At 38.3% G+C, this 72,089-nt stretch overlaps 2 protein-coding genes across 3 annotated transcripts; one reads left to right on the plus strand and one right to left on the minus strand.

The window, feature by feature from the left end:
* Nucleotides 1-12,629: 12,629 nt before the first annotated feature.
* Chmp2b (charged multivesicular body protein 2B) lies at nucleotides 12,630-33,806 on the plus strand. Its single transcript, XM_027412427.2, has 6 exons — nucleotides 12,630-12,921; nucleotides 25,063-25,154; nucleotides 26,674-26,868; nucleotides 28,409-28,511; nucleotides 32,423-32,529; nucleotides 32,682-33,806. The coding sequence occupies exons 1-6, from the start codon at nucleotides 12,888-12,890 to the stop codon at nucleotides 32,790-32,792; spliced, it is 642 nt and encodes a 213-aa protein (XP_027268228.1). The 5' UTR covers nucleotides 12,630-12,887; the 3' UTR covers nucleotides 32,793-33,806.
* A 4,714-nt stretch (nucleotides 33,807-38,520) lies between these two features.
* Nucleotides 38,521-53,137, minus strand: Pou1f1 (POU class 1 homeobox 1). Of its 2 annotated transcripts, none has more exons than XM_027413323.1 (6): nucleotides 52,960-53,137; nucleotides 50,192-50,341; nucleotides 42,315-42,539; nucleotides 40,324-40,488; nucleotides 39,549-39,609; nucleotides 38,521-38,731 (listed from the first exon to the last, which is right to left on the minus strand). In XM_027413323.1, exons 1-6 carry the CDS (start codon nucleotides 53,099-53,101, stop codon nucleotides 38,521-38,523), a joined length of 954 nt encoding a protein of 317 aa, XP_027269124.1. In that variant the 5' UTR covers nucleotides 53,102-53,137. The 2 variants fall into 2 exon arrangements, with proteins under 2 accessions (XP_027269124.1, XP_027269123.1); XM_027413322.1 differs by having other exon boundaries at nucleotides 50,192-50,263; nucleotides 52,960-53,101.
* Between the last annotated feature and the right edge of the window lie 18,952 nt (nucleotides 53,138-72,089).

The raw sequence follows: 72,089 nt of genomic DNA on the forward strand, positions 1-72,089 counted from the left end.
ATAATTGACCACAACGACATACCACAAATGACTTTCCACAATGTAGAAATCACAAAAAGTTACTGCTATATGTTATCTATACAACATGCAAATTTAGATTCCCTAGAGAGTTGTCAAAGTTTAGTTTAACATCCATGCCACTCCAGCATTGTTTTTCCCCTGTTGGTTAATGAAGCACAGGGGCTAACGGAATTCATATGATTCCCATCTGTCATCGCCACAGCAGTGATGAAGCCCAAAATGAAATTCTATCCTTCATTCAATTCCTGTAGTTTCATATTAGTTAGGTGATCAAGCACAACCGGGGAGACTCATCTGTTTTCAGACAAGGAAACGAGGGTCAAGTGACTTGCCCTGAGTCACACAGTGAAACATCACAAGAACAGGCAGTAGAAAAAGAAGCTGTTACCAGGACCTCTGGGCCATTCACCTTCCAGGCAATTGCCTTCTCTCCTATATTTTGTGTCACTTTATTTTTTTAAATCACTTTTTGTTTTCTTTTCAGGCAGAACCCCTTGCACCTTCCTTTCTTTTTCTTCTATTAGATACTCACCCAGAGATGCTATTCTCTACTTCATGTTTCTCATAATTATCTTCAAGGAAACCAGAATACAGATTTAAAGCTCTCATTAACATGCTGATTAGAAATTTCTCTCAAAGATTCAGAAGGCTGGCAGGGACCCCCCAGAGATCATATGAAGCTGCTCCTGACTTCAGGCATCTCACCTAAGCAGTTTTACACAGATGGAACACTGTATTTATGACCCCCGATGAGAGAGTTCCCAGAATCCCTTGGTAACACAACCCTAGGCTTAGTCTGCATTTCTCCATAATTGATCATACGCAAGACTCAGAAAAAGAATGCACTGTCCTTTTTCAAGTCAGATATTGCTACATAACTAAAGTTAGCCACATTATGTATTTATAGCTCATTTTAGGCCAATGTTTTAGATGTTGTGTTTTTATAGGATGTGTGTGCATGAATGTGAGTATCCCTGCATCTTTGTTGTTAAGCATTCTTTTGCAATAATACTTGATTTTTTTTTTAATTTGAAGCCATATATTAGGCCATAGAGATTCTTTTCAAAATTTTCTTTAATAAACTTAGTTTACTTTATATTTTTGTTTCTTCTTCAATTAGGAGTATGTTCAATAGATATATAAATACTTTCTCCCAATCCCTACCATACTACTGAATAAGATTATCTCACAAGGAGTTTTAGGGTGTGAAGGAGCACAGATCATGTCCTGACAGGAGTGGGAGTGGCCCAGGCTGAGCCATTACAAGGTGGCCCTGGGAGGAAGCTGCTGAGGAGAGGCTTCAAGTGTTTACTAAGAACAACAATTGGCTGCCCAAACTCACACCGGATGAGGTCATCACACTCACAGACCATGCCCAAGAGGGGATAGGACACTAAATACATCACAGGAATACCTTTAAAATTATTGGATAATACTTTTCCAGCCCTGCGGTTTTTTTACTTTAAGAGGGTTCTACTGTTAAACAATAAACAAGATCTTGCTTGACTTGACTCCCTGTTGCATCTGATTGTCTCCAGGTTCTGGGAGGTTCTGGGATGGGCAAACAGTGCTCTCTGCCCTCTCTGACATTGGGGGGATGGGGGACCAGAGACCCCCCACATTAGGGAACTATGAGAATTAAGAACTCTGAGAATATACATTATATAGAGAGTAAGATTAAGGTTGCAGATAGAATTAAGTTAGTTTATCAGTATACTTTAAAATGAGGAGGTTAACCCTAAAGGATATATGCCACGCCTAGCAGTAGATGGACAACACAAAATGAACTAACTCAGTGGCATTTCAGTGGGTTCCTTCTTTCATCATGCTTTCTCTGGACATTATCCTTCCCTCCTTCCTTTCCTCTCTCTCTCTCTCCCTTCCTCTCTCCTCCCTCCTTCTCTCTTCCTCTTTCTTTTCCTTAAAGGTCTTTTGAAAATATATTTTCTGATGTTGTGTTCTATAGATGTGTGTGAATGTGTTTATCTCCACATCTATGCGTTTCTTGTGGTTTTCCTGTGTCTCTTTTCTCCTGGCAGTTGGTTTGCTTCATCCTATTCTGGTTTGTTTGTTCTTATTTTATACTATTTTATGTTATTTAATTATTATTTTTAGATGCCTGTTTTTAATCGAGAGAGAGAGAGAGAGAGAGAGAGAGAGAGAGAGAGAGAGAGGGGATGTAGGGGTGTGGATTTGGGTGAGTAGGCAGTAGGGGAGGACCTGGGAACAGTTGGGTGAGGGGAAACCATGGTCAGAATATATTCTATGAATAAAACCTATTTTCAATTAAAACAAAATATCCCGGGCATCTGAGTCTTCCTAACAAAATCTGCAGCTCTTGCATATAGACATCTGGAAGTGTCAAAGAGAGAAACACTGAAAGATGTTTCCATAAAGATACAAAAAGCTAAAGAATGCAGGTGGCTTTGTAACTGGCCTGCTAGAAATTAAGGTATTTAGAGAGACACTCATGTCTCTGAATCTGTTAGGCATCAGAAACTATGGACCACAAAAAAGGATCACATGGAGGGAGGAAAACACTCCAGCCAGAGAGAGAACTTGTCTCTAGAGAGAGACATTTCACACCCGACTCCCTTATAAAATGACAATGAAGCCCAGATAATGATGAGTCAGTGGTGAAAGGGACCACAGCTTGATGGACACTTCCTAGATTTTCATATCTTTAAACTTGAGGGCACCAAAGACCAACTTGGGTTCACTGGGTCTCTTTGTCCCTCTTCCCAATTAATTTCCCTTTTCTGCTTTCCATTTTTAGCTTCTCTCTTTTAACTGTCTGACTGAGGAGGGGAGGTCAAACTTGATTGATGGTGAAGGTTGCGGGCTGCAGGTTTGGCAACTGCTTCTCAATGATAGAAAAATCAAGTAAAGATTTACACCAGAACGTCTGTAAGGGGCAAGCCCTAATGAAACTTTAACTTTTAGCCCAATGTGCCCCAAATTGTACTTCTGACCTCTATATCTATACGTCAATATGACTTGGATTCATTAAGCCACAGATTTTGTGGAAACTTTTGACAGTTGCAATACAGAACTATTTCATCCTTGATAGAAAATCTGAAATGTCTCTGCTTTATTCACTTTTATATCATCATGACAACTGGAAACTGCTTTAAATGAAGGAAGAACTACATAAATTCCTAGCTTCAGAGGTCATCATGCACAGCTTCTTGGCCACACAGCCAATGACACAGTGAACATCAGGGCAGGCTAGTATGGTGGAGTACACTTGTCTCTCGGGGCTAGGAAGCATAGTGCTGAGAAAAAAAGGGTCCAGGACACCATATAAACTCCTAGAACATATATATCCCTGGTCACCTATAACTAGGTCCTATGCAAAATTTACATTACTTCTCAATCATGCCATCAAATTAGTAATCCATATGAATTAAATAGTGGGTTATGAGAGAACCTTCTTGATACAATCTCAGTGACTGGCCATCTGTAGCTGTAGTACAAGCCTTCAATACAGGATCACTCTGGAGAGATACTTCAAATCCAAATCATGATACTGTTTCTTATATATCAGTTTCTCATTTCAGATTAACTCAGAGATATTCTTAAAACTCTCCACACCTACCAAATGCACTAACTTGACTATGGTACTTTTGGGAGGACCTTTTTAAAAGGTAGCCTCAGATAGAAAGAAATCCACAACATATTATCAATAAGTTTCCAACAAACACTATCAGGTGTTAATTTAAAAATGATTAATTTAAAGCTTGAATATAGAAACAATGCCCAGGTTTTCCTTTTTGTGATGTGAAGATGACAATTCTACTTTCCAAAGTTGCTTGAAATTTTTGTGTTAAGCACTTTTGAGCTTTTTAAACATTTTCCTTCTATATAGCAAACCCAAGAGAAGATAGTTTAGATACTGGGATACATTTAAATATCCAATAAATTGATTATATTCCAAATTTGGAAAGATATCCAAACAAAATTCATATTTACAAATTCTATAATTACCTAATTTTGTTAGTGAGCCTGAGGATTACATGTCATATTGATTAAAATCTGGATGATCCTCCCAATGACTTTACCAGCCTTTACACTAACACCTTTTAAACAGAATCCATGTCTAATTCATCCTCAGGTCCCTCTGAATACATAACCATTACAGCACAGTTCATAAGTAGGTCTTTCAAAAACATTTGTTACAGAACTCTATAAAACAATGAAGAGAGGAATCAATTTCGGGAAAATTATAAAAAAATCATGTTATTTGTGCACAAAATGTAGTGCCTTTCATTTAGTCAATCATTCATACTTGGTAATTTAGCAAGCTCCAACATGAAGAGTGTCTCTTAATGTCTACTCATTGAAAGTACAAAGTGAGCTAGCAATTACACCTTTATTTTATTGAAGAGCTAGCCCCATTACCCCCATGTTTAAGTGCATTTCTATTTCATGTGGCTGTAATTCTGTATTCTGGAGCCCTTCCTGAACTGAAGAGCCAATAGATACATATGCCATTGTGCCAGGGGGCACAAATTCTGTTTTGATTTACTCATGTGCAACTCCTATTAACACCAGGGAATTCAGGGCAAAGTTTAGTGTTTTTTCAGGAAGGATCATGTTGTTACATATACCAAGAAACACATGAATTCTTTTAGACTATAAAACCAATGATGTGCAGCCACACACATTTAGGGCACTCATTTAGCTTTTCATTGACTAAGCGTCTCAATAGCCTGACTCATTTTTTATGGTGTATACTTTTCTTTAGAGCAAGGATGCAACAAAGAAAGAAGTGAGGTAAATTTCTGGAACTATTGAAACGATGGATACAGAGCTAATAGGACAAAAATTTAAATTTTAAAATACTAAGAGGTAGAAAAACACAGCACACATAATTTTATTTGAAACGTATGAAAATTATAGGTGTGTTTAAGATGATCTTATTTATGTGTTGTGCTTTAGACAGAATAAGCTCTGCCTTCTAGCTCTGTATTTGGAGAAGTAGAGAGGAAGCCAGCTCAGTGTGGGTGCTCAGGTACTAAGAAAAGTGGGGCAAAGAAAGAAAAGCAAGTCTTCCTTCCTGCCTTCTTTCCCTCCCTCCCTCCATCCCTCCCTCCCCCTCCCCTTCCCTCCCTCCTCCCTCCTCCCTTCCTTCCCTCCCTCCCTCTTTGTTTCTTTCTTCCTTTCCTAACCATTCCTGAAACCAAACATTGTATCCTCTATGACTGAATGTTGCAAGTGACACAAGACAGAGCCATCTTAAAAATGACTAAGGCCTGCAAGCTATCTTTCTAGGTAAAGGTGCTTGCTGCCAAGTCTGAGGACCTGAGTTCAATTCCCAGGACCCACTTTTTGGAAGGAAAGACATGACTCCCAAAGTTGTCCTCTGACTTTCACTTGTTATCCATGGCAGACACACACACACACACACACACACACACACACACACACACACACACACACACGTAAACAAATAGTAAAATAATAATAAATGTAAAAAATGACTCTTTAATCCAAGGCTTTTATTTATAAAAACAATTTTATACGCGGTATAAGTTGATATGTAATTATTAGTTTTGTTTATGAACAAGCTATTCTGTAATACAGAATTATTAAATATAAAACACTATGTAATGTAGGTAGTCAGTAAACTAGAAAAAAAGACAGTTTTCAACATGTCTAAATTTAAATCTAAATGGAACTGAAAACAAAAAGTGGGATGTCCACACCAGTTTCTTACCTAATGTTAAACAATAATTATTTATTAACTGAACCAAAATTTCTAACCTTGAGCTGCCTATGCAGATAGATAGTATCAATTGCATTTTAGAGATAAGGAAACCTAAATATGTAATGTACAAATGTGGTAACTTTAATTTGGAATTAAGATATTGAAGCATTAGGCAATATGTAAATGCCATTGCATTGTGAAATGTCACACAAACCTCTCTCGCTTTCTCTCTCTCTCTCTCTATCTATCTAATTTTCTCTGTGTGTGTGTGAGTGTGTGTGTGATGTGTGTTCCAATTGGAAATTACTGGGTCCGACAAGACTTTTCCTTTGACCCCAAGGAGAATAAAATCTAGGTCTGAAAAGAAAAGACTTATAATTGTTATAAAAAAATAAGAGATTCAAGACATACAGAAATGGGAGAAAATTTGACAGGGAAATAGCTGACAGAAAGAAAGTCTGGTGGTTTGAATGAGAATGTCATCCCAAATAGGCTCATGCATTTGAGCACTTGTTCCCCAGTTGGTGGCAGTTTTTAGGGACCTTTGGCCTTAGTGGTAAAATGCCCTGGAGGTAGGTTTTGAGAGTTTGAAGACTCTCACCATTCCCAGGTTGCACTCTTAGCTTCATTCTTGTGGTTTGAAAATGTGATCTCTCAGTTTCCTGCTCTGCCATCATAGACCCCTATCCCTCTGGAATCCCAAGTCCAATTAAACTACTACTTCTATAATTTGCCTTGGTCATGGTATTTTATCACAGCAATAGGAAAGGATGTCACAAGCTTTCAGTTTGTGCTTCTTGTTACAGACCAGTGAAATTCAGATTACCCTTGAGGAGACATGAAAAGTTAGAGGGCTAGACTCAACTCACTCTTTATGGCTGCTAGAACTGATGAAACCTGAGTATTTCATAAACATAGTGTACCTGATTGCTATGAAAGTGTATGTCTCCTTAAAGATTCTAACTGCAAAATACATTCAAAAGTGAAAACTAAATTTAAATCACACTTAGGATGAGTGAATACATAAATAACAAAATGACTCACAAATGCTTATAAATTAATAAAATGAATGAGCGTCTCTAGATGGTGCCCAAAGAAATAAAAAACAAAATAAAACAATGCTAAAAGTTTTACTGAATGAAAATTTGATATGATTGAGGAAAACTAATGTTGCTACCTATCAGTTAATGTGATTCCAGGGTGTGTAATAAGAAATAGAGTTAGAATGCTTAGAAAGAAAAAAGAAGAAAGAAACAAAGAAACAAAGAAAGGCACAAAGAAACAAAGAAAGAAAGGAGTAAGAAAAAGAAATGCAATTCATGGAACAAGAAAATTGGCAGATTTCATCACAATGAAATAACCCCCAAACAGTTACTTTACACTTCAGTGATGCATCATAAAGGGTAATAATCAGGAGGGTAACTTGGATTGTGAAAATTTAGTCTTTTAGTGACCAATAACAGAATTTCAACATTAGGAGTACAGTACCTGTGTGTGTATGTTTTACATATGAGTATATCATTATGCTGTGTTAGTCAGGGTTCTCTAGATGAGCAGAAATAGAAGAATTAATTATATTCTTATGTATATTAAAAAGTGTTTATTAAATGGGCTTATATTATGTGGGATAGGTCAACTGAACAATGGCTCTCTGCAGCTGGAGATACTAGGAATCTAATAGCTACTCAGTGTGTGAGACTGGAAGCCTTAGCACTTCCAGTTTGACCTTGAGGGCCTGGAGGATTTGGGGGAAGCTGAGGTTTTTTCAGTCCACATAGGAAGGCTAGAAAATCTGGATTCTGATGTCAGTAAGTGATGGTAACAGTAATACCCACAACAGAGTGGATTCCAGCACCAGCAAGCAGCAAAGGCACTCAGGCAAATGCAGCCTTACTATTCTGTTACACATCGTTTAACCTAGGTTGCCAAAAGAGAGCACTACCCAGATATACCTAGAGGTACATGTCTTAGTTGGTCCCAAATCCAATCAACGTAACCACCAAAATAAACGATCACAAGGGCACTCCTTTCTCCAGCTCCTATGTTCTTTCCGCTCCCTCTTCTGCACTCCTTGGGGAGTGACACAGATGTACCAATAGTGGTTTGGCATTCAGCGATCCCTTATTCTCGGAACTATGACCAGTTATGAACCTCTGCAGTTAATTCAAAACTAATGAAATTTTTCTGGTCAAAGCTTACAGCAGCAATAATCCACACATATAAGCATAAATATTTAGATGCCAATATTTAAAAGGCAGTTCATTCATTTAGCAGAGACCCTCTGGGGTCTATGGCCTCCTTGGCCACAGGATTTACACTAGGTCCACAGAATCAGACATGAAAGTCATCCTGTATAGCAGGTCCCCAATCCAACCAGAAAGCAGTTGGTTATCCTGATAACTTCGATGACACTATTGCCCACAGTAGGCTCACTTTGCCTGGAAGACAATCTGTGGAAGCCCATGTCAGTACGAAATGCTGAAGAGACAGAAGGAGAATTGTGACTCTCTGGCTGGCCACAGCTTTAAGTTTGCTTACATTCTCTTCCATGTCAAACTGCACTTTTTGAATGTTTTCTAGAGAATGTTTTGCTCTTTTGTACCTTAGACTTAAGTGCAATAAGTAACATTGTACCCAGTCCAAATGCTCCCCTGTTTTGAAATTTGTTTCCACCAAACAAATTCCTCTATCATTACCTTTAAATTCAACCCTATTCAAGTTTCTTGGACATGCATTTACAGTTAGATTCTTTGCTAGAAAATCATGAATGGCCCTAGCAGATTCTGATATTCTTTGTTCTTCTGTGAAACCTCATGAGCTAGGGCTCCATTGCCTCTATTTTTCTCAGCAATCTTGTTATCCAGGCTCCAATGAGAATGGCTCATTAAGTTCTCTTCACAGTATTCAAGAGATTTTCTAGCCATTGTTCCAAGTTCTTCCACAATCTCCTCTCAGACTAGTTACAAAAGCCTACGTGTCTTGTGATCTGGTTTATCAGAACAAGGACCCATCTTTTGATACCAATTTTCTGAGTTTGCTACCCTCCTCACCGATGTAACAAAATACCTGATCAAAACAACTTTAAGAAAGGAAGGTTTCTTTTGCTTTATATTGCTAGGGGAGGTCCATGATGTTTGGGAAGGCCTAGTGGAAGGAAGGGAGGCTACTGGCCACATGGCATTGCAATCAGGCCTGAGAGAGTGATGGATGTTGTATTCAGTTTCCCTTTCATTTTTATCAGTTCCAGGATCCCAATCCATGGAATGGTCCGACCCACAATTAAGGTGTTTCTTCCTACTTCAATTAACATAATCTATATAATCTCTCACAAGAATATGGAGCACCTAATCTCATCTAGGCCTCCACAGGGATGTCCAAAGTCTAGAGAAATGTAAATAATCCTTTACAGGGATGCACAAGGTTTTAGCCTAAGCAATCCTAGCTTTAGTTAAAAAAAAAAAAAAAAAAAAAACATTACATGTTTATTATTAAAAAAAATGATCTGATTTACATTGAAATCATCACCATTCTACTCTACAGAAACCAACAGAGGCAGTGAGGCTGGAAGAAGGAAAAGGACAGAGGTAACTGAAAGATCCCCGGAGACTCAGGCCCCCGGGATCTCAGCCCAGGACCTCGGCCACCCCAATCACCAGGAAGAGGCAAAAGCTTAATGCAAACAGCAAGAGGCTTTGTTGCAGTTGTTTAACGAGCTAACCCCATGTTAGCTTGGGCCTTTCATCCATCCACCATGGCGGATGGCTAGGAAAGACGTGGCAAAGCCACAGTATAGAGATCTTATAGGGCAGCGTAAGGGGTTACTCACAGGCTCAGGATTGGTGTGCCTCCAGCAGGGCTTGCCCTGTGTTGATTGGCCAACTGGTTGTTATGGCCCAGAGGGCCTCCCAGTGGTTGCTATGCTCTGTGCGTCATTGCTGTGTGCTTGTCCAAAAAGCACACCCACAGCCATAAAGCATAGCGCCACCAGCTAACTTCTGATTGGTTCCTTGCCACAAGGCAGGCATCTGACCTCCTAGTGACCAAGGCAAGGTCAGACAAGCACATGTTCCACTGTTATGGCTGCCAAAATGGAGAGCTGGTCCCTTCAGTAACCAAAAGAAGATTGGAGATAGCTCCATTGGGAGAGTGCTTATATAGTCTGAATGAAGCCCTGGGTCACATGTAAAACCTGAATATGCCTAAAATCCTTCCACTCAAAAAGTGAGGCATAGGGATCAGAAGTTGGAGATCAGATAGCCAGTTTAAGGCCAGCCTGGACTTACCTAAGATCCTGTCTTAACATGAACAAAGTAAAACGAAGCAAGCAGAACAAAAATGAAGGCTACGTGAAGAAAATCATTCAAAATGTGGAATGTTGTCTTACTGGCTTCATTATATTATAAAGTAAGGCAAACAAGATGTTGTAGTATTGGTAAGGTGTGAAAGAAAGATATTTACCTAAGCTAAATTTCACTACTTCATATCTGAAAAGCACTTTTCTAATATTTTATCAAAGATTTATTTAAAGGGAACCAGTTTACAATCACCTATTTCTAAACACAACAGTGGTGAGGAGCTCAGAGTAGAACATAGCAGTCAGGCCACTTCACAATAGGTGTGGTTTTATGACCTCTTTTCTTATGCTGAGTCAAAGCTGAGTCCTTCCCCAGAGAGAGAGAGAGAGAGAGAGAGAGAGAGAGAGAGAGAGAGAGAGAGGAGATAGAAACTAGCAGGAAACAAGTCAAAGGGTATAGGGCATGTTTTTGTTGTTTTTCCCAACACACAGCAAGCTATGATGTATACGGTTTCTGCTGTGTGAGCAACTTGAAAGAGCAATGTTGGGTCATAAAGATATTATCATAGAGTAAGAATTTACTTTTTCTTAAAGAGATTTAAAGACCATGACTAAAGTCTACAATATACTATGCTTATATATGTGTCTGTTGATTTAACAGATTCATGTATGACAGAGGTGACTTAAAATAAACAAATCTTATTTCAATTTAAAGCTTGTTAAGTGTCCCAAACTGCAACTGCATTTAAATATACCTTGGTCTTTACATATGCACGATATGTATGAATTGAGTTTGTCCATTACTAAATAGAATGGATGCCAGCCAGACTGAGACATATCAACTGGATATCAGCCTGTTTGAAACTATGGGAGCAGCAAGCTATTAGAGTGCTGAGCTTCAGTGGTACATATTTCTATTTTATCTTTATTGTAATGAGCAAGCCCTGTCTTTAGCTCCCGCTGTGCACTTTTGGAGGGTCTTCCATATGGTTGCTGCTAAGTACTTGGCATTTTCCCAACTGTTACAATTGGGTCAGTGGGGGGGATCGCTTAGGAGTAATAAAACAAGGGTGACTGCAGCAGGGAGGAGTGAGATTCCAACCCACATGGCAGCTTATTGCCTCTCATGCACTCAAGCACAGCTCTGTAGCATTCATTACTATGGACAGCCAGGGTAAGGCCCCCACCCCCACCCCACCCCATGGCATTTCCATGAGAAAAGGCCAAGCTCTGGGTACAGTATCTCTCCTCTATTATATTTCCAGTATGGTTTACCTTCTAAAAATGATTACCTCGAAAAAGGAAGACAATTGTACCTCACTTTCTTCTGTTCTTCCCAGAAAGAACAGAAAGTTTCCTAAGAAACTCTTGGCTAAATTTGACTAAGAGTAGTAGCAACATCGGATTATCAGTGTTGTGAGGGGTTTGATGTCTTGTGAAGTTAAAAACAAAATGCACAAGGCAAGTCTGATGATCCTCAAAACTTAAACATTCCTGAGATACAATTTGTAGATTCTGAACTGAATAATAGGGTGTTTATCATATCTATGAAAAAAAACCTCGATTACCACTACTATTACTAGATACTAATAATTGAACCAGGGCTGACACACAATCATGAGTTCTATTGAACACCACCTCCAGATTCAGCTATTTTTTTTTTTAATCCCATGGAAGGCAGTGTTGCTACATAGGAGATTCGGAGGTAAGTATGTTCAAAGGCAAATTATGATTGTAAATAGGGAAATAAGCAGATTATAATGTACATATAATTATCCACGTACGAGATTATATTTTCTATATTTACTTTATACATTCAAGAATTTAAGTAATTGTGCTCTTCTTTTAACATGGCATGGAGACTTTCGGTATCAACCTAGAGCTGTGTAGCAATTTATTAGGTATGCTGTACAGACAGTGTCTGTGTGTGTGTGAGTGTGTATGGGGGGGGGGGTGACTGCGTGGTTTTTCCTGAGTCATTTATAGAGCATCTAGAAAGAGTTGGTGACGTTTAAGCAAGAACACAAACATAAGTAGACTTTCACTCTTGTTTCCGGCCAAGAGCATTAAACAATAGTGCAGTATAAAGAAACTTGTTCGTCACGCATGCTTTTCCTGGCCAAGCAATCTCCAGACCCTAGAGACAGATGCAGGCTGGTGGAGGCATCCGGAACCGGGCAGCAGGTGAAGCTGAGTCCCGCAGGAGGCAGGGCGGGAGGCTGGAGGCCATCTGGGCGGTCGCGAAGAGCTCCCGGGGCAAGCCCCGCGGAGGGGGCCCTGAGCATCCTCCAAGGTCCGCACTGATGGCGTGGGAAGTCCTAGGGCCATCAGTCAGGCAGTCACAGGTCCTCAGTCCCCCGCACGTCCCCGGGATCCCTGATGCCTGCAGCCTGGGACAAGGAGGAAAGCGCCTGGCAGGCGTCTCATGTGCTTGAGGTCAGCGCAGACACCAGCCTGGCACTCTGCAGACTCGGAGAGCCCTGCCGGGGCCAGCCTGGCTGCAGGCTGGAGACCGCAACCTGGACTCGGGAGGAAGAGCTGGCAGCCTGGCAAGTGAGGGCAGCGCCGCGGCTTCAGACGCGCAGTGCGCAGGCGTAGGCGCAGAATGCGCAGGCGCCGCCTAGAAGTGACTTCTCCAAAAAGTGTCTTAGTTCCCGGTCACCTGAGCGCCCACGACGCGTTCGCGGGAGCCTCGCCGGGCCACGCCTGTCGCAGCTCGTGTCCCGAGACCCTGCCCCGCCCGCCTCCGCCGCTGCGAGCCGCTCGCCCCCACCCAGGCGCCGTCCTTCTCGCCGTCCTTTCCCGAGAGCCCGGCCGGACCGAACCGGGCCGAGCTGGGCCGCCCGGGCGCGCCCGCTCACCATGGCGTCCCTCTTTAAGAAGAAGACCGTGGACGGTGAGTTCAAGGCCGGGCTCCTCCGTCCCGGGGGCTCGGGGGCTCCCGCCGCGGCTCGGCACTCTCCCCGGGGGTGGGGGTGGGCCCAGCTCGGCGGTCCCACAGGTGATCGTGGCTGAGTCACTCGTCACTCCGGCTCCGCAGCCTCACCTGGGCGGTTCGTCCGTCCTCCCGGTTGCTCTCACCCCACCCTCGTTCCCTTCTCTCTCTCTTTCTTCCCCCCCTCGGAGGGATCCTGAGCATTTCTGAGGAGGCAGAGCGGCGCTGGCCCCCGGGTGTCGTTAGACTTGGCGACTTGATGGATTTCTTGGTGGTTTCTCCCGCTTGTTTGTTGCTGCTTCCGTAGAGACACCCCCACTCCCCGACTTCAGAAAGGGAAGGAAGGCTGTGTGTTTAGTGGTGGACAAGGCAGCGGGTTACAGCGGGGTCCACGTAGGAAAAGAACTTGGGGCCGGGCTGCCTGTACCTTTCTTTACAGATCCCTCTGCATTATAGATAGGGAAGACTCCAGCAGAAAAATAAGACCAAGGGAAGGGTCCGGGCTCAGTGTCCATAGAGCAGATTTGTCCTTTCTGAGTGTCTTTTGCCACCTAAAGTGAGGGATGTGGCATTTGCATAGGAGTTCGCATTTTTAGAAGCCCTTGGGTTGTTTCAGGTGACAGTGCCATCTTGTGAAGAGGGGGAAAGTGAATGCACCAGAATGCACAAGTTTAGTGGCGTTCCTGGGCAGTGGTGGCTCGTATGTGTTATACGTGACTGCCCCGGGTATTAAATCCATACCACGTTATTTAAAAAAGCTGCTGTTCATTGCATGCCGAGTCCAGGTTGTTGTTGGTTCAAGCAAATAATCACGCCTTTGTAACTACAAAAGGAGCAGTGGTAGCTGGACCGTGATTGGTACAAACCCAGAGCTCAGCCCTGACTTGGGGGTAACTCCTTCAATTCTTTGTGTTCACTGTTCCAGTGCCAGATTTGGGGGGGAGGATAACAAAGACACCATCTCTACCCTACTACATCCTTTCATCTTAACACAGGGTGTCATTTTATCTCAATCAACAGCATAATGGAGTTTTGCTTCCTCTGTGTGACTGATTTTTTTTTTCTCACTATTTTGACTTTTTACCAATTGAGAAGCAACATTTTCAGCCTCTGGAATAGCTACTAGCTTGCTAGGTGACATAAAATAATTACATGAGATGGGTTTTGTGTGTGATTTCCCGAAAATATTGTTTAATCTTTGACATGACATTTTTGTTTTGTTTCTAGTGCTTCAGTACCTGTATTATGTGATACTCAGTGTGTTCTACTCCCTCCTGGATTATTGCAGTACATGTTTTATATAGTAGTAATCTTTAATATGTACTCACTATATATTCACTTTAATATTCACTATATAGTGATAATGAGAGTTTACTGAGCACAGAAAAAGTGGATTCCTTTCTCACCTTGATGCCACAGATTAAATGATTTTTAACAGTAAAATCCAAATAGTCTGGTCTTCATTGCTTAATGTCTGTTAAATATTTTCAAAGACAAGCCTCAGTGTTGTGCTTTCTGGTATTCACTGACTACCTAGTGACTCACACTTGAAGTTTAGAATGGGGAGAAAGGGACCATGCAGATGAGCCGGGAAGATATACGACTGTACATTCAGTTGCAGTTCAGTTAGCCTTAATATCAAGAGTTAATATATCTCTCTCCCCCAAGACTTGTTTAGGAAATAGTCTTAAGGACTTTTGCTAGGGCTCTACCACTAAATTAAAAACCTGTGTGTGACATTTCTGAATGTAAACTGGAACCCCATGTACATTTACTCCATCTACCAATTTGCAGACTTGACATTTTCTTAAATTATCATATTAATTCAGTTCATTCGCTCCTGCCTTAATTGTGCATCTCCATGTACACCATTTTACTTTAGAGCTGTATTGATGTTTGTTTCCCTGGTACATTAAAGGAGAGGGCTCTTGTTTTCTATAAAACCTGGCAGCACCCCTCTCAGTAATGAGACACTGTGTAATGAAATTTAATGGGTTTCTATGCACTCTTCTATGTTCCTTTGGCACATTATCGACCAGAAGATCTTTTACTGGGTGCTGACTTTGTATTTGTCCTAACTAATGAAATTCTGATATATAAGGGAAATAGGTGGTTGGTTATGGATCTGTGGAATAATTGAATCTTTTTGTCTCTGGATTGGCTGGAAGAATTATATACTATATCATTAAAGACTACTGCACATGTAAATTAAAAAGGGAGACAACATTACAACACATTACTATTCAGAGTTATGTTTAATTCATTTTGACACAAAGATGAACAAGGCTCTGCAGTGTACACTTTGTTACGGAAATTAATGAGAGGTGTATCTCAGTGCCACTGAGAGAAGGATCCCTTCCCATTTGAAATTACAATTGAGAATTTGATTTCCCCTTCTGAGTAGTATTATATGTACATATACTTTTTATAATCTGTTCATCGATTGTCAATGTTCTTTCTTCTGTGTGGATAAATAGTAGCCTACTTACTGAAGAGAATTATGAACTGGTTATGCCAGCATTCCATTAAGACTTATCATAACTGGGTAACTATTCCTGCCTTTGAACAAGTGATGTGCTGGAGATAGGGTTTGAGCTAGGAATAGAGTGAATGGGTGAACAGGGCAGTGGGTTTGACCCCTGAACTGGAAAAGCCTGTGGCATTCTGTTTTGTTTGCTTGAGATAAGGTCTCACACTGTGGCCCAGCTTGTCCTGTTGGGGAAGTATCAGACATGCATCACCCACCGTGCCTGGCTGAAATAGGTAACTGCTAGAGTTATTTAAACACTGTAATTTTTACATGAGATCTTCATTAAAGACAGATTTCAGGTCTTTCTATGACCCAGTGCTGTGTCAGGAATTGTGGATGCTATGCTTGTTCAGTTCTCATGAAGCCTGTGCTAGAAGGAAGCTCTGTGATCATCACCTTTGTGCTGATGGGGAAACTGAGTGCAGAGGGCCTGAGTGAGTTGCTGAGGATCAAATTTGTACTAAGTGGCAGAAGTGGGAGCTCACCCTTGTAAGTGTAGTCATTGCTACATTTTTCTACATCACATGGCACACACAGCTTCATTTGATAGTCTTGCTCATGTCATGCGATTGTCCATTTGTGTTTCACTTTTGCCTACAAACTGAGTGGTCCTCCCTGAATTAGTAATGGAAGTTTAATTTCCATATTGGAAATAAGTTCACGTTTTTGATGGTCCCTGTGCCTTACTTAGCATTTTGTAAGAATCTTCTGGCCTTCATGTCCACTTCTTGAAGAAGTGACGCATCATCTCACTTACTCTCAGGCATGCCTCCCTCCTCTGTTCTCAGCTGCTTGTGCTGTATGTCATGACATGACACAACTCTTGCTTAATCATAGATAACCACATTGAAGAGCCATTTTTCATGATTATCTCCAAGGCCTATGTTTGATCTTTGTAACCTCTTCCTTAGAACGTTTTCTTTTGGCTTTTAGGACACAGTAATTAAAAAAAAAAAAAAGAAAAGAAAAGGATTTATTTGTGTGTGTTTGTGTGTGTGTGTGTGTGTGTGTGTGTGTGTGTGTGTGTGTAAATGCCACATGATTGCAGGTGCCTGCAGAGACCAGAAGGGGGCATTGGAGCCTCAGGACCTGGAATCACAGGCACTGTGCAACATGGGTGCTGGGAACTGAGCTCAGATCCTCTACTGCAGGGCCAACTTTCCAGCTCCCAACACTCTTAACTTTGCTTTGCACTGGCTTTTTGTGTTTGGTTGAGTTTTGTTTCCTTTTTAAAACTATCTCTCAAATGTTAAGATTTTTCCTGGGGTCTGTCTTGGGCTACCATCGTGTAATCTCTCACTACATCATCTACTTTTCACGTAACATAATTTACATGCTATTATACCTAAAGTTTGTTTTTCTATTTTTGTTTAAAATCAGTATATCCAATAATTTGCTGTCTGCATAGAGTTTTCTAAAGTGGCAGAAATCAGAGATCCTGAAGGAACTTAACTCTCTCTTAAAATTCTCTCCTTCCAGGACCTCCTCTTCCAGTGTGGTCAGTGCTCATTCCACCTCCTTCCTTTGCCTGATTACTGAGACACTATTTATCAGGTCTTCCCCCTTTGTCCTGTTCTAATTCTGATCTTGCTTGTCTTGCACAGTTCAGCCCTTTACATCCTTTATCTGCAAAGTTGATTGTGTGATTGTTTTATGGCAACTCAAATCTGACTGCTGCTCCTCAGAGTCCACTGTTTGAATGAGTCTCTGGTACCCAACAGTAAGCTATTTCAATAATGCCCACCTTCCCTTGCTCTGATATGCTTTCATTTTTGCCATGCCCCAGCCTTATTATCTTTTAATAATGTTCTGTTATTCATGAGTATACTGAGTCTTTCTCACCCTGGTATATTTTTACTTAGGATTTCCATGAACCGAGAATTTTCTCTTCCCTTTCCTCCAGTTTTGTCCCTCAGGAAGTCCTCCTTGATGCAAACTGCAGAAGTACATCACTTCTGTTCCTGTTGCGTGGTATCTGCATCCCTACCTTCCTTCACTGGAACTAAACTTCTCATCTACTACCAAAGAAGGCTTATTCTAAGTCTTTCCTGCCTGCCTTACTGGTTTCAGTCTTAAGCCATCTTAAAATATTTCTCTAGTAGTTTATAGTTTAGAGAGCACAACCCTAAAATGACAGCATTTTATCAACCAAATATTCTGCACCCACAGTCCTGAGCCTGCTGATGTATGTATCAGTGTGAATCCTGCAGTGAGTTTGAGGGCTGCTCTACAGAGAAGGAGCAGAGCTTCCTGGCTTCTGCCTTCTTGGATCACCCATACATGCTGGTTAGCCACAAAGGGTGGGTTTTGACTAAATTGGAATAAATCCATCAAGAAGTCTGTTGTGGTCCCACCTTTATGAACCATAAGAAGGAAATTGCCATCTCTAACAACTGAATCCCTTTCAGAAAGCTGTCTTTCTTTTCAGGATAAAAGACAACAGTACTGTGGTATTTATGGTATTCAGATGTTGCACCAATTTTCACTACATTATTTGTGTAATTCTACCACATTTAGCTGAACTCACATTGAGGGCTTCTCTTCTATTCACAGACATTACTGGGGTTTGGACAGTTACCATTACCACTGCCCTGGTGTCCACCCTTGCTACTGATGCTACCGCATTTTACAGGACGAGTCTAAAATAGTGTCTTCCCAAAAAGTAGAATGGAGGGATACTTCATGTTTCTTTAATGACTTATTTTAAGATTTATCGTTTTTAAGTGTATTAGTGTTTTACCTGCATGTCTGTCTGTCTGTCTGTCTGTATATATGTGTACCATGTGCATACTTGTACCCACAGAGATCAGAAAAAGGGCATTGGAACACCTGGGACTAGAGTTACAGACAGTTGTGCCACTGGAAATGAAACCCACATCCCCTATAAGAGCAACAAGTGCTCTTCTACACTGAGCCATCAAAACTGAGAGTTAAAGTTTTGCTCTCATCTTGTATAATAGTTAAATAGAATAACTGATAAGCAGTGAAATCAATAAAATAAAATGACTTTTTCCAAAGAAATGCATTTAAAGTATGAAATTTGCTTTTAGACTGAAGTCCCTATGGCCTTTGAGTACTTCTCAGGGTGCCTTGTGATACTGCAGGCAGCATGTCTAGGGACCTGTAGCCTCTGGGAATTATGTGATAGGCCTGATAGGCCTTCCTCTTCTGACAGTGACCCTGTACTGCTCTAAGCCTGAAACAGACATTTCCCTCCCAAATTCTCTTAGTCACAAATTCATGTGGTTCTATTTATAGTTTGTTGTCACTTTTTGGTTTTATATTCAAAAGTGCAAATGTTATGCAAATGATCAGAGTACTGGAAGTCAAGTTAGGACTTGGCTTCAAATCTCAGTAGAAAGTATAGTGAAAGACCTTTTCATTTTAATTTTACTTTTTATTTTAATTAACTAATAATTTTTTTCTTTTCATTTTTCAAGACTGGTTTTCTCTGTGTAGTCTTGGCTGTCCTGGAACTCGCTCCTTAGACCAGACTGGCCTCGAACTCAAAGAGATCCCCCTGCCTCTGTCTCCCCTGTGCTGGGATTAAAGTTGTGCGCCACCACCTCCTGACTGACAACCCTTTCATTTTAAATTTATATTTTTGGGACTTTTCTAGACATAAAAACTCAACTGATTTGGATCCTAAGAAGGTAAAAAGACCTTTTCTGGTTGCATCTTTCAAGACTGTGATGTCACCACTCAGGTCCAGGTACTTGTAATTCATTGAGGATATATCCTAACAAGCTTGAGATAGGCACTTAATATGTAACATAGAGCTGAACACAGGCTGGAAGAGAGTGTTAGGTGGCATTCAGCCCTGTCTACCTCTGAATGAATGAATAGTAACGGGGCATACAGTATCACTTACACACTTTGGTCATTCTCGAAGTTTGCAAGTGCCACCCACTGTGAAGAACACCACAGCAGCCTTCCAAGGTGGCTGAAGGGATGATTCTTAAAAACTCCAGGGCACATCCTGTTGCTGTACACAGAAAGGAAAGGAAGGGAGGGAGGGAGGAAGAGAGGGAGGGAGGGAGGGAGGGAGGGAGGGAGGGAAGGAAGGAAGGAAGGAAGGAAGGAAGGAAGGAAGGAAGGAAGGAAGGAAGGAAGGAAGCATTGTGTGTTTTCCATGTGAGCAGGGCCTGCACCAGCACTTGCTTCTGCCTCTGTCATGGTGCAGGATGAAAATAGAAAGATTGTACTGGACTACATCTGGATGCTCTCCACTCAAGCGACAGTACTCAGAAGGAGGGAGTCAGCCAGGGATCAGGCTATTTCAGTTGGCCCTGAGAAGGTAGAAGGAGAGGCTAATAGTTACCACAATCTAGTCTTGGGGAAGTGTTAAAAGGGGGCCTTACAGGGGAAAGGCAATCAGCAGCATGCTGAGTGGGCTTTGGCCTCCAGTATTTTGTTGTGGCTAACATTTATCTGATACACAGCATTAGAACATAAGGAGGGTTTCCAGTCCCTTTTTATCCAAAGACTATTACATATGCTGACTTCTACCGAACTCTGAAGACTGATCATTTCATGTCTTATAAACATGTAGGTGGTTTTCTTTAGAAATGAGAATGCAGGAAAGATGAGGGGAGGAATGTTTGCAAGAGGCAGAGGGAAGCAAAGGTCGAGGGGAGGGCATATAACCTTGCAGAGGTTGCTTATGAGGAGCAGCTACTGTTACAAGCCCAAAATTAAGGGATGGCTCATTATTTCACTGATCCATATCTCCACTATACAAAGATATATAGTTTAGATGCTAGTGTTATCAGTAGTCCTTCCCAATAACAATAGGTTTTATTATATCTTCAGGTAATAAGTTAAATATGCTTGATAGCCATTTTCCTTTATATATCCTTTATATATATTGAGTGCCATAAGATCACTCCTAGATATAATATTTTGAGGCGGTGTTTTGGCAGTACAGACAAACTTACAATCATATGTGCTGAAACCAAAACTCTTGAGCTGGGGAATCTCTGAAATAAAAGCTCTCATAGGTAGTCTCCAAAAAGGACCACATCCTGAGACAGGATTCTGCAACTTCCTCTTGCAAAGCTGGATAGCATTTGGAAACTGTTTCCAGGCCAACAGCTATTGTATTTTAAACTGAAAAGTCTAAAGAAGGAAAGCATGGGTGTTTACCTGAGTCCTGCGTTGGATAGTGTTGAGCTGGGCAAAGTTCAGGTGTGGTACAATCTATAATAAGGAATTGTTACCTTTGAAGTGGTTGGGGCTACAAGCAGGACAAATGCTGCCTGAAGGTTAATCATAGGATTTCATGTTTTAACACATAGGACTATGAAGTGTGTGAAGACCAAAGTTTGATCTGTTAACCCACATTTAAAAGCCAGACATTGTGGCAGCTTGTAATGACAGTGCTGGAGTGGAGAAGGCCAGGCAGATTGATTCCTGGGGCTCGATGGACAGCCTGCCTAGCTGTGTGGCTCTTTACGGAATCCCTAAGGCCAGTGAGAAACCCTTCTCAAAAGACAAAGTGGATGGCTCTTGAGAAAACCACTGAGGTTGACTTTGCCTTCACATGTTCTCCTGCACACCATACATATACATACACACACACACACACACACACACACACACACACACACACACACATACACAAACGCATGCATGCACGCACACACGTATTATATATATATATATATATATATATATATATATATATATATATATAATAGCTATGTATCCTCTACTTTTTTTTTTAATCTTTTACTCTTAAAGAGCTTGTATCTTAGGATGAAATCAAATCTACTGAGAAGTAAATCAAGTGAAAAATAAAGTTGACCTTTAAGGCATTAAAAATATCTCAATCTTTTTATGTTATTCCTTCTGAATTATCCAGAAGACCAAACCATTAAATGTGGTTTCACATATGGAGTACATAAGGAAAATGGTGGGATAATTTGTTTGTTTTATAGACTGCTCCTATTGCCTCATATGAAAAGACATTTTACTGTCTCTTCCTACTTACCATAATATGTTTTAAAGTGTTATGATTATGTTTTAGTATGTAACATTAGATGCTCTGAGTTTATAGCTTAGCACTGTTTAAATATTAATAGGTCTATTAACAACTGTGAGACTGTGGAATAGGCAGTAGTTAATTTTCTTTATTTTTTTTCCTTGTATGATATACAGTGTCAGTTAATGTATGCACAGTTACATAAAATTAAAGTAAAATGAATTATCGTTTATTAAACTGTTGGGTTTCATTATGTTTTTTTTTTTTTTTTAAATCTAAGATTTCCTTATCTAGCCTGGACTCTAATTCTTAGACAGTAACTGGGTATCTAACTCAGCATTTGAGCATGGACATTGATTATCCAGCCTTAGAAGACTCACGGTATAAGGACCCCTCCAGAGACTGCTCCACAATAGATGGGTTCATGTGTCCCAGCTCCTCACTCTTTCTGACCACAGAGTCTACAGCTCGATTTTCATTGCTGATAGCTTCCTGGGACAACTCCCAGAACCCAAGGAAGTGACTTCTTGTTTCCTGTGATTATTTTATCATGAAGAATATTGCACTCGGAGAGGGACAGGAAGAGACTCTTAGGTGGAATACAGGGTGTAGAGTTTCTGCAGCTGCTCTGGGCACTCCACCATCCTGAAAGCATAACAGAGTGGTCACCATTTGGGAAGTGTTGGCCTGCTTTCTTCTCTGATGAGCTGTGATAGTCCAGTTGATAGAATCCTCCATCCCTTAGTTCTCGGGATGGGATAGGAGTCAAGCCAAGGGGTTGAGGACAGAGTTGGTGTCCACCCCCCCACCCTTTCACTGCCAGTAAATTAACTTGTTGATTTCCTGTTAAATTTCTTTTTGATTCTTAACTGATATAGAAACAAAAATTATACATCTTAAAATGTGGTGTCATTTCAGTACATACATACATTGTGAAATGTTTAAGTTTGGTTAGGTGTATCTGTCTACTCAGATGGTAAAACCCTTCATGCTTCTTTCTTTTAGCTGTTTGAATTGAGCATTACACCACTGCTGTCTGCAGTACAGTGGCACACCGGCACTTCTTGCTCACATCTAATTTAACTCAGAAATGCATTATTAAAGCATAAAATACCTGAAAGAAGCAGCTTAGAAAGGCGGGAAAGAGATGGGGAAGGAGTGCCTTGACATTGGGATAGCAGGGGTGTGCAGTGACTGGTCACATCCTATTGAGCTCATACCAGAACTAGGCTGAGCTGTAACTTAAAAGACCACTGCAAGGATAACTCTTTACACCAGCTGCCTGAATTCTTTCTGCCAGCTGCCTGCTTCCACCCCCATGTTAAGGCCCCCAAATAACACTCAGATTTATATTAGTTACCATGCTGCTGGCCAATGACTAGGGTTTCCTACTTGCTAGCTCAGTCTTAATTACCAACCATAACTACTAATCTATATATTTTATAAGAAATTACCTTATTGGACACCAGCAGCAGGCATCTCTTGTCGGGATCACATGGTGGCTCCACAGAGAAGAGAGGAGGAGGAAGAGAGCGATTTCCTGCTTGTCCCTGCTTGTCCTTGCTTATATAAGTCTGCCTGCTATGTCACTTCCTGCCTGGATCACAAGACTTTTCTTTACTACATTTCCCAGAATCCTCCTCGACTCCTAGTCCCACTTATCTTGCTTCCCTATTGGCCAACAGTACTTTATCAACCAATAAGACAAACATATGCACGGAAGGACTTTCCCCATCAGACCCCTAAGCATTCTTCTTCTAGTCCAGTGCTTCTCAACCTTCCTGATGCTGTGACCCTTTAATTCAGTTCCTGATGTTGCTGTGACTCCCTACCATAAAATTATTTCATTGCTCCTTCATAGCTGTAATCTTGCTACTGTTATGAATTGTAGTATAAATATCTGACAGGCAGGATATCTGTACAGCCACCAATGGGGTTACAACCCACAGGTTGAGAACTGCTGCTCTATCTAGACCCCATCTCTTAAGAGTCCAAACCTCCTAAAATAGAGCTGGAGACAGCACTTCAAACACATGATCCTTTTGGTGACTTCTCCACTCAAACTGTAATAGAATACTGTCTCCACCTTGTCTAGCCTTCCTTCAATCTCCAGCCTTTGGAAACCCCCATACTTGTCTTAGCGTCCCTGGAAACATCTCTTAGATTCTACATACTAGTGCAATCAGGTAGTTCTTTTCTTCTGTACCCATCTTATTTTACTTAATAATTGTCAGTTCCAAAAGACTCCAGCTCTATCAAGGTTGTCACAAATGACAATTTTATTCATGTAAATAATACTCCATTAGAAATGCATAGCACATTTTCTTTTATATCATCAGGCAATAGGTTACTCCCATTTCTTGACTATTGTGAATATTGTGTTGCAGATGTCGCTCTTGTACTGATTTCATTTATTTTGGCTGTATAACTAGAAATAAACTGTTAAATCATTTGGTAGCCAAAGTTTTAATTTTTTGGGAGTTTCAACTCAGTTTTTGATAATGTCTGTACTGATTTACATTACCACCAGCAGTGTGTAAGGGTTCCCTTTCTTCACACCCTCCCTGCCCCCCCCCCACCTTTTCCTTAATAGCCATCCTCACTCACAGTCTACATCTGCCTTATATTTGTATCCCCCTGGTAACTAGTGTTGAGAATTTCTTCATTCACTTGTATATATTGTTTCAAGAAATACCTATTTAAATCTGTTCTTCAAATATTTGTAAAAAGAGTTCTTAATTGGTTAAGATAATAAAAAGCCAGAGTCAGATGTAGAGGGAAATGCTGAGAGAGAAGGAGCAAGCCACAGCACACCTTACTTCCTAAGCGTCTCAGCAGAGAGAGAGAGAGAGCGAGTTCCTGTTTCTCACTGCTTATATCCTGTTTCTGCCCAGCTACATCACTTCCTGTCTGTCTGTACAAATCGTCAAACCTCTATGGTTAGCTAGTTGCAAACTCCATTCTCTGACCCCCCAGACAGGCTTTATTTGTGCAAGAAAGATATCACCACAGATTTTATTTTTATTTGTTAGCTTCTGAGTTCCTCCTGTATTCGGGATAGCAATCCTCTGTCATACACATTCTAAGTTTTTGTAAGTCTCCCATTCTGTTAGAGTTGTAGTTAACTGTTTTTGCTTCATTGGAAAATCTGTTGTTTCATACCAATAAGACTTAACTATACAAAAAAAAAAAAAAGGACCCAATAAACTATATAATGTGTGTTCCTTTCTGAAATCCACATAGTGCTGGAGTAAAGAGGTGAAAAGTGTGTGTGTGTGTGTGTGTGTGTGTGTGTGTGTGTGTGTGTGTTGGGATTGGGTAGGTTGTTACATGTGCCATATGCAATTGTATAATAATTCTCTAAGATTAAGTTTTAAGCACTGCATATTTAAGCAAATCTTTCTGTTTATACAATCTATGGTTATAATAAGCATTTTAATATTTGATTAGTTTGTAGTATATTAAGTTGAAAGAAAAAATTAACATCTAGTGAAAGTTTCCTTTTTTGTTACATTTCCCTAGTCTAATATAGTAGCAGTATTGAGGCAATTTTTACAGTCATAAATTCAAGTTTCTTTTGTGCTTCTAGATGTAATAAAGGAACAGAACCGAGAGCTGCGAGGCACACAGAGGGCTATAATCAGAGACCGAGCAGCCTTGGAGAAACAAGAAAAACAGCTGGTGAGTAGAACACTAAATTTCAGGAAAACTCTAAAGTTAATTTGGAAATTAGTGTTGAATAATTAGCTAACTCAAAAAAGGCAATGAACAAGAAAGAGATAAATATTTACTTGTAAGAAACAACACTTCATCCTTTGCTGAATTTTTTGCTTTTGTTATTGTATCATTTGTTGATTTTATCAGAATTCTCTTTTCTGTTGATACAAAATCAAATTATTCCATTTTGTGAAAATTGTGAATGACTAGGAGTAAATATTTCTTAAAACAGGTCTTCCTTCTTAATTGACATTAAAAATAATAATAGTGATGGAAAACAAAAGAAAATAATAAATAATAACACCTAGGTGTCTTACATGGTCTTCTAAAGATGATTGTTTCATGAGTTTATTATTAATTAGATGGATATGGTGCATTTTAAAATTTTCTTCATGCTGTTTTTCATATGCATGTTGTCCTGATCTTAAAGCAGCTTTACTGAGCTGTCAGATAAATTGGGATAAATTGTACATATTTAGAGTATTCCAATGATACTTTGTTTTAAGTATATATTCCCTGAAATTGCTATTCTAGAGAGAACAATGAGCACAGGCATTGTTCCCCCAAACTTCTGATGCCTTATGAAGTCCATTCTATCTATCCATCCTTACTGTCTCCCTTTATTCAGTGAGAATAACTCTGGGTCCTTAGATTCATTTGTGTTTCTAAAATTGAATAAAGGTGGAGTCACAATGAAAGCCTTTCTGCCACCACATATGTAATGGGTATCATTCTGTTGTAGAAGTGTCCCCTAATTTATCTGTTTGCTACTCAAGTGGACAATGGGGGGAGCTAGGGGGATGAGCATCTTTTTGAACCTGAAAAAAGAAATATTTTCTAACATTCACAACATTCAATTGTGAGCAACATACTGTGAAACACAGTTAACACTTGTGTAGGCACTTAAGATTGACCTGATAGTTTTATGATTTAATCCCTTTATCATTATGAGATGATATTTTTTACTTCTGGCAATATCTGTTCTTAAATTTATTTGATCTGATACTAATATAGCCACCCCATATTTTCAGACTTTGGTAAATATGATGTATTTTCTACTTTTTAAGACACCTTTGCTCTTCTGTTTAAGATTGGTTTCATGAGGTAGCATATAGTTAGATTTGCTTTCATATATTCCAGAACTTGCTCTTTAATTGGAATACAAGATGGACCATTTGTTTCAATGCAGCTATCTGTATTATTAACTTTACTACCTCAGTCTTTATTTTCTTTGTCATACTATTTTTCTTACTATTTTTAGATTTTCATTTTCTTTTTACTCCTGGGCTGTATGCACGTACTGTTTCATAAACTTGCTTTATGTTCACGAATGAGGGTACCAGTTCTTCCTGTGTGAACATGTGACATAGCCTCTCAGGCATCCTTTCTCTCTATGACTTCATGCCTACTACATATGTTCTTCAGGATGATCACTGAAACACTACTCCTTAATTGTATTCCTTTATCTTTTTTGTCTTCTTAGGAATTAGAAATTAAGAAGATGGCCAAGATTGGTAACAAAGACGCTTGCAGGGTTTTAGCTAAGCAGCTTGTCCATCTACGGAAACAGAAGACAAGAACTTTTGCAGTAAGCTCAAAAGTCACGTCTATGTCCACACAAACAAAAGTGATGAATTCCCAGATGAAGATGGCAGGTGCAATGTCTACCACTGCAAAGGTAACTGGGAGCTTTGGTGTCTTATCAAGGATATATAAATATTAATATTCAAATTAGATTTCAAAGGACTTTCTGGTGTATCTGTGATACAAAAATCTTAGTTATTAATAAAATGAGTTATAGCACTAGATAATCCAAGTAATTGTTTCTGGCTTAGTTATTGGTGTGCTATGAAGTAAGGACATTTACATTTTCCAAAGATCACATGGAGCTTCAAAGTTTATATGGAGTTGACTTAGAATAGTGTTTGTTTTTTCTAATAAATTGTCAGAAATTTAAAGGTTTCTTTTTTATTGTTACTTCTGACTACTTTTGAGTAATAATAATTTCCTCTTGATTCACTTTTGTAAATATTCAGAACCACACGTGAGTATGGAAACTTTTACATTTCAGGAACTTACATTTAATTATATATGAATATAATTATATATATACACAGTGTGTGTGTATATGTGTGTGTGTGTGTGTGTGTGTAGTCAGTAACTGTTGGTTTCAAGGAGGCTGATCATTTATTTCAGTCACTGATAAAAATATATAAGAACAAGTAGTTTTGAGCTCCTCTGTAGTCTTGCAGAAGGCCAGAACTAAAAGTCTGACTTTCGGGGACAAGATCATATGAAGATCACATAGTTAGACTGGTAACTTTGCACCAGTGTTGAGAGGAACATTCTTATAGTTTTCTGTAAATGATAGGCTCAGAAATGGTATGGAATGTGCTTTTGCCACATATGGGTATCTGAATTGGAATTCTTTTTTTTTTTTTTTTTTTTTTTTTTTTTTTTTTTGGTTTTTCGAGACAGGGTTTCTCTGTGTAGCTTTGGAGCCTATCCTGGCACTCGCTCTGGAGACCAGGCTGGCCTCGAACTCACAGAGATCTGCCTGCCTCTGCCTCCGAGTGCTGTGATTAAAGGTTTGTGCCACCAATGCCCAGCTCTGAATTGGAATTCTTAATTAAATGACTCAAGAATGTATTATTTGGTCAGCAAGTGTTTGTTCAGGTCTCAAGTAGTTCAGATGAAATGGCTAAGCCAGGACCTACATGGAGCTTGTAGTCTCTTTAAGAGGCAAGTTACAGGAGATGTATTGTGTGCAGGGCTCTAAAACTTTGCTCATACTCAGGTAGCATTTCACTGAATAGTGAGACCTTATGCAAATTATTGAGCCATGTGCCCTAGCTCTCCATTTGTAATGGGGGAGGGAAGGAAGTACCACCTCAAGTTTTTGTGTGTTAAATGTCACTGATACAGATTGTTTAAAGGAGAGAGGAACACTTATGAGGGACTAGTGTGTGTGACTGTCCTGTGCTGGGGAGAGGATACACCTTTAAGGAGATAAAAGGTCAGTTTGCTGACAGAGCTGAAGCAGAGACTGAGTCTACCTTCTTAAGTAGATTTCAGTTGTTAGCTTCCACAGACAAGTTTTTGACTTTGACTTAACACTAGGTCAGTCAGAAGATTGTGTTTGCTGTGGCTGCCTTTAGACTTACTCCGTAGATGGCTTTCACAATTGGGTGGCTAACATGACTCTTTATTTCTTAAAGACAATGCAAGCAGTCAACAAGAAGATGGATCCACAGAAGACACTACAAACAATGCAGAATTTCCAGAAGGAAAACATGAAAATGGAAATGACTGAAGAAATGAGTAAGTTTAAGAACCATATAGTGTTCTCCTCTTCTAATTGACCAAATTCGTGTCTCAGCAGGCCCCTGTTCACAGATAATGAAGTCAGAAGTGATTCCAGCATGATAGACATCCATGGAATGACTGGAACTTCTTTCAGTCTCTTAACTGGAGGGGGTATATAGATGTGCTCTGCCTCTGAACACAGAGCGGATAGCAACATGCAAAGGGCTTACACAGGTCCAAGCCAGATGGGGTCCCAGTATTGAGAAGGGAAGTGGCCATGATCTCCCTTGCCCAACCAAGAAGGTATCTAATTGGCAGCCACCTGCAAAGAAAAGTTTAGTTTTCTGCAGTGGAATCTCTGCCTATACAAACTACATTTAAAGGTTGGCCCCAGGCCCACCAGTGGAAGACCAACTCCAAACCAATTCGGTGCTAATTTTGGAGGAGTTTTAGCTCATATTGCTTTGTCTTTTTTTTTTTTTTTTCCTTACTAATCTCTTTGTATAATAGTTTCCAATTTGTGTTTTTGTGTTTGTATATATGTATGTATATGTGATTCTCATGCATTTTCCTTATTTCTTTTTCTGACTCTGCTTATTAGTTTGTTGTATTTTAAGTCTCAATGTAGTTGTCACTCTGGAGACCTGTCCTGTGAGAGGAGTGGTAGTGGAACTCCTGCCTGTACTTTATGTCACAAAATAGCATGGAAGCTTAGTTTCCAAACATACTGTGAAAAGAAACAGTGAAGCGAAAGGAAGTGGGCTCCACCCGGCTATTGTTACAGGTGGCAAGCAAGTTGTTTCTGCCCTGTGTTTTCCTGGAAGAGTGAGCGCACACTCAGCCGTCAGTGCCTGCTTGTTTTCAAAATTGTGACAGTGTAGCATAAACTTTCGCCCTCTCAAAAATAGTTCTGCTATCAGGCTGAGGATGCAGCTCAGGTTCAGAGTGGTTGCCTAACACACCTAAGGCCCCGGTTTGCTTCCCAGCACCAAAAAGTAAAAATAGTTTTGGTATATCACCTATCATCACCAATACAACGTTATTAAACCCTTTATATTCATCAATAGGATTAGTTCAAATTTTCAATTTATTTGAGAATCTTTCTTTGAAATTGAGTATCTTTTACTTTATTGGTTCATTAGATCTCCTGAGATTATGATTTATTTGTGAGACCCCCAAACTTCTTTCCAACATAATGCCCCCAATGTTTATGTTACTAATGATGACTGAGTGACCTTTGTCACACTCTGGTCAGAACTGAAAGGTGTGTGTCAGCATTTTGCCTCATGCTATCCTTTTCTGGCTGCTTGCTGACTGTGTGGCTCTCTCTCAGTTTAACTCCAGTCACTTGCTAGCATTTTAGTTTTCTCATGTAGCAAATAGCACTTAATGAACTTGCTAGATTACCACACTAGCGAATAGCCTCCTATCCCATAATAGACTCTCCTCCTCTTCTTGATTATGGTTATACTATGAGTGTCTACCTCTATAGCTCAAAGAGTTGTTTAATTTCTATTTCGTGCCCTAGAAAAACACAAAAAAGGCTCTCTGAAACCCCCACCTCTTCTTCTGCAGGGTTCCCTGCACCCTGAGGGGAGGAATTTGATGGAGACATCTTGGAGAGCTCAGCTGTGAATGAGATGTCTCCACGTATTGTCTTGCTGTGGGTCTTCTCTGATGATGGCTGAGCAAGACTCCTATCTATATAGCAGAATGTCACTAGGAGTCATTTTATTGTTATTTTCCTATTTATTTGTTTTGTTATGTTTTGTATTTTAAGACAGGGTTTCTCTGTGTAGCTTTGGAGCCTGTCCTAGAATCCACAGAGATCCGCCTGCCTCTACCTCCTTGCTGCCTCTACCTCCTTGGTACTGGGATTAAAGGCATGTGCCACTACTATTGCTTTTTTTTTTTTTTTTTTTTTTTTTTTTTTTTTTTTTTTTGTATAACACTAGTATTTGGTTTAATCTTCTTTCCCTGAGCTATCTTGTCTCAGGTCTCAGGTCCTTGGTTACCCAAGCAGTCTTGAATATAGGTCCATCTCTCAAAGTGGGCCTTGAGTCAAATCATGTAGGTTGGTCACCACAAGCCTTGTCCCGAATGGCATGTGAAGCTTGCTGACTTCAGAGCATCCTGAGCACAGTCTTGCAGTGGGTTCTTGCTGACCACAGAGTAACCAAACCAAACCAAAAACAAAACCAGCACATACAAAACAGAAAGCAGGTTTTTAGAAAAGATCTTATAGGCAAAATGGCTTGCTCTCAAAAGCTGCTTGGTACTAAGCACAAGAACTGAGATCCTAATTTAAATCTAATTTATGTCTTCATGTATGCTTTTATTACTTGGAAATACTAGCCTATGATATTACATGTTTATTGTTAGCTTTTTACACCTTCTAATTTTACTTTTTGCTGTTTAATATGCCAGATTTCCAATATCATGACAAATATCCAGCTTTGTTATTAATGTCGAGGCTACTAAAAACTAACTGGGAGTCTCACTTTTCTTCCTGCGTTCGGGTTGGATGTAAGATCTATGATTTCAGATATTAGATAGGATTTCTCATGACATCTTTTGTTGAAAGGAACGTTAAGGTTGAAAATGTTTGTACTGTGGTCATTCCCTAGATGGTCCACAACTTTCACATATTATACCCCAGGGAGCCACAGCTTGTAAGCCCATAAAGTGTAGGTTGTGAGCTATTGCAATAGAAAGCCAGAATCTTCTGAGAACTCCCTCTAGATACTATTTCACTAACACATCCTCATCTATAACCAGGGGCCCACTGGCCAGTTTGGTTACAAGATCAAAGTAGGTTATCTGTCTTGTTTTCCTTTTCATTTCCTCTCAGTATTTTGGGTAATTCCTGTCACAGGCCAATTTCCCTCCACCCCTTTTTTGCCCTTTTCAAAATCTCGCCTTCAGTTGACAACCAAATCGAAGAAATTCCTCTTCCTTGTAGTTGTCCCTGTTGCTTCTGTGTGTATCTCTGTCAGGTGGAATTTACTTAGTTCCTTCCTCCAGGTCTGTCTTACATGTTGCTTCCAGGGATGTGTTCTCTTTCCACTGAAAGTTATGGCATGTTTTTCCATATACAATATATTGTATTGTGTTTTCCATTTGAGATAAATCAGAAGTCTTCATGCATTGTCTGTTCCTCCATCGTGTATATGCTGCATGGCAGACATGTGTATCGAGGTTCAAAATAAATATGTAATCCCAGCTTTTCCCAATAACAAAAATATTCTCTGTAACTTAACATGATGCCCTTTTTGGATAGGAAAGGAGAGAAAGATGATGATAGCATTAATAAACTTGCAGGGCTACATTGAATATTATTCTTTGGGCAAATTTAATAGAATATTCAGCCATACATTTTATTAAAATATCCTATGTATATCTTGAATGTTAACATAAGAAATAATGCAAATATTACAAGTGGGTAGGAGGCAGGTAATATCTCCTAGATTTTAATAGACAGTTTGATTCTTGCAAATTTTTCCTTGGTTGGGTTTAACAGCTCAGTGGATAACCATTTGTGCAATCATATTTAAAAACTATGAGCCTGGAGCCATAACTGTCTCATGGGTTTTGTTTATCCAAAATCTAGTTTTATAAATCACTTTACCCTTTTTTTCTGGTGCTGGAACTTGAACTCGGGGCCCTGTGCATAGTGATCACAGTATTGCTGAGGTCTGTTTTATTACAGGATTGCATGTTAAAACTGGCATCATTCCAAATGGCTCAGAAAGTTACTCATCAGTATAACTGATTGACACTAAAACATAAGTTTTATGGTTTGTTGGTTCCCCTAAATTTGCTTTTTAATCATTAAAACCATGTGTGTATAGTTTGATTATAGTTCAAAAGTATACACTTAACTTGTAACACACTTGAAAAAAATCTTTGTTCCCTTTCTTTCCAAGTCAATGACACCCTTGATGACATCTTTGATTGTTCTGATGATGAAGAAGAAAGCCAGGACATTGTGAATCAAGTTCTTGATGAAATCGGAATTGAAATCTCTGGAAAGGTGAGAACAGCTTCTGTTTGTAATGAGAACAGCTTTTGTCTGTAAGTGCTCCCTGTGTGCTTTCCCATGTGTGTCAGCAGAACATGTGTCCTCTGTCCCCATTCAGAAGCTTCCTAACGTTTTTATCTCTCTCATTTTTGTCTGTGATATAGATGGCCAAAGCGCCTTCGGCTGCCAGAAGCTTACCGTCTGCCTCCACCTCAAAGGCTACCATCTCTGATGAAGAGATTGAACGGCAACTCAAGGCTTTGGGGGTAGATTAGATCACCAAGCCATACTATTGTCACTTTCTTACAATTATTTGACCTAACATGGGTCCGGTGTAGATTCCTTTTACAAAACACATTCATTTTGCAAAAATGAAGACCATGAGCGAACACTTGTTTCCTGACCCATGGCTATTTTGAACCTTTTGCCAAAGAATTCCAGTGACGCAAAAATGGGAACAGTTTGGGTGTTGACTAGAACCACCAATGTATGATGATGTGTGCAAACTGAGTTCTTTCTGCATGGCATAGAGATGTCATTACTTAGGGTCGGGGTGTGTTCTAAATCTTTCTACACTGAAATCAGAGTTCTTGTTAAATGTCATTAGGCACCAACTTAAAGAGACTTGTAAAAATATTAAAGGTATAGCATTAATTCTGTATCTGTTGCTTGTCCTTTGTTGATAGTTACGTTAGGACTACAGGCAGTGCAGCTGCCAAATTATTTTTAAATCATCTAAAAAGGAGTGCTATTTAAACATCTGTCTTAAAAACTGTCATGAGCTTTTACTTTTCTTCCATTTTTTCCCCCTTTGGGAGAACATTCTAGTTGGTAAGTTTATTACCTTTCAAAATGTGCTTGGCACCTGCCTTAAATAGCACAAACATATTGTGCACATCTTTAAATTATTTTAACTGGCAAAAAAGAATTACATTTGAAAATAAAATTGAGACTTCGAACAGTTACCCAAGCTGTGTTGTAAAGCTTATAAAAGCGAAGTGGATATAATTAGCAAAATGAAGAAAGAAGACGCTGAATTAATCACATTTTATAGTAATGAAACCACACTTTGGTGTTTCTTCCAAGAACTGAGACTTTCTCCATATGAATTATAACTTAGTCTGTGTTGAATTTTGAATTGTATTAATAAACACATTAAATCCTCTAAATTGAAGCCATTCTTCTAAATGAAGTACTACTACTATGACAATACTTGACTTAGACTTCTAAAGTAAGCGAATTTTTGTTTTGTTTTGTTTTTGGTAAATAAACTACAACTTTGTCAGAAATTGCTGCCTAAAATGCATCATTCTTTTAGCAGTCCTTTGAAAGTGAGTTAGCTATGTCCTATAGATAGCAGGAGAAAGGGACGGCTCCAGAGTTAGAAGTAGAATTTAGAATTAGGTTAGTTTTGAAGAATGATGTTGTAATATATGGATTCTGACACATCCCAACACAGAAACTGGGAACTCCGATCAGTGTAACCTGGCTAATCCTGACGGTTGGACCTTTGGGCTGGTGGATAACAAAGGCAGACACATACTGTGACTTTAGACATGGCACATATAGTGCAAGGAGCAGAAGCTTCACCATGTGCTTCAGAATCCATAAGCATTGTGTGTTCAGAGAGTAGGCCACAGTACTGACTGTCTCAAGTACACAATTCACATTTTCCCTGAAGGGAAGGAGTCCAAACATTGTACTGTATCATCGGGTATTGCACCCAAATCTGTTTTGGATGTACATAGTAATGTTGTCTAACTTTAATTTACTTTCTTGTTTACATGTGGGACCTTTGAGTTTTAAGATTATTTTGTCTTAAAAAAAAAAAAAACTAAATAAAGATTTATTGCTCTTATCCATTTTCTCCTAACTCCTTTACTTTGTTTTTTATTACAGTTAAGACTAGAAATTTTGCATATATGTTGCAGTTTAAACAATAAATTTTGCTATTTTTCTGTAAGGAAGTTTAGATTGCTGTGCTACTTCAGTTTCATAAAACAACAGACAATATCTTTTTTAAGAACTGAAAATTGTTAAGGGATTGGTTTTTGCCAGTGATGCAAGCCCAACAAGTAGTAGTTTCCATGAAACAGACCTGATCATTCCTGTCCTCCAGTCTCCAGGAACTAACCATTTCAGTGTTATGTTTCAGGTATACAAGTATCAAGTACTTGCTTCTATTTTAGTTAAATACAGATACACAGACCTGTGGACCCACAGTGATAGAGAAATTATTCTGACTTGACTGCATTAATAAATGTCTTTCGGGCGCACATTATAGTCATAGTCAATCTGTCAGTAACTTCTCTTTTACTAAAAGTAAGAGTTCATGTTAGTGATTTTTATTGGTTGAGCATAACAGAAATCAATTTTAAAGATCTTTCCTCTGTTTGGAAATAGGATTTGTTTAGCATGGGCTTGCCAGTGGAAAGGGAGCAGAGGAACACAGCAGTGTCTCTGCTAGGAAAAGAGGTCCACCGCGGGTCATGGATGGAGGCCATTTCAGAGGACCAGAGGAATGTCATGTAGTATGGACATGCTGTGGTTTTTCTTATTCCTCAGGAGTCATTGGCCACAGGTCCACAAGGGTGGAGGGAGCAGAAGTGGGAAACAGTTCTGATGGCTGTAGATATGATGAAGACAGCCCTTCTGGAGTGACTTCACTAAAACAAGTCTATGGAGTATACAGGCAGCAGGGGGGAAAACTTCTAGCAGGGAGCTATGTTAAGGGTCGAGCTAGAGATAAATCAGGCATCTGGGCCGAGAGTCATCCTCTAAATAAGGGCAGGTAGAAAGCAGGAATCCTCACTGTAGAGGGAGTCCTACATGTTGCTGAGCTTGGAGAGAGCTGCCAGGGCATGGTAGACTGCAACCTCAAACCGTCAGGGCCTCCCAACAACATGCCACTACAAATGACGATGACACTTGTATTAGGAAGCATAAAATGACCATGTGGCAGGTTGTGTTACACAGAGTAGTTGATGCTTGAAGGGAATATCTGATAGGCTGGGGCTGGGTTAAAGCAGCTCAAAACTGAATTATATGGACCACAGGCTAGCAGTCTGTGGCATTGTTATTTGACTTTTGGTCATTTATATTTTATTCCCCTTTGAATGTCTATAGAAACAGCCTTCGTCTGGTCGTATGCATGATCCCCACAAGCCCGATTTCCACATTGCTGGCCTGATTTCTATGTACCTAATTTAAAATTACTCAGACTTCAGTTTAGCAAGATCTGAAAGAAGACCTATAATTTTCTCCATATTACAAAAAAGTTTCTCGGCAGCAGAAAAAGTTTGAGTTTTCCCATTTTGTCTTTGTAGCAGCTGAGTAAAATGATCCTTTAACCATAATTCCTTTAAAAGAAGTAAAAGAAGCCTTAGCATTGCAAAGTTTAAAGATTATGAAGTAGCAACACATCTTCTATTATCCTTTAGACCTAGAAGGCACACACTTTCCCATCCCAAACTCTGAAAATAATTAAAAAAAAAAAAAATCCTCTCCACCATTAGAGATAGAAGGCACATTGCATGAGTGTTTGTCAGTCATTTCTGTTAGGTAATGTTTAATGTTGCTAAAAGAGATGAACAGATCTTTCCATTTTAATTATTTCCCCACTGGATTCCTGGAGGTATACATTGTGTAGCCCACAGGACATAAAATAAAAAGCCTATGCAGCTTATGATATTTCTCCCCCAGAATCTCAACAGTGAATTGCATTTGTCATTTCCTTAATTACACTTTAGGACTCTACATGACATTGGGCCTCTCTGTTTTAAAGGTTAAAATCTAATAGAATGTTAAATATGGCTAGAAAATAGTCTCAAAATTCATTGATGCAAATGAGTCTGCTGATGGTGTCTAAACTTGAAAAAATATTATAGACACATAGTTAGGGTCTAGTCATACACATTTGTCACATAAATCATATTAAACATTACCACTAGATCCATATTTAAAACATAAAAAAGCAACTGGTCTAGGTTTTTGTTGCATTGAATTTTGCTTCTCTTTAAGGTTTCAAAGTGCAATGTGAGATATTGCATGTGTGCACATGTGCTTTCAATGATACTGCCATTTACAAACTAATACGTGTTTTAAGCAGTTTTTTTTTTTTAAATAACAATTATCCAGAGAAACTTAGATCTGAAAGACATTCACTTGGGATTCTTGAGATGCATCCAACACAGATTAGATGGATAACTTGTTTGGAAACTATCTGTGTGTACTAAACTGAGGTATGCCCTTGGCCCTCTTCTCTTTTTATTTTAGATACAGTCTTACTGAGTTGAATTCACTCTGTAGCCAGGCAAACATTGCATTTGGGATCCACAGTGGCCATGATAGTGGCTGGCATTACAAGCTTGCTTCCACCAGGCCCAGCCAGGTACTGCAGGGGAGGGAATGGAGGAGAGGAGGGAGGGAAAACTGTGGTAGGGATGTAAAATAAATGACTAAATTTAATTAATAAAGAATAAAAGAAAAGTATATATGACATTGGATGGTATAATTTATTTGGCTAGTATGCTTAAATTAAATTCTCACCTAAGTTCAACTCCTGTTACTCAGACTAAATTAGACAGTATTGCCAGCAGATTGACATGCATAGCACCAAGTTTCTATTCTAGATTTGTACCACATTGGTTACTTCTAATTACAAGTTTCAGAGTTCATTTTCAGAATCAACAAGTATCTCCCTTGTTATAATCCTGAGAATTGAAAAGTCAGTATTTCCAACTTTTACTAATAATAGAGCATGTTGTAACCATTGATACCAAAATTGACCCATTGTTAAGGGACCTCAAGTGAGTTTCTACACTGAGACATCAGAAATAACTTAGATTTTTCAAGTTGGCTGGCACCCTTCATATTTGCAGCAGTTGTCCGCTATACAGCCCATCCCTTTAGCCCAGTTTATAGATATCTAATATAAGCAAGCACTTTACTAGTCACCAGGGAAATAACAGAAAGTAAGACGGGTAGTCTTGCCCTGTTAGAGCTTACAGACATAAAGGACAGAGATCAGGAGTCACTAAAGTATATTTTTGTTTCCAATTTCAGTTGTTCTCAGTACAGAACCCAGTATCTGAAACATACTAGGATTACTCTGTCACTGGGCTTAAGCTCCGAGCTTTTACGTTTTCTGTAGCAGAGCAGAATAAAGCTAATGTTTGTGAAAGAATACAGACATCATGCCTAAATGTTCCTACAAATCTTTCAAAAAAAAAAAAAAACATTTCTTTAGGAACCAGTGCTAAACTTCAAAGGCATCAATAGATTCTAACTGAAGATTATTCCTGAAGGCAATGGTAAAATTCTTAGTCACCTCTGGCTCTTCAAACCTTACTCAAAAAATCTTTAGCGCTAACGGAATACTGAATAAAAACAAACATACGTTTTCCTTTTTAGATTCATTTTTACTTTATGTGTATGGGCTTTTTGCCTACATGTATGTTTGGGCATCACATGAATGCCTGATGCCCATGAAGGCTAGATGAGCCACTGGACTCTTGTGGAAATGGTGTCTAACCCAAGTTGTCTGGGAAAACAACAAATGTTCTTAACCACCGAGCCAGCTCTCCAGGCATGTCAATACATTCTCAACTTGTACTTTCCATGGTTAATATTCTATAAATATTTGTCCTTACTTTTTAAAAAATTAAAAATAAAATAAATTGGCTTAGAAAAGGAAATTTGATGCTAAAACTAAAAGATACATATATGCTGCCCCCACCCCATATGGGTGTGTTACGTGAAGAGGAGGAATAGATGAGATACTGGGGGGAGGGTTTCCTAGATGTTAGTGTCTTAGGATGCAAATGAGCACTGAATTCTAAGAACAATTAAATATCTCAGCATAAGTCATTGAGTCTTTAAAAAACTGCCTAAATTACTGATTTAATCTAGTTTTTGAAGCTAATCAAGTGAGGAACTTCCGATTTTGCTCGCAAACTGAAAGGAGTGGAAAATGGCTTTGCAAACGGCTACCACACACAAGTCTTATCGGCACTCGAGATGCTCCTTCGAAATCGAGAATAGACTTTGGTTCAGACTGGTTTTCACCCGTTTCTCTCGCTGCCTTCGGTTGCAAAACCAGACTCTGACTACTTCTTTCTCGAGATTCAGTTCTTCAGCCATCCGCATGATCTCCTGAGAGGAGGGCTTGCTCTGCTGTCCAAAGTGCCTCTCCAGGGCATCCTTAGCTGCAATACTGGGGTGATGCGGGCAGGGTGGAGGAAGAATAGAGGTTGCGATGAAATTGTGTGTCTTTCAATGAAGTTTTCGGAAAAATAAAATGAAGCTTAACTTTCTAAATATTACCACGGAAAAGTAACTCATAGATTTTTGGAAACAAGACTTTTTTTTACCCAGAGACATGTCTTATTCCAGACAACCTTACAAAATCTTAGGCAACTAGGGAGCCCAGATTCTCTCACTTGCTGCCACAAGGGGGCACTAAGTTCTTGACAAAGAAAAGGAATTGTGGGCCTTTCAAAGTTCAACTTCTCCCTGTCTACTCATCACCTGCGTACTCCCCACACCCAGTCATCCCCAGGGTTTGTAATGCAGGAAATGTGAAGTTGACAACTACCTGAGATAAACCTTGCGCTGTTCCTACCATTATCTCACAAAAACAAAGGCATCACTAAATATCCTTCACAGTTGTAATGAAGGGGTCATGATAGACCTTAGGCTGACACTCTGGTGACTCCTTTTGTTATTTTTAGTCGAGATACTGAATTAGCAGAGTGAGAACTTGTACCTACAAGGACATCAGTGAATTTCTTGGCTTCCATTTTTTAGTCTGTGCCAAAACATCGAATCAAACAGTACATATTTTATTTGTCCAAGAAATGTTAATAAATACCACCTTCATTTCTTATGAAAAAAATTTAAAACACTTTTAGTTTCATCAATTATTTCTATTCATCTCATGTGTTGTAAGCTATACTTAAATGCTGATTCCATGTGAACATTGTTTTTTTTTTCTTTCTCTAGTGAATTTATTAGCTATCTCAAAGGAATACCTGATAGTTGTTCTCCGTTTCCTTTTCCTCTCATTCGCTCCCACTTTTTCACTGTACAAAGCTGTAATGTGGAAAAGAGGAAATAAAAATAGAAAGTCATTTTAAACTAGCATTTTTGGGTTTCAATTTTTCCATATAAAATAATGCAAACTACAGTTGCTGTGCATGTCTGTCTTAAACGCTTGTAAATTAGGCCATTTCATATTGCATTTGATAGGGAAAAGTATTAAAGCAAAATAGATGTAAATCTGATAATGATTTTTTTTTCCTACAAACCCTATGTTCACTTTCTGTTGTAAATTCTTCCAAGTCTCATTCTTTTTTTAAATTTTCGTGTGTGTGTGTGTGTGTGTGTGTGTGTGTGTGTGTGTGTGTGTGTGTGTGTATGCTTGTGCACGGGATGAAATACCAAGCTTTTATTTGTTGACAGTATTTGTTGAACAGACTGGTGAGAACACTTATGTCCGGTTGTAAAAGTGGCTCCTGTGAGTTACTCCGGTTATCATAAAGTCCCAGCAATGTGGATGTTAAGAATATTCAGCATTTTCTGCTGATGTTCTGTTTTCTAGAAAGCTTCTCCACGCAGCCCGTACTTCCTTGGTATATTTATTGCTATGCTTGGATTATATTGGTCTCTATCAAGATACTTATTTTTCACTTCAAAGAGATGAAAAGGCCCTCAAAGCCCTGCTTCAGCCTACATCCTGCCGCCCCGCCCCTAGCAGTCGTTTTGTGACTACACCACAACACAGGCTGCACAGATTTGCCCCAATACCTCCTACTTGCTCAGCTTCCTCCAGCCACTTGGATAATATCGCTTTTAGTTTACATGCATTTTTGAAACTGAGCTGCAAGTTTTCAAATCGGCAGATAGTTGTTTGGCTGAATTCCGAGCCATGCACAGCGGCCAGAGCTTCGCCCACGTTTGTCTGGGTGTATCCTGCAAACGGGAGAGAGACAGTCTTACCTCTGGCTTCACCAGGAAGATCAGGGTGGGTCCATTAGCACACAAGCTGAATTGTGCATTACTCTTTAAAAATTCCATAGTCTTGCAATTTAAAATTATTTAGGTTTAGCATATTACTGTAAATACACTAAAATGTTCCTCTAGTTAATAAATTATTTTTAAAGTGAAAAGGACTCACAGGCAAAGATAATGGTAGCAGTAAACAGATACCATGTGTATGTCATAACATTTGATAATGAAATTAGAAATTCTTGGCCTTTTTAAATTGATTATCAAATAGGATACATGTGTTCCAAATATTTGACCCATTGATTATAGTGTGCAAAATATACAGTGATAGATCAAGCATTTTTTTATGTATGAATAAATTTTCAACAATATATTGTTATACCAAATAATACTAAGGTTGAGGCTTGCTTTGCCTAAAAACATGTCATTCAACACAGGATGCCTATGGTCCCACATTGTATGCATAACTCCAAGCCCATTTATTGTATTATTTGGTAATACATCTGTCTCCCAGCAAAAGGTCCTTATTAATTGCCCCAAACATTACTGGAATGTAAGGTAAAATAAGCCATCAACATATAATTTTAATCGTCCATAGCAATATAAACAGAATTGGAAATAAGTATGATAATGATGTCTCCTGCTGTTTATTACGTGAACTCAGTACATATTATTTCAGGGCCTAGAGCTATATACCTATATGTGTAACATGATTTCATATGATGTATATCAATAAATGTCATTATAAATTACCCAGGGCTCATTCCACCAGTTCAGAGGTTTGAACTATTATTTCAACCCATTAAAAAAATACATTCTTTCATGAATTTGAACCACAATTAGTGGTAATGGTTATTGTATTTTTAAAAATGCTTTTCAATAGAAAATGAGCAGTGGCTTGGAATAAACAGTTGACAGAAAAGGAAATACAAATGATTATTAGACAGTAATGAGAAACAGTAATTTAAAATGAAATTGAATGTTTTCACTAAAACTACACTGTCCTTCCACTTTGTCATTTCAAAGGTCCCAAAAATTAAGAGCACACTGATCCTTCAACCACTGTTTACTCATTTCATAATCTGGTCATTTGCTCTGTGCTGGAGACAGAAGAGATATTTGTAATGGTAAAATTCTGTAGAGATGAGTTTGACAACATCTATCAAAGTGCATTTGTGTTTAACTGACAATTTGGTGCCAACATTTTCTGTTCACATGTTTATATAGATGCAAAACTGCATTTATAGAGTTGTTCACTGTGGCATTGTTTTCATCCCTAAGAGACTAAAAGCATGGAAGAGACCTAGCTAAATAAACTGGTGTATTTATGCGTATAGGGGGGCAGTTCAAAAGAACTTACAAACTTGCTTGTAGATGTGTAAGATATCTCTAGAAAGATACCCAAGAAACTAACACTGTCAAAGAAGACAAGCAGATGGTGTAATGACATTTAAACATTTTCATCGTTTCAAATCATATGAGGTATGTACTCAAAATTTCAAGTCAAGTATTAAATAAAAGGGATAGTTTAAAGCTAAACATGAGGTGGGCTAAATATTAGGAAGTAACATTAACTTAAATATCCATGTTTTTATCCTGTTAAGAATTTACCAAGAATTGAAGGCTTTTGATGTGTTCTACTTTTCCCGATTTGACTAGGTTAAATGCACAGGAGAGACAGAGACTGCGAAGCATATTGGGCTTCAAGCAGAGCATAAATTATTTCCCAGTAAACAGAGAAGGATTTGCAAATTCAGTTGTTTGACCCATCAGAGTGAACAAAGGCATACCTAACTTAATTCTTCTCACTTTAAACTCATTGGCAAATTGCTCAAGTTCTCGGATTTCTGGGGAATCCATGTCTATTGGCTCTTCAACCAATTTACTTTTCCGCCTGAGTTCCTGCTTGAATTCAGAGGCTGTGGGGTCCTCAGCCAGGAGAGGCTGGTGCAGGGGAGGAAACCCATGACTCAGGGTGTGATCTGGGAACTTGTAAAGGCAAGGGGTTAAACCGCCTGTGGATAAAGAGAGAGGAAACGACAGTTGGTAACTGTGTCTATTTCCCTACAAGCACCACTCTCTGCTGGTGTTGACCATTACTCCTCTCAATGTGTTTGCAATTCAGGACTTTGGAGTACAGCCCAGACTGCCCTTGATCTTGTGCAGTTCTGGTGCTCGGCCTCCCGGATGCTTCCATTATACTTAATGCCACATTGGTTCAATCTTAAGTTTTACACCTTACCTTATGTTCAGTGTCCTAAAGCAGGACCCAGAGTAAGTTGGTAGTTGGCATGAGATTATTTATCTTCCACCTCCCCCAGGAGAACAAAACCAAAGTTAACATTAAAGGAGAAGTAGACAATTTTAAAAAGCTGAATTATTTTCTAGTTCTCTCTCAAGGTGTAAGATTCCATTTTTTTTTCTTGTAAAAAGGCATGTATTCCTGAGAATCTGGGGTCTGCTCTAACCAGATTGTATGAGTTAATCTCTGTCTTCTTAATTAATTTAAGAAGTGACCTGTAGTGTTTGCTATAACCAAGGCATAAAGTATTTGGACTCAATGCTATACTGAGATTCTTGTAACTGGGAAATTAATCTTACGGTACTAAAACTACTACTATTTTCATAGTAAACGCCTAACTTCAATTAAAAAGTAAGCACGCTTTTTAAATTTGATAAAGACAGATTAAAATACGTAAATGTGGTTGAGTCAATTTAATAAGTCAGGGAAACAAAAGAAAATTTTAGAACTTCTATTAAAATATTGTGAGAAGCTTTCTTGAAAAGTAGACAATATAATGGAATCAGTTTCTTTTTAATAATTATTTAAAGAAAAGAAAAAATAAAATTTGAAGAAGAGGACACTGGTAGACATGAAACAGAATTCTCCATAGAGAATGCGGTGTTGGCTTGCCAGCACTGATTATATATCCTAGGAAGTAAGAAGGCATTGAAAAATGTATAGGTTTTAGTGTTCTCTTGGAAAGTAGATGCCATCTCAGTTCACGATCCTAAGTGACAAGATGGCACAGAAGAAAATTTTCAATATATTTTTTTTCACTTTTTCTTCATTGACAAATTACTATTTTTATTATTGGTGATTTCACTTCTGCTTATGTTAAATGTCATGTATAACCAAATATTGAATAATGGATCAATCTCATGACTATAAACACCTTAACTTAAGTTTTATAGATGGCATGCAGTCATTATTATCAGAAACATGAAAAATATACCAATACTCCATCACTACATTCATGAGTTAAAGAAATTAGTAATAATATAATATGTAAATCTTCTAATAAAATAAATTTAATGGGCAATAGTAGTGTAAGTCAGCAAGTTTTTAGCTGATATTATTTATATAAGACTATGTAATAATAAAGCCCAAATCTATTCAATAGAACATATAATCTTCTCAAATGAAAATTAAATATATAAGTTCTGAGAGGCTAAATTAAATAGCATGAAATAAATTCAGCTACTCTCCAGGTGTGTTAAAGATTGAGGAAAATAATTTTTTGTTTATTTATTTTGTGTGTGTGAATGTTTGCTTGTATGCATGTGCATGACCACATGTATCCCTGGTTCCTGTGTAAGTCAGAAGAGGGCATCAGCTCCCCTGAAAGTGGGATCAGCGGTGGCTGTGAACCACCTTGTGGGTGCTGGGAGCCATGCTTCGCTTATGTCCTTTGCAAGAACAGCAAATGCTGTTAACCACGGAGCTATCTCTCCAACCCAAGAGAGAAACTATTTTTGTTTTGTTTTCTTACAAAACGTTTTTATATATAAATTATGCAGTTACATTTCTGGACAACCTTTAATAAGAAATTATCCTTATGCTATCCACCTTGGTCACTACTTCCAATTTCTAATGGCCATCACAACCCTGTGGGACTGTAAGTCCTCCACAGGACATGGCTGTCCATTTCATGTTGTCTGGTTCCTTTTCTGTATGAAAGAAACTAAAGGAGTAAAAAAGAAAGGGCGCTTATGTTCCCCACCATTTCCAGTGTAGGAAGTTACTGGATAAGGAAGTCAGTAACTTCCCTTCAGATGAGAAGCTATTTTAACCACACGGTAGTCATAAGAGCTGATGTTGTGATGAAAAAAAACAAAAAACAAAAACAAAACAAAACAAAACAAAACACAAAAACATTGAGCCAGAGAAAGACTCCAAGACAGAGTTCAATGGTGGGTTTTTTATTAGGGGAAAGGGATCATGAAAGGGGGGAAGGGACAGGGAGGAGACTGGCCTTCAAGGACAGGAGCAGTGGGAGAGAAGGAAGTCGGAGAAGGAGAGAGACACAGAGAGGGAGAGAAAGAGAGGAATAGGAATGGGAGGTGGGCTGGGGCCTTTTAAAAGGATCACAGTGAATGTGCACAGGTGTTGCTCTTAGTGGCTGCAGCTGAGGGCGGATTCTTTTAGAACTTCAAGAGCAGGCCAGTACAAATGGCTAAATCCTAACAACCGAATTCCACTAACTTAGGAAAAATCCAGACTACGCAGGTAAATCAAACAACTTTCTTTCAAAGGTTTCCTGAATTTAAACACATTTGGTTGCCTCCACACAATCTCTTTCAGGCAAAACTAATTATTTAAAAAGTGCATCACTCCAGGGAAACTCAAGGGTAGCTTACTTACTACAATTCCCCTCAGAAAGCCTACCTCTAGACCTCTAAAAAAAGGCATTTGAATGGCGCCCGTGAAAAATGAGCAAGAAATCCCAAGTTCCGATCTTTAGTAACCACAGTAAGAGTGAAAATGTGATAGGTGGTGAAACATTGAACATATTTTTTTTCATTCTGAAATGAAAAATACTCTTTCATTATGGAAAGTATCCATGATTCTACCCACTGGACACCATTTTCATAGAACTTGCCTTCCTTCACATTTCACCCTAGCTGTTACCATCACAATCGGACAGAATTCTGTTCCTAGCCTATGACTCAGTGTGTGGAGCACGGGGAGTGGTGGTATGGTATGAATAACAAAACTATTTTTCAAATCTTTTCAAGCCTGGATTACTGAAGAACGCTGTGAGCCCATGCAGCAGAAATCTCAAAAATGTCCCTCAAAACATTGGTAAAGCAATGCTGTCGTTTGCCCAGATAAGGACTCCTGTGAAAAGCTTGGGAGTGCTGGAGCCCTCTCCATACTCCCTTAGTTTTCCCAATGCATACTCAGCCACCTTGGCCTCTCTGAACTATTCTGTAAGTCTTTATGTGTGGTAGAGACAACAAATCTCTTGAAGCTGGCACGGGGGACAGAAGTAGAGATTGCCTTGCAAGCTGTTGACTCAGCCTTTCATGCTGTGGGCCAATTGCTGCCTGTGGCTAGCTGAAAGCATCTCAGGCTAAAGGCCTTAAAAGAACTCATGAGAGAAGCAGAGGGACTCAGGACTACATGCCCGCACTGTAACTGTTTTACTAACATTTTTACACACACACACACACACACACACACACACATACACACACACACACACACACACACACACACACACACACACACACACACACACACACACACACACAATCATATGATCAAATCCAATCTTTTCCCCTTTCTTTGAGGACTGCATATACTGTCTGCACCAGACATGGTTTCTTTGTCTGTTTGGCAAAGAAAGTTTGATTGGCGCACAGCCATGCCCATGTGTTTCCACACAGCCAGAACTGCTTTCCAGCCAGAAGAACAGTGAGGTAGCTAAGCAGAGGAAGTTTAGGGTGTTTACAATCCAGCTCCTTACAGAACAGGGCAGTGCATTGTCTAGAAGGCAAAGCACCCCAATGCTGCTGGAAGGTCTTTCCTGGGGAAAAGCCAGCCTTCTTCATGACCACTCTTCCCTGGACAACCCTAGCATCTTCAGACAAAAGAAAAGGAAAACAGAAAGGGTGACAGAGAATGGAGAAAGGGGAAGGTAGGGGGAAGAAAAACAAAAGACAAGAAGTTAAAGAGAAAACAAAAAGAATGAATAAAGAGGTTTCCATGATCTTCTTTTATTCCCAAGCAGAAACTTTTTTCTTTCTTTGCCTTTTAAAATGTACTTTTGAAATAAGGACTTCCCTCCCCCCCTTCCATCAAGGCTTAATTGCTGTGTCACGTTCTCAGCTGGGCCCTTGTTCTTCGCTATGGGGCTGGTGTGCCTAGTTACCATGGATGGTGGACAGACAGAGCAGCCTCCATATTTGCTTTCTAAACTTCACTCTGCTTTAGAATCTGAGAACCAAAGCAACCCAAGAGACTCAGGCACCTGAAAGCTGAACATTTTTTGCTGGTCGTTTGACTGTCTGTGTTCTCTAGCAAAGGTTGTGAAGAACATTTGTAATTCCCTCATGTGATTTGTACTGTTCACTGCTGACATTATGTCTAAATACTCTGGAGCAGAGAGGAAGAAGTAAATGACCACATGTCTATCTGAGGAGAGCAAAAGAAGGTTCAACAGGAACTTGGTAGAGAGGTCTCTGTTAGTTAATGGTGCAGCTTTTTGCTGTTTTCAGCCCAGTCGTTCTCTTTAGTTTGCTGGTGCCTGGGCTGAGCTACAGGGAATTCAACTAAGGTTTTAAATCCTCCTCACCAGTTGACAAAAATCACTATATCTCTTCCTTCCCTGTGAACTAATTTAACAAAATACTAATCTTCAAAATATGAGCAATATAACAGCCATGTTACATTTTCCCACAGCCCTTGAAACAGTTATTCCAGGAGATGCCCCTCACAGAGTGTACAGCACCAAACCTGCCCATAAGATGCTCTGTGAAGATTGAGGGAGTGGCTGGCATTTCAGAAAATTCAAATGACATGACCAGGTTTCTATCACCTGTTTTATTCCTTGCCTTCCTCATTTCTGAATGGCTGTATTTTATGACTCAATTTGTGCAGCTTCCCTGGGAATGAAAGCAGGAAAATTCAGATTGTCTAAGATTTAATCTGCAAAGAAATGTATGCTAATGCTTGATATATGTCAAGAACCAGGCATTCTGACAAATTATAAAGCATATAATATTTTAATGACATCCCTCTCAGAAATATTCAAATATAGTCTCTGTGCACCATGGTGAGATTTTGTTTTAGCGACAAAATATAATTCAATTTGAAGGCTACAATGATGCCTCTAAATCTTGTTATGAAAATTGTGTTCATGATGTTGCTAAACCAGACTTTGGATATGGTAAAAGTCTTTCTTGGGTCCTTTTCCTTGGCTATGTTGAGAAGAAAGAAAGAAAGAAAGAAAGAAAGAAAGAAAGAAAGAAAGAAAGGAAGGAAGGAAGGAAGGAAGAGTGAGAAGGAAGGAAGGAAGAGTGAGAAGGAAGGGAAGGGGAGAGAGAGAGAGAGAAAGAGGGAGGGAGAGAGAGAGAGAGAGAGAGAGAGAGAGAGAGAGAGAAACCTGAATGAGAGACTATGCTGAGTGCTGTCAGCTGCCTCTCAATGGGACCTTGGCCTGCTGCCCCAGTGCTAGTGCAGGCTGCATTATAGGACTCTGAGGCTATATATAAACTCTCTAGATAACTGTGGGCCACTTTATGCAGAACAAGGGAGGAGATACCCAAAGAAATTAGGGCAAGAGATAATTAACCACTGGTATTTGGTGTGTGTGTGTGTGTGTGTGTTTTTTAGTGTGTGTGTGTGTGTGTGTGTGTGTGTGTGTGTGTGTGTGTGTATAAGTGTATAAATATATGCAAATGTATATGTGTTGGTTGGTTTGCTTTCATACTAACTCAAGTCAAAGGGCAAAAGCTACCTTTTTAAGGAAGGTGCTCAGGGAGGCCTGGAAATTCTGGAGACAGAACTTTCCTCCAGCAGAGAGCAGCAGCACGTGACCACAAGGATACTATTTTCTCTTTAGATGCTCAAGGTTCTGTGAAACCTAAAGCAGTATCCAACTTCTACTCGACAGCTAATAGAGCATATTTTGCTAATCCACAGCAAATATCATTGATCAGCTGAAGGAGTTGTTCTTGTTGTTTGCAAATACTGATTAGTTAGATGGTTTATAAGTGATGATGGATTTTCAAAGGGAGAAAGCCTTGGCGTTAGATATTCCTTAATTATTGAAAAGTAAAACCAGGCTGGAGAGACAACTGAGGGGTTAGGAACACTGGTGGCTTTTCCAGAGAGCCTGCATTTGATTCCCAGCTCCTACACGGTGACTTACAACCGTTTATGATTCCAGTCCCAGGGGATCTGGTTACCTTTCCTGGCCTCTGTGAGCAATGCATGAAAGTGATACGCAGACATACATGTGAGCAAAGCGCCCATACAAATAAACTAAAACTAAATAATTTTAAAGAAAGAAAAACCAAGGTTTATAAGCAATTATTAGGAACACAACTGTTTGAAGTAGGTGAATAGAGAGGTAGGGGGCTGTTTAAAAAGGGGAAAGAACATGCTAAAAATTTATTGTATGTAAACGAGTTCAAATGTTTTTCAAAAATACCAACCCTCTTACCATAACAGTTAAGATGTTGATTTATTCAGAATGATGCTTGGCCAAATGTAAGAAATGTTAATATTCTCAATATTTTATTTCAAAGGCTTAATGTTTTATTGAGAAATTAGAGATGAATGAACTAAATTACTTGTCCCATTCCATTTAAATACTCTAAGCATATCTCTATGTTTCTTTGTGTAAAATTGCTTACTCAGAAGACAGATGAATACATTTTAAAAGATTTCCTTCATGTTTGATTCCTTCATCCAAATTTCTACTGTCTCTTAATCCTCCCCACTCCTTTTTCTACGGCTAGGTCTTAGTTTTTTTCCATGATGAGAAATAGTTTCCTGCTGTAATAACAAATACAGACTACTAAAGTATTTCCTTCAGAACAAACTAGTAGATAAAAATCTGTGAACAACAACCATATTTTATTAACTGAATAAATTATTTTCTTTAGTCATGTCCCAAAACTAAGAAGGGCAGGTGTTCAAATTTCTAGGAAGCCAAGCTATCACTGGTGAGTTGGCATTGTACTTGAAAGAGGGATGTTTCACGTCTCCTGAGAAGTGTGTTACTTCACCAGCCTAAGTGAGGCTTCAGAAGCAACCTGGGAAGGATCATCATAGCCTGAAATAGCCATGGCCAAAGTCCCTGAACATCAGGCTGAGCCGTCAGTTTTTATTTTCTATATATCATTATGGAATGACTATACACAAGCAGTATTGTGATGAAGGCATTGCTCCATAAATCGTGGTGCCTGATGGAGTAGCCACTAGACAAATGAGAGTATTGACCCCTGGGAATGGAGCTGATTTAGCAGAGAAACTGAATTTTTAATTAACCTTCAAGTAAATTTAAGTAACCTCATGGGTTCTACTAGCCAGTATAGTATTGCCACAGGGAATCCCACAAAGGCAATAACAAGTGGCATCTAGCAGTTTAACAGTAGTGAATTAAAAAGCAAACAAACAACAGAAAAACCACACAAAGCTAGAGTCAGAAACACTGGAGTACAGGATTGTGTAGAATAAGGCCATCAGGCACACCATTAGGTTTCTGAGGGCCTCACAGGTCAGGGGACACTTCTGAAAGTGACACATCTACCACTGCCTCCCAAGCCAAAAGATCAGAATTTCGTGTTACAGTCTTGTCAGCATTCCCTCTGGTCCAGGAAATCCAACACCATTTCCCCCAATCCAATACCACATGTAAGTGTTTTTTCTTACCTGCCATCACTCCATAGGTAGATGGCTGGTTTCCATAATGACAGGAAGGCACAGAATAATGAAGTCCTGTCGCTGTATTTCCCATAGTTGTCACCGAGAAATACGTGTGCAAACAGTTAGGAGTTTGGATCAAAGACAAAATAGACGGGACTGGTAAGAAAATGTATGAGGATTCAAGACACATTCAACTCATTTCAAAATTAGACATTTATGCGATTCTTAAATTATATGCCAATATGTAAGTTCTTCCTCACTGGCAGTTTTCTAATGAGCAGACAAAATCAGCCAAAGATGGTCTCAACTGATTAGATCCTATATCATCAAACTAGACTTGTGTGGTCTACATTGTGGCTACATACAAGTATCTGATGAAGAGAGGAGAGAGGAGATTGGACCCCGGCTCTTTGAGGGTTGTAGAATTCTTTCGGGTTCCATTCAGTGTAGATATTGCACTACAGCCATTGACAAGTAGTCTGACCGTTGTTGTATAGTACAGTATTTATTATAAGGAGGTGTCTCTGGAAGAGCGAATACCTAAATAGACTCTTGAATAGTAAGAGCTGATGTATTTGGTTTTCCTTTTTACAAAGAGAAAATGCCAGAGTATTCACCAGTTCAGAGACGTTCATAAAAATACTGCTGTCTTCAGGGTTTTGATAAAAACCCAGTGATAGTGTTTAGTCCAATTATGTTGGGCTTGTTGGTTTTCTGCATGCATGCAATTGGTAAAAAAGTTTTAATGATAAAGTCAGTCATTGAAGTTAAGCTCCTTTATCGCTGAAGGCTGTGTACACACATAATTCCACACATAGATGTATACTTCTTATAATTAGTGTGCATTTATAAATAAAACTGTAAAATATATGTGAAATTTTAAATACAAATGAACATTTTAACCACAGGGACAGAAAATTTTTCCTATATTTACTTCCCCATTTTTCTCTCATATCCTAAATATAATTTATAATATAATAATATTGAGTTTATATAATAAGCATAGCAATTTTTTCAAACAAATGGCATATAGCGAATATAATTAGGAGTATTTGAGAATATTAACACATGATGTAGAGATTAATGATATGAGGTCTTTTCATAGAATAAATACATTTTGTCTAAATACAGAACAATATTTCATTGTAAATATCTGCATACATTTCCAGTCTGTAACTGATGTAGAGATGTGAAGTAATTTTACCATATAACAGTTACACAGAACAATTTCAATCTTTGTTTTTAAAAGTTAAATGAACTTTAATAATATTTAACACCTAGGGGCTTTCATTAAAATAACTAATTCACTACTTAATGTGTATATAACAATAATTTTATGGAAATTATAAATCATTTAAAAATAATTAAAGGTAACTTTTACAAATTATTTTTATTTATAAGAGCAATATAATATTTGGTTTTTTATTTTAGGAAGTTGTGTAAATGACAGGTTAATTTATTAAATGATTTGTTATGCATTTTTAAATAAATCAATAGAATTTAAAGCCACATCCTTTTGCCACATCGTTATTTTAATCTTAAATTTTACTTTCCTACTGATTCAATATTCTTCTAGTCAATTAGAGAAATATATCATTTTTCTAATTGTCAATTTATAAAATGTATTATTTTAAAAGTATGGTTGTATTGTGATTATTTAAATTATCTATGGGGCTATTTATATCATTATTGTAGGATTAAATGACTTTATTATTATATTTTCCATCAAATACATTTCAGTACACTCTCAAAATTACCATTAAGCTACGGGAATCTTTAGCAGATTAAATCATGCTGCCAGAGTCCAATATATCTAATATCTTGATTATTTAAAGCCAGCCAAACATGAATGGGAGAGCTTCACAACTGTTTAGAAACTGCTTAATTATCATAAAAAGTTGTGTGTTTTAAATCATAAACCCAAACTTTTATTTCTACAAATATAAAATTTTATTTCATTTCTCCATGTGAGTCAATTACATTTTCAACAATGAAGGGTGAATACGGATTGGTGTTTCATGGAAGAAAATGGATTAGTCTAAGGCTCTGGCCATTGCTAGACTGACTCAGAGACCAATTGTTTCTGCATTAGGTGCAAATATATTAGCAAAGGCATACACTTGCTTGTGTCTAGATAACATGTTTTGATCCCCACTTTCATTTAGGAATGTTAAGTAAAGACAAATCTTAAGTTATTTCTAAAACTCAGTCTTGAGAAAGTTTAACTTTCTCAGCTCTAAATGTTACCTGACTTTCTTTTCTAAGTTTTGTACTATGCATTTAATAGTAGTGTAATGAAGCATTTAATTACTTTATCCATGAAAGCTCACTTTAGTTTGTGTTGGAAATTTCTTGGTTTGCTTTTATAAGGCTTATGGTTGTTTAAAGATAGTAGCAAGTATAATTCAAAAATGAAATACATTTTTAATATAAAGTAGTAGTACCTACTTAACATTAAACTATTTTAGAATATTTCATTTTGATATTTATCCATAAACATCTCCATTAAAATAGATTTCAGAGTGAAAAACACTCAGGCTGGCTATTTGCTTGTGTAGAAAACAGTTCTTCTGGATTGTAAAGTAAGACCAATAAACAGATAAATGATTTCCCTTACGATTTTTTAAATTATTAGGCAACTGGACTTCTGCAATACCCTTAATATTTAGCTAACACGAATTAGAGGAGGGAAATGGAACAGAGAGGTTATTCACTAAAAGATTCATCATCACATCCATTCTGAAAGCTGTAGGCCCAGCCATGGAAGTCTGTACCTGTAGACATCACGTTGGTGGCATGGTTGGAGACGGGAAGACACTCAGCGGCACTGTGATGCATTATCAGAGGCAGAGTTGCAGGAGCATCAGAATTCAGAGGTATAAATGTATCAGCTGAAGTGAAAGATTGGCAACTCATTCCCACAAGAGAGTAGAAAAGTAAGACCTGCTGCTTGCCAGATCACTTTTATTATATTACCGTATCAAAGGGCCGATTCACTTCTCCCTACCTGAATATATACATCAGGAAGGCTCTGAGGCAGCAGGAGGGTGCCGGCTAGTATTTATACTGTGAGGAAATCCATTTATACATGTTAATAGTTTTTTCCCAGGAGTGTTGCTTTGTCAACTCCAACTGTCTTTTTTAATCCAAATATTATCTGTGCCCAAGAAGGAACCTGATTGCAGGGTACAAATTGAGGAGAAGGCAAAAACAGAAACTCTGTTTTCCATCTTTAATAAATGAGACCTTTGGGGAAGAATAAGGAACTCTGAAAGTGTTTCACAAAGGACTGAAGTGACAATGAATTGAAAACTGGGTGTCGTTTTTTTGGTTTCTAATACAATAAAAGTTTTAAATATGAGATGTTTTCCTTTTTCCCTAACTTCTTAAATAACAGTCAAAGTAATATTAAATTGTGGAAATGCATACTGTATTTTAAGAAATGAAGTATTTAAGGGCTTGTAAGATGTCTCTGTGATCGAGGTGCTGACCACACAAGCCTGATGAACTGAGTTCTGTACTTGGAACTGGTGTAAAGCTGGGCGGAGAGAACTGACTCCACTAACTCTCCTCTGTTCGCCACATGCACACCATGACATGAGAGCCCACACGTGTACATCGTGCACCAGCACACACAATGCAATAAGAGACATTATTTTTACAGAAATGTTTAAGTTGACACTTAAGAAAGCGTGTGAGATGAAATAAGAAAATTCAAGGTGCTGTCAGCTATGAGTTTAAATTCAGCAGTGCATATTGTTGAAAAAAATATATGAGAACTACTTGCAGTCTCCTGTAGGTATACAGTGGAAAGATTTTAATACTATATAGCAATGTATAGAGAAGACAAGCACGAGTGACACCATCTTTCCCTTGATTTCATGTGCTCATTAGGAACTAACAGTTCTTCCTAGCTACTGACAGAATTCAGTGCCATTCTACAATTATATTCAGCAGACTTCCACCTCCATAAGTGATGTACAATGTCCCCTTGATAAGTCACTGAGTCACAGGCTAGGATTTGGGCCATTCTACTAATGGTGTTGAGGTAACAATGTATGTATTGGATACAAGTTTAACACACCGATATGCTGACATTTCATGAGAATGGAACACATATGCAGTCAGTTCCAACATACACATCAGCCTCACGATATTTTAATTCTGATGATTCCTATATATGAATAGTATGTTGGATTTTAGTCACTGTGACACACACCTGAAGGGAACAATCTTTACAAAGAATGTCTACTCAGAGGTTTCAGTCCATGGTCAGCTGATTTCTGAGGGGATGTGATGCAAACAAAAGATTATACTAAGTGATAACATAGTGATCAGGGTTTAAAAATCAACCTTAATCATTTTGATATCATTGTGTATGGTCATAAGGATTGAAGCTGGCCAGCTTAGTTATAATAAAGTATTATACACTCTGCCTATCTAATAATATAAACTTCCTTAATAATTATGATATCTAAAATTACAAAGTTGCAATATTAGAAACAATTCATCAATAAAATAATTTTAAGTGTAAACTCATGTTTTATAAACTGTAAATCAGAATGGCGCAGTTAAAATTTAGTAAAGCCAGGAAACAGGTGTCTTCGTTATGGTCTTCTCATTTAATACAATAAGCTTCTCAGACTCTTTCTCTCACTCTCAGCATTCCTTGGTTGCCTGCAGTTCTTTGTCTAGGGTTGCAGCCTCTTCAGACTTCCCCTTTTCAGGTAAACATATATACTGATGTCATCCTTGTGTAGGTCACATGTAGGCAGCCGTGTTGGTAAGGCTTCATGTGTGCAGCTTCTGACATTTTTCGGGGACATAATCTCACAGCTAATTTCCTGCTCCTAAGATTGACAAAAAAATTGAATGTCTCCACAGTACTGATGTGTGTGTTGGGCAGGGGTGTGACCACAATCCTATGGGTAGAAGCCACAGGTCAATATTGATTGTCTTCCTCAGTTTCTCTTCACATTATTTTTCAAGCAGGTCTCTTGCTGAAGAGAAACCAAGACTGGCTACAATGACTAGTCAGCAAGCTGCTGAGATCCTGTCTCTGGCCCGGTTCCTTAGTTCTGGAAGTACAAGGGATACTGCCATTCCTGGCTTTTAGCACTGAGTCATTTCCTCAGAATCAAAAATTGACTTTTTAGAGGGATGCTGAATTTTAACCATTTCTTACAGTTTTCTCTTTTCATTTTTCTCTGTTTTTCACTTTAGTAAACAATAATGCAGTCAACACATTTGCTCAAAATATTTTCCCCTGGTATACTTTTGGAATTCCAAAGGTAAAACAGTTTTCTGAGAAGTGGTATTACTGTGTTAAGTTTATGAACACTTGGTGTATTTTTTTTTAATTAGCAAAGATTTCAAATGATGACATAACTTTTGTTTCAAATATCATGAGGAGATTAATTTTCAAAAAGGAAGTTAAGGCATGCAGAAAGCTTTAAAAAGAAACAGAAACCCACTGGCATCTCTCAGAATCACCTATCTTCTTCCCTCTGTCTCTCACTGCTGTTTTACTCAACAAAATAGCCTAGGTTGATTAGCCATCCTAGGGTTTGTGTTTCCAAGTAGGCAAAGGCTTATGAGTTGACATTTATGAGAGTTCTCTTACTCACCAGTGCTATTGGTTAGATAAGAAGTACATTCATGGCTCAGAAATACCTACATTTGTGCATACATGAGTCTGCTTCGGAAATGTGCAGGCATTTAGGCAATGAAGGATACGCTAACGTCTAGAAAAATAACTCTAAAGTATGGCTAGAGAAACACCATCTGATCCAAGAACCTCTAGTGTACAACTGATAATTGCCTTACATTTTGAATGGTATTACAGAGTATGAATACTTATGCTGGATGGATCTGGTGAGAACACAGAACTCGAGATCTTTAATTCACATTTTGAGTGGCTAACACCCTATCTCTTCAGATTCATAGTAACTATTTATGCCTATGAATTTGTTAACTGATTCTGTTTTAGATTTTTAAATTATTTGATTTTATTTTCCACTCACAGTTGCCTGTTTATTTTGGACATCAAACCCAGAGGCCTACATGTGCTAACCAATAGATTTCCCACAGAAATGCAACCTTAATCTTACATATTTTCAATTATATAATAATATTACATTATTATTATTATTATTATTATTATTATTATTATTATTATTATCTGGGTTTTTTGAGACAGGGTTTCTCTGTGGCTTTGGAGGCTGTCCCGGAACTAGTTCTTGTAGACCAGACTGGTCTCGAAGTCAGAGAGATCTGCCTGCCTCTGCCTCCCGAGTGCTGGGATTAAAGGCATGCACCACCACCACTTGGCATCTTTTCCAATTATTAAACCTGGAAGTTTCCATTGCTTTTGAAAACTTTTTCCAATCAAAGTATCTTCTATTTTCTTGTTTCTCTTTTGAATTTATGCTAGATACTGTTATAAACAATAGTTTAGATTTAGATATATTAATTTGTTCTTTTGTGTATTTCTTAGTAATTCAGCATTTTAATTTTATCTGTTATTCAAAAGGTTTTGTTGTTATTTCAGAGTCTGAAAGAAGTTCTATTTGGGTGGTTTAAGTGGTGGTTCAGTGGTTAAGAGTATACTCTGCCCTTTAAGAGGACTGGGTTCATTTCCTAGTTCATAACCATGTATAACTACAAGCTCCAGGGGATCCAATGCCCTCTATTGGCAATGTCAGGCAACAGGGAATCACACAATGCATATACATACATACAGGCAAATACTCATACACAATACAAAAGTAAATATACACATAAATATTTTACATTCATTTCCCAAGTCTGACATTGTGGTCCTCACCTGTATTCATAACATTTGGAGCAAGAGGCAGGAGGATCATGAGTCTCAGGCCAGCCTAAGGTACTTATTGAGACACTAAGAAAATAAGGAAAATAAAAACATGTCTTTTGACATTATACACTACCACATTGTATATGAGTCGTCATTTATGCTTCAGTCATGGTTTGAGAGCTCATTTTTCACTACTTAAATAATAAAAATTGTAGTTCAACTTTAAAACTAGTATGTATCATCTAAATAAACAATGCTGAGGATGTAGCTTGGTGTAGACATCTTCTGCAGCATATAAAACGTCCTGAGTTTGGTGCCATTACCACAAATAGACGTGAGATAGATAAGATACATAGATGCTAGAAAACTATATGAGAGGTGTATTAGATAGATAGGCAGATGATCGATAGATGATAGGTAGATTCAAATTAAAACATAGTAAGTTTTGAAAGTTTGATCACATTTAAAAGTGTAAGCTAAGAAATAACTCTGTTAAATAATATTCAGCATTATTTATCTCTAGCTAATACAGTTAAAGGGTTTATCATATTTGTATGTTCTAATTTTTCTTTCTTAGTCTTTTCTTGTTGCTCAGACTGGTTTTGCATTTTCTTAGTTGTTAGGATTACAGATTAACCCAGTTTAATCTTTACATGTGTTCTGATGATTTCATAGTTATCCAGAATGCTCAGCACATCACTAGACGCCAGATCCAAAGTTCACTGGAGCCTCTGCATTGCCTTTCATGGAAAAATGGACAAATAAATTCCAGGGTTTCTTACTATTAATGAAAGCATAATTAATAGCTTGCTTCGAACAATGCCTGGCATGTAATACACGTTCAATAATGTCAGCAACTACTAATCACTGAAAGCATCATAATAATCATGTATATTCACATAGTATGTGTCTTGATATGTTTTATCTCATTTGTTTTCACATTAGCCTGGTGAGGTATATATCATTCCAGTCTGGGTAACTGAAGCACATGAAGATTAAGTTCTCATCAAAAGTCATTCAATACATGGTAATGCTGGGATAAGAATGCCAGACATTTGAATTCTGAGGGCGTGTACTACTGTCTTCCATTATAAATGAAGGAGCTAGAATGATCTTTACCTAAAATAGTGTTCTCTCTCTCTCTCTCTCTCTCTCTCTCTCTCTCTCTCTCGTGTGTGTGTGTGTGTGTGTGTGTGTATGTGTGTGTCTCCATCTGTGTCTCTCCCCATCTCTCTCTGTCTCTCTGTCTTCTCCTCCATCTCAACTTTTAGCTTACATCTTCAGAAAGAAAACAGAGAAAGTTAATGTTGTAAGTATGGCATATGCATAATCTTGCACATTTTTCAGAACCTGTTTCTCTATATAATTGCTGTAAGTACAGAGTTATAGGCCTGGCAGTGGTGGTGGCACATGCCTTTAATCCCAGCACTCGGGAGGCAGAGGCAGGCGGATCTCTGTGAGTTCGAGGCCTGCCTGATCTACAGAGTGAGTGCCAGGATAGGCTCCAAAGCTACATAGAGAAACCCTGTCTTGAAAAACCAAAAAAAAAATTTTTAATATATTTTTAAGATTTTTTAGGATTTTAAAAGATTTTTTAAAATGTTTTTAAGAGCTATATTACATGAATGATGTGGAGACTGTTTATGTGGCAACAGGCAATGCAGTGTAGTTCAGTTCTATGCTGGGGACACTTTATTGGTGCTAACATTTCTTTGTAGATAGTTTGAATATAAAAAAAAAACGATGAAGATGAAGTAGTGAAAATGTTGGATCCCCCATTTGCTATGAAAGTGCATTTAATCTAAATTAATGTATTCAGTTAGCCTAAGTGGCAGTAAAATAAAGTATTCACGAAACTCATAGCTTTTGCAAAGATGATGGATTTTATTCAGTGCAGTTCTTAATGGAAAAGATTACACAGCCATATGGCTTGAAAGGGGACTATGTCACATTGGAACCACTCGTTATTTAAACACATATCAGTCTTGCATGTCATTCTTAGCTGCTTACTGATTGTGAAAACAGCAATGAATATACATGTTATGTGGTTTATTTTTTGCATATGATCTTTCGTATACAGAAATCAAGCTTTTTTTTATTGCCCAGGGAAGAGATAATGTCAAAGTTTTGCAATGGTGCTGGAAGATGAATGTTCCCATAATGCTGTCTAAAGAGTAAGCTTGTAACTTACAGAAAATAAATGTCAAGGTGAGACACAGACTAGGAATAATCCTTCCCCACAAGGGCCATATCGTGGCTAGACTATAGCTGGTGGGTAGATTTATCATTTGTCTCACTCAGTTAAATTGATCCGACTTCTCCAAACAACTTGCTGCTGTCCCTGAGTTAATTTAATTGGAGAACCTCTTTGTTCTGTTCCATTACCTAGCACGAATGTGGGAGACTTAAAGGTACATTTTATAGTGTATAAATCTTTCACAAGTGATGTATTTACTATTAAGCTTCAACGGGGAGTAAGGCCTTTATTCTTTAAACCCATCGTGTTAAGGAAAATAAAAGGAACAAGCTATTATCTTCTTAGTAGTCTTACTGGGTAACACAAGGATATCATATGGTGTGGCGAGAGATGAATGCAGAACGCGGCAAATGAGTTGACATCGCACCGAGTGAGTCTGTCCCCTCTGCGAGTCTGAGTCCTTTTTCATTTAGGCATCTTTAAAGATGAAAGAAGCAAAATGTTCTTCTGGTTCCTACAACAAGATTATTTAATTAGAATCATCTGCCGATGGCTTAGTTCATGACACACGATAATCTAGCATGGGGGCTACAGAGAGAACAGAGGTAAAGGGGTGCGAAGAGGGAGGGGAAGAAGGTGTTTCATTTCCTCTGAATGAGATCAAAGAATTCGTCTGCTTCTGTGGCACAGCCCCAGTGTCTTGGCTTGTTTTTAAGAGGGCCTGGCCTGTGTTAAGCAAAAAAAAAGTCTAGGCAACTATTATTGTTTTTGAAGTGGAAGAGACACTTCCTTTTGTCTGTGTAATAAGCAATGGTTGTTTTAAAATAGCCATAAAAGTAAAGGCAAGAGGACTTACCAGAAGGTTAGATCAGGATGGAACGTTAGAAGGCTTTCAGAAAACAAGCCTCACACCATGCTCTGCACTGGGGCTGCCCTCAAGCTCTCTGTATTCTTTCTGGTTACCTTCACGGGTTTTGCTGTTTTGTTTTGTTTGTTCCGTTTTATCTTTACCATCATGTTAAAGTGTAATTTATTCTGTTTATTTTCTGTTTCCATTCAGGAATGTCCTGAGAAGAGACACTGTTTATAAGCAAGATATTATTCTTAGCATTTGGAATACAGATTCTACAATTTAAGCTTTTATAAATCCACATTATTTTAAGTCACTGAGAAAAATACACATGGCTAAATATTAAGTCAATGCATGATTCAAATAAGGCGAAAATTATGTGATTTGTCAATACTGTAATAATAATGGAAGCGTAATTAAGTGACATATACTGGGGGCATCATGTTATAAAAATATTGCTGGTGTGGTCATTGAGATAGAGGCATATGGTACTTTTCAGTGGCCTATTGTTAGAAGAGAATGTATTTTGTCAATAATGACACAATGTTTTCTGAATTCAGTGTCAGATCCTTTAGTACTTACTGAACATCTACTCTGTGACTTATCCTGCCAAGTACTTTGCAATATCTTACTGCATTCCTGGCTCCCTAGGTTAATGTAAGTTTAGTGGTCTCTAAGTGATATGCTAATCTCTGTCCCATAAATTGTGGCAATACAGTTAGATATGCTGTTTATTAAAAGGTAAATATTCTGATTTTTAGGTTAACAAGCAACGTGTTATTTTGTGTTCAAATATTTATAAACATACAAATATTCTGATTTATACATATTTTAAAACTGTTAATCTCTCCAAATATTTCACTTATCTACTGTACAAGATAGTGGGGGTTAGCTCAAATTCAGTTAATTTTTAAATATATCTTTTGAGATTTCATATGTGAGCATTGTGTTTATATCCCTTTCCTCCTCCAGTTCCTCCCATGTCCCTTCTACTCATTAACAAACACATGAGTCTTTATTATTTAATTATAGTTATTTTACACACACACACACACACACACACACACACACACACACACACACTTAGGAAGCTATCCCTTCAGGTAGCTTATCCCTGGAGAAGACTTCTTTTCCCTGCCATAGCAAATGCCAATTATCTGTAGTTTTTTTTTTTTTTCCTAGTAGATAAGAACCCTAAGAATTCCCTCAGGTGTGTTGTTCTATCAACTACTGTTGCCATTTTTTAGGTCTTATTTAGGCAACTGAATTGTTGAAGTTGAGTGCTGAACAGGTATGTTTCCCTGTGCAAGGGGAAATAGAGAGAACAGAATAGGACAGTATGTAAGAAAATAATCACTGATGCCTTAAACACTAGCAATATTATGTGCATATATTGATGTGCATTTGTATGCATACCTGTGTGAAAATATGTGCATGCATGAGGTTAAATGCTGTCTAGATCTTAGAGTTCTCAGTAAACCAAATATAATTATATTACTCTTAATGAGAGCCTAAAAATTCAGTTATGAAATTTGAAAGATTTGACGACAGGTAGGAAAATTAGAACTTGTCTCGAAGAGATACCTGTATAGTACTAAGCTGATCCTACTAATAAATGTCACTGTTGCTCCATGGCAGAAAGGACCTATCTTTAGGGCTTACACTCTTCTTTCCATGATTCTCAGAGAACAGGCAGGGTGTAAACAAAGTACTTAACAGAGATTTTAAAAACTAGGTTAGATAAGGTTTAAATTTTAATAAGGATAGTTAACTTGTGTTAGATACATTTCTGACCTAGAAAAATGTAGGTAATAAAGTTAACTGAATAAAAAAGTAACAGTGTCATGGATATGCTTAGGACACTGCAGGTAAATGAATGTTAAAAGTGGAATTTTTGTTTAATACTTTTTGCTGGATGCTTGGAATAAACGTAATAAGGCCTTGTTCTTGCTAGCCAATCACTCTACCACTGAGCTAGACATCCACTTACTAAAAGTGAGTTTTTAATCAGTATGATAACGAAATGGAAACTGAATCTTGCTCAAATGAGTCACTCTGTGAACTAAGATTATTTTGAGATACATCGTATGTTATCCTGATTATGACAGTTACTTTCCTAATGAAAACTGAATCGGCAATTCAGAGGTTGCAAATGATGAATGTTTGAAATAACACTGCTTACAGAATATAAAATACAACTACCATGATTTTGTGAGATACATTTCCCCTTGATAAGCATGAGTAGTCAGTGATACCACACACTGCCGTGTGTCTTCTTTATCTTATTTTAACTCTACTTATTTCAATGGCTTCAGTAGATGAGAGGTTGAAGTGAAGGAAAAGGAAGGATCCAAAAGATTAGAGGAAAGGAATTGAAATGTTGGAAACAATAGTTTGGTTATACATCAAGGGTCACAAAGGTCAATTGAAAGTTCTTAGTGACTAAGAACAGTTTCATGGGACATAAAAGGAGGGAATGGTCACAGTTCACATGTGCCATATGTCTAAGAGAAATACACAGAAGCACAAAATGATGAAGAATCTTGTTCATGTCTTCTTAAATTATTTCCCAGAATCTGTTCAATTTGTACTTGTTTTTCATAATCTAGAGAGAAACACTGGGATAGAAGCAATGAAAACAGAAAGGGAATGAGACCCCCAAATTAAGCAATGACGCAACTTTGTAAAGTTAACTACAGAATCCTAGTTTGAAAGTGACTCATAACGACAACATAAGTTCATCAGAGTTCATTGAGGAATAGCACAAAAGTATTGAGAAATGATGACCAAGTGGAGATTAACATGTAAGCACAAAGTAAACCCATTTCATTTATATTCAGACCTGAACTTTTAGCACATACTTTTATTTAATGAATATGGACACATGAGGTAGAAAACATCATCTGTTCAAACACAGTTGGTAGTTTAAGGTTACCTTTTCCTATGAAACATCTTACCAATGAACTGATTTCATCAACATATTTAAGTCATGCCCAGCAACCGTTAAAGGTCACTTGTAATCCTCCAAGCATAGGTCATAGTAGGCAAGATTTTAACCTAAAAACATCATGTGAAAGTTTTTTAAAAATATTTTCTGACATAAAGTGGTTTTTAATATTTTGTATTTACAATTTTTCACACTTTACTATAACTTGAAATTATTCATTCATATGGACACATGCACACACACTCACACGCACATCATCATCATCCCAAAAGTGACAAGAGTTGTTCACTTAGTGTCAGATCAAGATACAGATCCCAAGAATGTGTCTCTAGTGATCTACTCACGGTAGTGAGTTCCTACCAATTAGTTTCCACATACTCTCAAAATAGTGCTACCAGCTAAGAACTAATTCTTTAACATGAAGCCTGTGAGGGGAATTTTATATTCAAATAAAAATTAGCATAGTATCTGAACATATAACAAGCAACATATAACATGACGTAAAATGTATGTTAGCACTCATTGAACATGAAGAAATTGAGCTGGTGCCTACATAGAACCTTAACCCCATGTTCTAGTGCCCTTAGTGAAGGAAGGTACTCTGAAGGTTGCCAAAAAGGAAATGTAAAGATCAGTACAGCCACAGAACCTTTGATCTACAATCTGTCTTGCATACAGGATATGCTAGGGCAATGGTCCTGGTCTGAGCTTGGGGTCTTTTGTAACCATCACACAGGTATACTCTCATGCCTACAGAGCTCTGTTTCATTATTTTGGAGGGACTGAACAAGTCCATGAAAGCCTATAGTATTACCTTTTCCCTCACTGCTCTTATGGACAGATTCTAGTCGTATTGTATCACAAGCTGATAGTCATTTAACACTGAATGAGAAGACACTTCAGAGAGTGTATGGTCCACCTTAGGCCAAAATTAAAAGATTCAGAGCAGGCTCAGGCTGCATGAAGCACAACACTGCTTCCTTCTGTGCACATGCCTACCATTTCATGGCCAGGGCCAGCAATATTTGAATGTTATAACTATCCATTTAAATAATCTAGGGCATAGAAATAAAATAGAATTGCTTCAAAAATCACAATATGTCTTCTAAGACAAAGAGAAATCAACACCTTATAATATTACTATGTTTTATGACATGGGACCCTCTCTACAATAATTATTCCAGCTGCCTTTTTCTTTGATACAATAATTTCGCCTGTTGACTTACTCTCTGTTCTTTTTTTAATCTCACAGAAAGCTAGTGGACCCTGGCAAAGAAATCACAAGACATGGGCATTAGCTGTATCTGCTGATTTTTAATGGTTATTTTTGATGTTTTGTCACTCCACTTACTGAAATCATAGCCTGGAAAAAAGGACATCTATACCTTCATCAATAATATTTAGTGTTAAAACCTAAAGGATTACATTTGAAAATGAAATGAATAATTTTATGAGAATGTAATCCTTTTGGCAAGAAACAAATCAATCTTATTTAAGAAGATTACAGAATAAGTGTTAACATAGACATAAACACAAAGAAGACCAAATCAATTAAAAACACAGAAGTAAACAAGACAGATGTTACAAAAAGACATATCTTTATACAATATGTTTTCTTGTTCAATGAATTAAACATAGCATTTGTTTTACACTACACAAACCACTTTTGGCAAGGAGAGCAAGAGATAGAGTTTTCAGCTTAGGAGCTCACCATTCAAACAGAGTAAGGGAAGGACCAAAGTGCATAAAGCAATTTCATTTCTGACACTTAAGACCACACTGGGAATTTTCTTATGTGAAAACCAAAATGGCTGCCCTGAGCTCACCCTCCCTATCCCCTAATAATTATTTCCATGGATGAATCCTTATTTCATGTTCAACACAATTTGTCTTTTTATCAAAACAATCCTCTTTGACTAGCATGATCTTGTAACATGTGGCATGGACAATCTGTAGAAGGGAATACATGCTATAAAAATCTGTACTGAGCAACACAGGATAGCCAAAACAACCCGGTACAATAAAGGAACTTCTGGAGGCATCACCATCCCTGACTTCAAACTCTATTACAGAGCTATAGTCCTGAAAACAGCTTGGTGCTGGCACAAAAATAGAAAGGTAAAACAATGGAATAGAGTTGAAAACCCTGATAATAACCCACACACCTATGAACACCTGATTTTTGATAAACAATCCAAATTTATATGATGGAACAAAGAGAACATCTTCAACAAATGGTGCTGGCATAACTGGATTCGGACATGTAGAAGACTGCAGTTAAATCCAAGCCTATCGCCATGCACAAAACTTAAATCAAAATGGATCAAAGACCTCAACATAAACCCAGCCACACTAACCCTATTAGAAGACAAAGTGGGAAATACCCTTGAATTAATTGGTACAGGAGACGGCTTCTTGACCATTACACCAAAAGCACAGACACTGAGATCAACAATTGATAAATGGGACCTCCTGAAACTGAGAAGCTTCTCTAAGGCAAAGGACACAGTCAGAAAGACAAAACAGCAGCCCACAGACTGGGAAAAGATATTCACCAACCCCACATCTGACAGAGGACTGATCTCTAAAATATACAAAGAACTCAAGAAGCTAGTCTCCAAAAAAAAAAAAAAACAACAACAAAAAACACCAAACAATCCAATTAAAAATTGGGGTACAGAACTAAATAGATAATTCTCAATAGAGAAATCTAAAATGTCTTAAATATCCATAAGAAAGTGTTCAACATTCTTAGCCATCAGGGAAATGCAAGTCAAAACAACTCTGAGATACCATCTTACTCCTGTCAGAATGACCAAAATCAAAAACACCAATGACAATTTATGCTGGAGAGGATGTGGAGAAAGGGGAACACTTCTCCACTGCTGGTGTGAGTGTCAACATGTATAGCCACTTTGGAAATCAGTATGGCGACTCCTCAAGAAACTGGCAATCAGTCTACCACAAGATCCAGCAATTCCACTCCTAGGCATATACCCAAAAGAAACACATTCATACAACAAGGACATCTGTTCAACGATGTTCATAGCAGCACTATTTGTAATAGCCAGAAACTGGAAGCAGCCCAGATGCCCCTCAACTGAAGAATGAATAGAGAAAATGTGGTACATTTACACAATGGAGTATTACTCAGTGGGAAAAAATGGAATCTTGGAATTTGCAGGAAAAAAATGGATGAAACTAGAAGAAACCACTCTGAGTGAGGTACCCAGTCACAAAAAGACAAACATGATATGTACTCACTCATATGTGGATTTTAGACATAGAGTAAGGGATTACCAGCCTACAATCCACACTGCCAGAGAAACTAGTAAACAAGGAGGACCCTAAAAGAGACATACATGGTCCCCTGGAGAAGGGGAAAAGGGCAAGATCCCCTGAGCAAATTGAGAGCATGGGAAGGGGGGGAGGGAGCTATGAGAATGAGAAGGGAAGAAGAGGAAGGATGCAGAGGTCATGAGGGAGCAGAAAGGTTGATTCAGGGGAAGAATAAAAGAAAGGTTATGAGATATGTAGGGTTTCAGTGTGGGGGTGGTAGGGGAAGATGGGAGGGAGAACAGAACTGGGATTGGCATGTAAAACAACCTTATTTCTAATTCAAATAAAAAATCTGAAAAAAAGTAAAACAAAAAAAAATCTGTATTGAGCAATAGGTGTGAACTGGACAAACTGGGAAAGAGGCCCCTCAGCAAACTGAATTATGGCCCACCATAAATGTCACTTCTAAGATTTACATAATAAGACACAAAAATCCCAGGTAGTAGATTAAAACAAATAAGCAAACAAACAAATAAATAAGAAAGGGTATACATTTTAACTGGGGATCAAGAATTCAATGACTGGAGTACTCAATTTGCAATCTTGGTGAGGCTGCCTGTGATGAAGAGGCTGGGAGAACATGCAAATTATGGAGAAGAGCAATGGAGTTCACCCTGAGGATGGATGAAAACTCCATAAGAAGCACCAATTGTCCTGAAAAACAGGCCTGTGGCTACACTCGGGACTGAGATTTCTTCATGTAAACTACAGAGAAGGACAATGAAATTTTACTAAAATGAAAAGCATCCACTCACTATGAAGACATGCCTATAACAGCACTCAGGAATTGAGATATCTTTTTGTCTTAGTATATCTAAAGCTTTTTTTTTTAAGTTTAGAAAACAGGTATGTTTCTTTATGTTTATTAACTAGATTTAGAATCTGGGTCTTAGTTTAGTGTTTGCTATCAATGGTTAAGCACTCCCTGCTTTATTTACCAGTGCTTTTAGAGACTCCTGGCTGTGATTTCCCATTTCTTTTCCAGGTGTTCTTTCTAGTCCTGAGAGAAGGTGCATACAGATTCTCTTCTTGATCAATGCTAGTCAGGACCCTCGAGGTATTTTTCAAATAAACCTTACTGGAAGTTGGTCTGCAAAAGCTTGAACAAAGCACCCCCATATTTTGCAATATTACAAAGCCACACCCTACCTCCCTTTGTCATGCCTCCATCAAAGCCTAGAAGACTTTGCTCTGTGTTGGCCCTACTACGGCTGGCAGAGCCTGATGCCACTGCTGTGAACAAAGAGATGGGAACTATCCCATCTCTTTACTTTTTCTGGGCTCTTACTTCTTGATTCTATTTAGTTCCTGATCCCTGCATCCCTTATTTTCTTTCACTCCTCTAAGACCCCTAGTCACCACTTTAAACTAAATTTTAGTTTAGTCCTTGTTGGACTCTTCTGTCTTTATAAGTTTTCCTAGTGTCCAATTCTGTTAATACTGCAATGATAGTTGTTCACTCTAAAACAACTGCATATTTCATATTGAACAGATCAATAAAGTTACGGTAGCATGAGCCTAAACTGAAACATTGTTTTAAAGGAGATTTTTAAAGACAATTTCAGCTCATCAATGTCATCATGATATCCTGTTACCTGGTCTGACAAACCTAGTGCCTGGAACAAAGCATTCTCTGAAGCAGCCCTTTGCTCAGAACAGTTAATCCCCTTCCATAAGCCATGAGTCAGGCTGTCTGTTTTCTGGAAGCAACTATTTTTTTTTAAATTTCATCTCAGATTGCAAATATTGCAAAAGCACTGTCATATGTCAAACATAATTCAGGAAACATCTAATTTGTGACAACAGAAGATGTCAGACAATGAACAGATTCATGGCATTCATATCTGTTATTACAGGGAAAATTAGTACTGTCAGATTTCTCACTCTGGGGAAGTAATATCAGCATTATTTTTGCTGAGCCACTGTTAATAAGAAATTACTTAAATACTCTAAAGCAATTAAGGATTTTACCCTTTTTTGGCCATTCTTTCTGTGCATATCCAGCAAGGTTATTTAATGGTTCCAAGCAGCAAAGACCTTGACCAGAGACACATAATTTCAAAATTATAGCTGATATGACGTTTGGCATGTCTAAACATAACTATAATCCCAGGAGTATGTAATGAAACTTCCAGTGATGTGAATACTAAAATGATTTGTAGTTGCTCAGTCTAAAGAACTGCATATTTTATAGTGAACAGAACAATAAATAAAGTGGCTACCAAAGTGATTCTTTAAAGTTTATATATTATCTTGCATAGTGGAGAATGCCTGTAACTGTGAAGGTTCAGGAGTTTACAGCCAGATCAACTACATGGACAGTATGAAGTCAGCCTGAGCTAAACGACATCATATATCTTAATTCTCTCTCTCTCTCTCTCTCTCTCTCTCTCTCTCTCTCTCTCTCTCTCTCTCTCTCTTCTGCTAGAAGTGAACCTAGGAACTTACACATCTTTACATGTTAGGTAGGTGATATAACACTAAGTCATACCACCAGCCTGAGTTGTGGTTTCTTTGTCTAATTCAGACTGAAACTCTTTTTTTTGTTTTTTGGTTTTTTTTTTTTTTTTGTTACAACAGTTCTTTAAAGATAGAACAAACAGAGGATGGGGCGTTCATGAAGTTTGTTAAGTTCCAGTCATGTAAGCATGAGGACCTAATTTGAATCACTGGCACTCAGGTAAAAGCTAGGTATGGTGATGAATATCTATAATCCCAGTGCTTGGGGAATTGGGAGGGTTGGAGACAGGCAGATTCCTGAGCTAACTAGACAGGCAATCTAGCCAGTCAGAGGGCTTTAGGTACAGAGACCCTGCCTCAAAAAATATGGTAGAAAGCAATAGAGGAAGACAACTATGCCTATATACACAAGCAAAAATATAGTATACACACAGAGAGTAAATGTATTTAGCAAATTATTTAGTATAAGTATAGATTTATTCAATGCTGATCAACTCAATTTCAAAAGACAAAAGGAAAGAAACAAAGTAAGATTCAGGTAGAATTATTAGTCACCTTTTGTGTTGCCCATTCAAGCAGATGCTCAACCCTGAAGGATTGACCACGATTTGATGATAAAGCAGCATACGAATATGAATTCTCTCTTTAATAAAAGAAATTATCTGAACAAAGAAATCATGAATTTAAAAAAATGCTAGGAGGGTCAATGGAAGGGAAAGGAAAGGGGTTTGTGTAATTATATTAAAATCTTAAAAATAAAATAATTTAAAAAAGAAATTGCTACTTTGAAACAATGTGGCACATTCTATATAGAATAAATAAGGCATTACTAGGTTACTCTCCGCAAAGAAAGCTGGTAACAGCTGCCCTGCTTTTAGGTGGAGAGATTGCTAAGTGGTTAAGAATGCTTGTTACTCTTGAAGAGGACCTGGCTTCTGTGCTCAGAACGCACATGGTGGCCGACAACTCCCTGTACTGCCACTTCCAGAGGATCTGATGCCCTCTTCTAGATTCTGTGGGAACCAGGAATGCATGGCTACATAAGCATAATGCATGTGAAGCATTGATATACATAAAACAATATCTTAAGACACCACTATACTTTATAGACTATATAAGTATTGCAAACTATTCACATTTTACTCTAAGCTGCATGAAATTTGTTTTGCACTAACACAAACCATGAAAATGTTAGAAAGTGTTCATGTCTCTGGTCTTTGGTATAAACAGAAACTAAAGTACAGGTTGTCTTGGCAACCACCCACAGGCCAGCTCTATCTGGATGAGAAAAAATAAAGCAATAAACAAATTGTGAGCCTCCAGGACACAAAGGGCTTTGCCTCTTCCTCAGAACTTACCACTAATATATCAGGTAGACTCCAAGTTTCTACTGAAACACTCTGCCTAATTCAAGTTATGAAAAGGCCCAACCACGTAAAGCCTGAGCTGGGAATTCCTCATGACTGGCCACACCGACCATCGTTCAGAAAAGCACTCAGCATGCATATTTTTCATATTAAATATGTTTACATTTTAAAATCAGACTATCTTAAAGGAATGCAAGTCTGCTTATTGTCAGTTTTTAAAAAGTGGTGTGAGAGAAAAAGACACCATGTAACAGAGCTCGTGTGGAGGTGTTTTTAATTAGGGGAATGGGGATAGGAAAAGGGGGAAGGGAGGGGTGAGACTGGCCCCTGGGGACAGGAACAGCAGAAGAGAAAAGAAGGGCAGAGGGAGACAGGCAGAGAAGCAGAGAGAGGGGTGTGTGTTTTCACAGTCTCTGTTTTTCTGTCTCAGGAAAAAGGCTTCAGCCAGTTACCCAATAGCCTAAAGAGTGTTGGAGTCAGTTACTTAGAGTTGGTCCAGGGCTCTAGAATTTCCTCAGTTCACTAAAATCCAGCTAGCTAACCAAATGAAAAATCCCATTGTTTTAAGGCAGAGTTTGCCTCTCTCCAAATGATACAACATCAAGTCACAGCTCTGTAGATCACACCTGCTCTTCCAGTATGACTATTATAATTTGTTATTTTTAAAGAAGTAAAATTTCCTTTAATAGTTTATAGTGTTTTGGCTTTTTTTTTTTTTTTGGTTGGAGGGAGGAGGGCAATATATTGGAAAAAATAGAAGTAAAAAAATTTACGTTATGAATCGCCGTAGACTATAGTATATAGCCATTGTTTGTTCATCAACAGACACAGAACAAAAAAAAAACATTAAATGAGTATGGTTTTTATTCCTTAAAGAAAGCTGAACTGCAGGAAAAATTTTAGATCATTTCAAACAAAATATGCTAGAAAATAACATTCATTCTAAATCAACTTGTTAACTCAATTTAGAAATGATCACTATTACAAATATATTCAGCAAGTTCTCTAGTATAGGAAGATTTATTCAATTTTAATGTGAACTTTTGGCGTTTATGGATGTCTTAATCATAGTGTAATTAGTTTTTTAATTAAAACTTCACTCTAAAGGAATTTCAGTTTTCAAAAAAAAGCATTGTGCAGCGAGTTAACTTGCCTCAAAGCCTATTAAAAAGGCATTTCAGAGTAAGTAAAGAAGCCTCTTGCACTCTAAACGTGTCTTTTTCTGGTGCTTCAGACCCTGCTTTTATAGAGTACTGAATAGGAACTTTGCTTATCCTGGATTAACATTTACCTTTAGTCTACCAGCAGGTGGCACCATCACACGCCTAAAACAGAAAACGTTCTGTAAATGTGGCCCTGAGCTTTCTTCAGAGACCATGCTTGTTTAAGTTTCTTCACTAAAGCCTATAAACAAACGAAGTCAAACATTCATTCATAACTCCGGCTATTAATTACACAAGATATAGTGGAACCCGTGTAATTGATTCTTTGGAAAATGTGAAGCCACGTAAAAAAAAAAAAACACAGAATGGGCGGACTTTGTTTCTAGGACCAATGAATGAAAGGCAGAGAGCTGTGGAAAGTTTTACCTTATGCCTGGAATATCCCTTAAAGCGGAATTTCTTTAGAAGATTCCCTGATATATTTTCTGATTAGGAAACAGTTATACTCAGAATCAGTCAAACACAAAGAGTTGTTAATGATCTGGGACTCTACTTGGCTTGGGTTCGTCACACTCCCTCTTCTAATGATGTGGTTGGCAGATCGTCCACCTGCAAGTGCTACACACACACCCTTCTCCAAACAGTGCACTGGCTGCTCAGACCCCTACAGGCTTTGGGCTACACACTTTTCTGAACAATGGGTAAGTTTTTCCTCTCCCAGCAATAATTATACTCGAGCAGTTTATTTCCAAATATATTGCCAG

The sequence above is a fragment of the Cricetulus griseus genome, chromosome 4, assembly GCF_003668045.3.
Source record: "Cricetulus griseus strain 17A/GY chromosome 4, alternate assembly CriGri-PICRH-1.0, whole genome shotgun sequence".
Classification (NCBI taxonomy): domain Eukaryota; kingdom Metazoa; phylum Chordata; class Mammalia; order Rodentia; family Cricetidae; genus Cricetulus; species Cricetulus griseus.

What these genes read in the sequence shown, in the direction of transcription:
- Chmp2b (XM_027412427.2), top strand. Translation starts at nt 12,888, where the DNA reads ATGGCGTCCCTCTTTAAGAAGAAGACCGTGGACG. An exon ending in TAAGAAGAAGACCGTGGACG is followed by an intron (nt 12,922 to 25,062) that starts GTGAGTTCAAGG and finishes TTGTGCTTCTAG; the next exon opens with ATGTAATAAAGGAACAGAAC. An exon ending in GAATTGAAATCTCTGGAAAG is followed by an intron (nt 32,530 to 32,681) that starts GTGAGAACAGCT and finishes TCTGTGATATAG; the next exon opens with ATGGCCAAAGCGCCTTCGGC.
- Pou1f1 (XM_027413323.1), bottom strand. Translation starts at nt 53,101, where the DNA reads ATGAGTTGCCAATCTTTCACTTCAGCTGATACATTTATACCTCTGAAT. An exon ending in CACCAACGTGATGTCTACAG is followed by an intron (nt 50,342 to 52,959) that starts GTACAGACTTCC and finishes TTTTCTTACCAG; the next exon opens with TCCCGTCTATTTTGTCTTTG. An exon ending in GGAAGCTGAGCAAGTAGGAG is followed by an intron (nt 39,610 to 40,323) that starts GTATTGGGGCAA and finishes TCCACATTACAG; the next exon opens with CTTTGTACAGTGAAAAAGTG.